The 70920-nt window shown below is 48.3% G+C and overlaps 2 protein-coding genes across 2 annotated transcripts; both read right to left on the bottom strand.

The window, feature by feature from the left end:
- Window positions 1–34969: 34969 nt before the first annotated feature.
- RNF225 (ring finger protein 225) lies at window positions 34970–35890 on the bottom strand (the record flags this gene model as incomplete). The annotated part of the gene is made up of 1 exon (XM_080704124.1): window positions 34970–35890. The coding sequence occupies one exon, from the start codon at window positions 35888–35890 to the stop codon at window positions 34970–34972; it is 921 nt and encodes a 306-aa protein (XP_080560250.1).
- A 1790-nt stretch (window positions 35891–37680) lies between these two features.
- RPS5 (ribosomal protein S5) lies at window positions 37681–43337 on the bottom strand. The gene is made up of 6 exons (XM_080704126.1): window positions 43285–43337; window positions 42370–42478; window positions 38911–39120; window positions 38629–38757; window positions 37885–37983; window positions 37681–37802 (listed from the first exon to the last, which is right to left on the bottom strand). Exons 2-6 carry the CDS (start codon window positions 42475–42477, stop codon window positions 37734–37736), a joined length of 615 nt encoding a protein of 204 aa, XP_080560252.1. The 5' UTR covers window position 42478; window positions 43285–43337; the 3' UTR covers window positions 37681–37733.
- Window positions 43338–70920: the final 27583 nt, after the last annotated feature.

Here is a 70920-nt window from a genome sequence, read left to right as displayed (position 1 = left end):
TTGAAGGTAGAATGCCCCTGGGTTTTATCCCCACTGCCACAAAAACAAACAAAAAAATTACTGGTAGATGTTGAAGATATCCAAGTCCACGCTCATTGACGATATCAAGTTTCTTGGAAGTTTGTCTGCTTGTGGGAAATTCCACCCAGCTGGTGCTGTGTTTTTGACCATGGTCCAAGATGTCAATCTCAGTGTGTGTTCTCAGGTGACTCCCTGTAACTTCTGGTCCCTGGCATGGGAGACCTCACTGCTTAGACACCACTTAGACCTCTGTATCTTTGTCCCCATCCCATTTTTCTGTTCCAAATTAGCCTACACTCGGTGTATAATGAGAGGTATACATATCTTCGCAGTCTCTGGACACTAGATGTCTTGCTGCAGTTAAACGTTGTTGGGCATGTGCACACTACTCTGTGTCTTTTTTTTTTTTTTTTTTTTCGGGTCTGGGGATGGAACCCAGAGGCATTTGACCTCTGAGCTACAACCCCTGCCCTATTTTTTATTCTTTATTTTGAAACAGGGTCTCACTAAGTTGCAGAGATCCTCACTAAGTAGCTGAGGCTGTCCACGAACTACGATCCTCCAGTCTCAGCCTCCTGAATGCTGGGATTACAAGCGTGCGCCACCACCCCCGGCTTCTTTGTCACTTGTACCACAGATCCCAAAGCCTGCCCGTGCTGGGTCCTGCTGACAGCTAAGGCATGAGTTGGAGTCCTTGCCTCTTCACCCAACCCCTGTCCTCTGACACTTAGTGGGATCATTGCTTTTTCCTTTCTTTTTTTCCCACTGTGGTACTGAGGATTAAACACAGGGGCATTCTATCTCTAAGCTACAACCCCAGCCCTATTTTTATTCTATTTTGAAATAGAGTTCCACTAATTGCTTAAGCTGTTCTTTTTTTTTTTTTTTGGTGGTACCAGGTATGGAACCCAGGGGCCTTCTACCTCAGCAATATCTCCAGACCTATATTTTTTATATCTTAGTTGAAAACAGGGTCTTTTTTTTTTTTTTCCCAGGTCTGAGGATGGAACCCAGGGTCATTTAACCTCCAAGCTACACAACCTGCCCTATTTTTTTATTCTTTATTTTGAAACAGGGTCTCACTGAGTTGCTAAGTAGCTGAGGCTGACTGCAAACCACAATCCTCCAATCTCAGCCTCCCGAATAGTGGGATTACAAGCATGCGCCACCACACCCAGCTGGGTCTCATTAATTTGCAAACAGCCTCTCTAAAGCTGCTGAGGCTGGCTTCGGTACTGGGATCACAAGCCTAGGCCACCACGCCTGGCTGGGCCCTTCCTTGGGTGGCCTGCTCAGGCCAGTCTTTTTTTTTTTGCGGGTTTGGGGATGGAACCCAGGGGCATTTGATCTCCGAGCTACACCCCTTGCCCTGTTTTTTATTCTTTTTTAATTTGAAATGGGATCTCACTAAGTTTCGGAGGGCCTCACTAAGTTGCTGAGGCTGTCCTCGAACCGCAATCCTCCGGTCTCAGCCTCCCGAATGCTGGGATTACAAGCGTGCGCCACCACTGGCCTGATTAACCCGGGCCAGTCTTGTGCTGCTGGCTCTTCACCCTGATTTCCTTCCTTTGTCAGATAAGTACCTGCAAAGAGGCCACCCTCTTCCAACAAAGCCCACATGCTTTTCACCAGTGTTTCTCTCCTTTCAGGTTGCTGGCTTCCCCCTACAAGGGGCTTCTGGTTTGAGACCCCTCAGTCCTGTCCTTCTAAGCAAAAGGCCAGTACTTGTGACATGTGCAGCTCAGTCTTGAAGAAAATTTTGTACCTTCCTGAGCATAAAGGAACATGCCCTGGGCAGAAACCATACATGTGTCAGGCATGTGGGAGAGGCTTCTGGATCAGTAGGAACCTTCACCAGCCCCAGAAGGAACACAGTGCTGAGAAGCCCATCATGTGCCGGCAGGGTGGGAAAGCCATGCTGAAAAGCCCTGACCTCCAGCACCGGACTGTCCTCGGCGAGGAGAAGCTGCACACAAGCACTGAGCACAGGGCAGCCTCCCCCCCCCCCCGCCCCCCAGCTGCAGTCTCAGGCAGCAGCAGGGAGTCCATGCTGCACAGAAGCCCTTCAAGTGCAGTGACTGAGAAAAGCTTCCTGAAGGCTTTCACCCTCCTCGATCACCTGATGGCTCGCTCTCAAGAGAAACCTTTCAGGTGTCCAGTAAGTGGAAACGCTCCTGAGGGGAACACAGTCCAGGTTAATCACCAAAAATGTCACACTGGAAGAACATTTCATATGTGTAAGGACTGTGGGAAGTCCTTCACCTGCAAACATTCTCTTGTTCTGCACCAGAGAATTCATACTGGAGAAAGACCTTATGAAGGTGGCCGGTGTAGAAAATCCTTTAAACTCAAATTTCAGGCTGTTCATCACCAGAAAGTTCACAGCACAGGAAGACTTTATGCATGCAACCAGTGTCGGCGGGTCTTTAGTTGTATCTCCAACTTTGTTAAGCACCAGAAAATACACGCTGGAGAAAGGCCTTATCAGTGCAATGACTGTGGGAAAGCCTTTATTAATAGCACCCACCTTGTTCATCACCAGAAAGTTCATAAGCCAGAAAAGCCTTCTGAGTGCAATGAATGTGGGAAAGCCTTTCGGCAAACATCCCAGCTTACTGTGCATCAAAGGAGTCATACCAGAGAAAGACCGTGTAAGTGTAACCACTGCAAGAAAGCCTCAGTTGTCTCCAACCTCGTTTCACACCAGCGAATCCACACTGGAGAAAAGCCTTATGCATGCTCAAAATGTGGGAAAGCCTTCAGTCAGAGCCCTGCCCTCACTCAGCACCAGAAGGTTCACTCTAGAGAAAGGCCTTATGAATGTAATGAATGCGGGAAAACCTTCAGCTATAACTCTAACCTTACAGTGCACCAGAATGTTCACACTGGAAGTAAGCCTTATGAGTGTAGCCAGTGTGGAAAAGCTTTTAGTCAAAAAACTAACCTGATAAGACACCAAAGAATTCACACTGGAGAAAAGCCATATGAATGCAACAAATGTGGAAAACCTTTCCACATTAGCTCTCACCTTTCCAAGCACCAGAAAAGTCATACTAGAAAAAAGCCTTCTAAGTGCCATGGACATGGGAAGGCCCTCAGCCAAAGATCTGGTGTCTGGGAGAAGCAGCATGATCACGGTAGAAAAGGGCCTTAGGATTGTGGTCAGTGTGGAAAAACACCTAGCTGGGTTTTCTTCTTAGTCATTATAAAAGGTCTCATGAGATAATTTCTGTGAAGTTATGTGGTGGTGCACACCTGTAATCCCAGCTGCTTAGGAGGTGGAGGCATGAGGATTGCAAGTTCAGGTCCAACCTGGGCAATTTACTCAGACCCCGTCTGAATATTTAAAAACAACAAAAATTCCATGAAGAAAGTTTATGAGGAAGCTATCAACCAGAAGTTGAAACCTGGACATCTGACATCCCCTGTGTGGAAATTGCCTGGGTATGAGATATGTAGGGAGCTTTTAGGAACTGTGTTACACTTCAGCTGTCCTGACCCTTTGGCAGATCATGTCACTACCAGACACAGTCTCACTTCTACTTGCCATTGAACAACCCTGACAACTGTAAACTGTTAATAAGCCTTAGGCAGAACAGAATCCTTCTCTCTGTCTCTAAGCTATCAGCCAAGAGCCGCAGCCAGGATTGACCTTGGTCAGCTAAGAATTGGCTGTTAGCCCAGCTGAATACCAACTGTTAAAACCCAAACACCTGCGCTTAAAAAGTTTAAGCTGATATGGTCAGTATGGACCAATCCCCTTGCGCCAGACCAACCTTGCTCAGAAGTCGCCCAATCATGTAGCCAAGTAGTTCCCCCACCCCTACCTCAACCACCATAAAAGCTTTGTCTAGCTGCTGCTCAAGGCTCTTGTACGGATCCGCTACGTCGGTGAGGTCTGAGAGTCCGAGCTTAAGCCCGAATAAAGGCTCTTTGCTTTTGCTTATGGTGACGGTCTCCTGGTGGTCTTTGGGGACTCCTCGAACTGGGTGTTCCACCATCAGCCCTCCACAGCAGTACCTTTGCCTTCCATACTCAGGGGAAACCAGCTTTGTGCTGTCTAATTCCCTGGAGGGCATCATGGGAGTCCTTTTGAGTTACCTCAGTTCCGACTTCTCCTTTGTTGCAGGAGTTCAGGCATTACACTGACCTAGTTTTCTCCAAGAGGATCTGGAGTCACCTAAGGACATCAGAAATTTCTCTTCTTGATCCTTGTCAAGGCTCCAAATAAAACCTGATGGATTTTTTTCCGTTTTCCACTTTATGTGTGTGTGGTACTGTGGATTGAACCCAGGTGTGTTCTACCTTTGAGCTATACTCCAGCTCTATTTTATTTATTTTGGTGGTACTAGGAATTGAACAGTGGGGCATTCTAAAGTTACACCCCCAGCCCTTTTTATTTTTATTTTTTTATTTTTGGTGGTACTGGGGGTGGAACTTAGAGGCTTTCTACCTCCAGGCTATACTCCCAGACCTTTTTCTATTTTGTTTGGAAACAAGGTCTCATTAAGTTGCTGAGAGCCTCCCTAAGTAGCTGAGGCTGGCTTCGAACCTGTGCGATCCTCCTGTCTCAGCCCCCCAAGCACTGGGATTACAAGCGTGCGCCACCAACACCCGGCAGCCCTTTTTATTTTTATTTTTATTTTGAAACAGTCTTGCTGTCTTTGAACCTGTGATCCTCCTGCCTCAGCCTCCCAAATACTGGAATTATAAGCATGAGCTACCATGCACTGCCCTATTTTTATTATTTATTTATTGTTTACTTATTTATTTTGCAGTACTGAAGATGGGACCCAGAGGCATTCTACCTCCGAGCTGCACCTCCAGCCCTATTTTTTATTCTTTATTTTGAAACCGGGCCTCACTAAGTAGCTGAAGCAGTTCGCCAACCAAACCACGATCCTCCAGTCTCAGTCTCCCAAATGCTGGGATTATAAGCACGCACCACCACATCCGGCCCTGTTTTTATTTTTTATCCTGAAAGAGGGTCTCAGTTGTAAGGGCCTCTCTAATTTGCTGAGGCTATCTTGGAAACCTGTGATCCTCCTGTATCAGCCTCCCAAATACTGGGATTACAAGCATGTGCTACCACACCCAGCCTTCAGCCCTATTTTTTTTTTTTTTTTTTTATGGTGGTTCTGGAGTTCCTGGAAGCCCTTCTACCTCCGGGCTATACTCCCAGACCTATTTTTATATTTTGTTATTTGGAAACAGCATCTCTTAAGCCAACGTGGCTGGCTTTGAACCTGTGCGATCCTCCTGTCTCCACCTCCCAAGCACAGGGATTACAAGCATGTGCCACCACGCCCGGCCTTCTATTTTATTTTTTGAAAGAGTGTTTTGCTAAATGGCTGAGGATGGCTGGGAATAAAATAGGTCTGGGAATGTAGCCCGGAGGTAGAAGGGTTTCTAGGAACCCCAGTACCACCAATAAAATAAAATAAAAATAAATTGCTGAGGATGACCTTAAACCTGCAATCACCCTGTTCAGCCTCCCCTGTACTGAGATTACACACCTGGCTGATTTGTCCAGCCTTTGTTTTTTTATTTTTTGTGGTACTAGGGATTGAACCCTAGGGCAATCTATGTCCATATGACACCCCCAGACCTATTTTATACTTTTTATTTGGAAACAAGGTCTCACTAGATGGATGAGTCTCAGTACCTGTGAGTACCTGAGGCCTTCTGCCTCAGCCTCCTAAATACTGGGATCACACATCTGGCTGATTTGTTTTTCCTTAAATCACCCAACCCTCTTACCACCTACCATCAAAGTGTGAAAATAAAGACTTTATTATTGAAACCATTTTTTTTTTCTTTTTTGGTGGTACTGGGGTTCCTGGAAGCTCTTCTACCTCCGGGCTACACTCCCAGACCTATTTTTACATTTTTATTTTGGAAACAGGGTCTCCTAAGCCAGCGCGCGCGGCTGGCTTCGAACCTGCGCGATCCTCCTGTCTCTGCCTCCCAAGCGCGGGGATTACAAGCGTGCGCCACCACGCCCGGCCGAAACCATTTTTTAAAAAAAATCTGGCCTCTACCTGTGTGGGAAGAGACTAAGAAGATAATTGGCTCAGTGCAAAGAGAGCAAGGGCTTTTGTGTGTGTGGGTGTGTGTGACTTCAGAGGGCTGCGGAATGGCAACCAACAGCTGTCTGTGAGGCCCAGTTAATGTGTCTTGGTGCCAGGACTACCTATAGGACTAAGAGCTTTTGGAAATTGGTTATATGGTATGGCAATCTTCTTCAGTACATCTTGGAGTATCAGGAATTGGTCCTTTTGATCCAGGGAATGTCCCCGGCAGTGCGGAGAGTCCTCTATCTTCAGGGATCTGTGGGAAGATTTATCCTGGACAGGTGGGGTGATAAATGGGTGAAGAATCATTTGTGGTCAGGCAGTAAGAGAGATTGTTTTAAAGTACACAAAATAGGTGGCAGACTACGAGCTCATGAGAGCTAGCTATGTTCAATTTACATTCAGGTTGTCACATGGGTGAAATTGACCTCAGGGGGAAATGTCCACCAGACAAAATTAGCAAATGAGATTTGAAAAAAAAAATACCTAGTTTTTACTGTTTGTCAGATTTGTTCTGGCCCAGGCATAGTGGTACATGACTGTAATTCTAGTACTTAGGAGGCTGAGAATGGAGTATGGCAGGTTTGCAGACAGTCTCAGCAAGTAGTGAGACTCATCAACCTAGTGAGACCCTGTTTCCAAATAAAAATAAAATAGGGCTGGTGGTGTAGCTTGGAGGTAGAATGCCCCTGAGTTCAATCTCCAGTGTTAATATATATATATATATATATATATATATATATATATATATATATGTAGTTGTTGTTGTTGTTTGTTTTGTTTTGTTTTTTGTTTTTTGTTTTTGCTCTGACAGTGACCGTGGATGCAGGTGAGACGGTTCAGCAGATCTTAAGAAGTCCAACACACCCCTATCTTGCACAACCATATTCTTTAAAACAAGTGAAGACTGCCAGGCATGGTGGCACAAGCTTGTAATCCCAGCACTTGGGAGGCTGAGACTGGAGGATCACACAGGTTCGAAGCCAGCTTCAGCTACTTTATGAGGCTCTCAGCAACTTAGTGAGACCCTGTTTCCAAATAAAATATAAAATAGGTCTGGGAGTATAGCCCAGAGGTAGAAAGCCTCTGGGTTACTGCCTCTGGGTTCCATCCCCAGTACCACAAAAAAATAAAATTAAATAAATAAAACAAGTGAAGATGCCCCTAGAATGAGTGTAACCAAGCTAGGCAGGTGGTGCATACCCCTAATTGCAGTACTTGAGAAGCTGATGCAGGAGAATCACAGCTTCAAAGTCAGTGTCAGAAATCTAGTGAAACCCTCTTCCAAAATAAAAACGGCTGGGATGTAGCTCAGAGGTAGAATGCCCTGGGGTTCCAGCTCCAGTACTAGAAAGAGAGAGAGAGGGAGAGGGAGGGAGAGGGAGAGGGAGGGAGGAGAGAGAGAGAGAGAGAGAGAGAGAGAGAGAGAGAGAAATGAACAGCATGCTGGCCATTGCAGAACAAATACTCTTTAAGTTTCTGGTTTTCCCTCCCTCCATCCCTGCCTCCCCTCCCCCCTCCCCCCTCTCCCCTTTCTCAGCATTCGGGAGGCTGAGCCCACAGGATCGCAGTTCGCAGACAGCCTCAGCTACTTAGTGAGGCCCTCTGCAACTTAGTGAGACCCTGTTTCAAAATAAAGAATAAAAAAATAGGGCAAGGGGTATAGCTCGGAGGTCAAATGCCCCTGGGTTCCATCCCCAGATCCGAAAAATAAAAAAATAAAAAAATAAAAGAGAGAGAAAAGCAAAAGAAAAATAACCAGAACTGCACTATTGCAAACTTAAGCAAAAGATTTATTACAAAGTATAAAGAGAGAATAGATCAAAGCACTATGTCATAGGTGACACAGCCTTATGTTTTTGAACACATAAATTTTTATTTATTAATTTATTTAGCTGTACTGGGAATTAAACCCAGGGGCATCCTACCTCAGAGCTATACTTCCAGCCTTTTTTTTTTTTTTTTTTTGGTACTGGGGATGGAACCCAGGGGCATTCTACCTCTGAGCTACACCCCCCCACCCCTATTTTTTATTTTGAAACAGGGTCTCACTGAGTTGCAAAGGACCTCACTAAGTAGCTGAGGCTGGCCATGAACCTCCATCCTCTTGTCTCAGTCTCCCAAATGCTGGGATTAGAAGCATGGACCACCATGCCCGGCTTTTATTCTTTATTTTGAAACAGGGTGTCATTAAGTTGCGGAGGTCCTCACTAAGTAACTGGAGGCCTGTCCCAAACCTGCGATCCTTCTGTCAGCCTCCCAAGTACAGGGATTACAAACATGCACTACCACATCCGGCTCACATAAATTTTTTATAAGAATTAATTATCTCCTTTTCTCCATACTGTCTAGCCAACATTCGTCTTTTCCCACCAAAAGCAGGTGCAGGTCCACCAGTGATCTCTGCTGTGCAAGCCTTTTTGTTAGTCTTTGTTCATCCTCACAGGGACAGACAGGGCCGACATTACCGATCAAAATGTGTTACTTGGTTGGCAAGGTCAGAGGGCTACATGGTAGAGCCCACTTTATTAGGGTTTTATTTTTATTCTTAAAGTTTAAAGCATATTTTTGTCCATCAGTGTCCTTGGTGAGTTCTCAGAAGCTACTTATTATATTGAAAACTTGGTTATAATAAAAGACACAAGAATATAGTCTTTTAACGTATAGAGAGCTGGGGGCTATAACTATTTTGTGTTATTATTTTGTTTTGTTAGTAATTAATATTGGGTTAATATAACTTGCTTTTTCATCTTTTAATTTTAGTCTAATCTATTGTGAGAGTTTGTGTAATTCTTTTTCTAAGTACAAGTGTCTGTTTTTTTTTTTTTTTTTTTTTTTTTTTTTTGCGGGTCTGGGGATGGAACTCAGGGGAATTCGACCTCCGAGGTAACAGCCCCTGCCCTATTTTTATTCTTTATTTTGAAACCGGGTCTCACTGAGTTGCAGAGGGCCTCGCTAAGTAGCTGAGGCTGTCCGTGAACCGCAATCCTCTGGTCTCAGCCTCCAGAATGCTGGGATTACAAGCGTGCGCCACCACGCCTGGCTGCAAGTGTCTGTTTTTTAACAGTGTTCAGCTGGGCTAACAGCCAACTTTTAGCTGACTGAGGTCAACCTTGGCTGCAGTTCTTGGCTGACAGCTTAGAGACAGAGAAAAAGATTTTATTGCACTGCTTAAGTATGAGAGAGCTTATTCTTATTATTAGCAATTAATGTCTATTAGCAATCAATACAGGCCCAAACCCCATCACAAAAACTGGAAGATGCAATATGTATTATCCAACAGTGTTTATTAATATTATTAAATTAGCCAGATGTGGCAGTGCATGCTTGTAATCCTACCATTTGGGAGGCTGAGACAGGAGGATCACAGGCTTAGGGCCAGCCTCAGCTACTTAGTGAGGCCTTTATGCAACTTGGTGAGACCCTGTTTCAAAATAAAAAATAGGGCTGTGGGGTATGGCTAGGAGGTAGAATATACCTGGGTTCCATCCCCAGTACTGCAAAAATAAATAAGTAAATAAATAATAAAAGAATTAATCGATACCAAAATGATTTGTAGATACAACATCCTAATAAAATCCCCAGTAAAATGGGCACAGTGGCACATGCTTGGAGTATAGGTTCAAGGCCAGCCTCAGCAACTTAATGAGATACTGTTTCAAAATAAAAAAGGTTGGGGTGACCCAGGTGTGGTGGCACACGCTTGTAATCCCAGTACATGGGAACCTGAAACAGGAGGATCACAGGTTCACGGCTAGCCTCAGCTACTTAGGCCCTCTGCAACTTAGTGAGACCCCCCCCCTTTCAAAATAAAAAAATAAGCCGGGCGTGGTGGCGCACGCTTGTGATCCCAGCATTCAGGAGGCTGAGACCGGAGGATCATGGTTCGCAGACAGCTTCAGCTACTTAGTGAGGCCCTCCGCAACTCAGTGAGACCCGGTTTCTAAATAAAGAATAAAAAATAGGGCAAGGGGTATAGCTCGGAGGTTGAATGCCCCTGGGTTCCATCTCCAGACCCGCAAAAATAAATACATAAATAAATAAAATAAAATAATAAAAATAAAAAAAATAAAATAGGGCTGTGGTATAGCTTGGAGTAGAATGCTGCCAGGTTCAATCCCCAGTACAGCAAAAAAAAAAAAAAAAAAAAAAGTTAGAGATATAACTCAATCTCCTTTCTACCTTCCATCTACACCTCCAGCCCTATTTTTTATACTTTAATTTTTGTAACAGGGTCTCGAGTTACAAAGGGCCTCACTAAGTAGCTGAGGCTGGCCTCAAACTGCGATCCTCCTGTCCCTGTCTCAGCCTCCCAAATGCTGGGATTACAAGCGTGAGCCACCACGCCCGGCTTTATTTTTATTTTCAAACAGTCTCACTAGGTTAATGAGTCTCACTACTTGCTAAGGCTGTCCTTAAACCTGTGATCCTCCTGCCTCAGCCTCCCAAGTACTACTGGGATTACAGGCATGTGCCTACACACCCAGCTAGGCCGTGCGTGTGTGTGTGTGTGTGTGTGTGTGTAGAACTGGAAATGGGAATTGAACTGAGGGGCATTCTACCCCTGAACTACACCCCCACCCCTATTTTTTATTCTTTCTTTCTTTCTTTCTTTCTTTCTTTCTTTCTTTCTTTCTTTTTACGGTACTGGGGATGGAACCCATGGGCAGTCTACCTCCGAGAGCTACACCTCCAGCCCTATTTTTTTTTTTTTTTTTTTTTATGCCAGTTTGGGGATGGAACCCAGGAGCATTTACCCTCCGAGCTATACCTCCGCCCTATTTTTAAATTATTATTATTATTCTTTATTTTGAAACAGGGTCTCACTAAGTTGCAGAGGGCCTCACTAAGTAGCTGAGGCTGTCCGTAAACCGTGATCCTCCAGTCTCAGCCTCCCAAATACTAGGACTACAAGTGTGTGCCACCACTCCAGGCTTCCAGCCCTATTTTTTATTCTTTATTTTGAAACAAGAGTCTCACTGAGTTGCAAAGGGCCTCACTAAGTAGCTGAGGCTGTCCATGAACCATAATTCTCCTATCTCAGCCTCCCAAATGCTGGGATGATAAGCATGTGCCACCACGGCTGGCTTATTCTTTATTTTGAAACAGGGCCTTACTAAGTTATGGAGGGCCTCACTAGGTCTCAAACCGAGGATCCTCCTTGTCTCAGCCTCCCAAGTACTGGGATTACGAGCATGTGCCACCAGGCCCGGCTTAGGCCTTCCTTTATTATCACACATTCCAGAGCAGCCTGGCACTATTTAGTTTGTGCCAAGGCATATGGCAAGTACCATGTGTGGTGTCAACAGTATCTATAGGAATGGTAAACATTCCCAGATGCCCCCAGTAGAGACTGGCTCAGCTCCTCGTGTGTATGCCTAAACCAGTCAAGGGAAGGAAAAGAGGCCAGGTATGGGCTCCACCATTCATGATTCTCTCCTCTGGGGACATGAAGTCAGCTTCCCTGAGCATACCAGGTGACTGATACATTGCGGGGACCTACCAGGGGGTGGGTGTGGGGATGGATTGTCACAGAAACTGGCAATGACATAACTCAGTCTACAGCCCTGGACAGGTCAGAGTATAACACAGCTCCCAAGAGCTTCCTACACACCTGGCACACATGGAGGACTCCTTTGGGCAGGTGGAAGTGTAAGTTGGCACCCTCTCCTCCATCTCCTTTCCGGAATGAGACCTCTTGTTCTGAACCCGGTGCCAGCAGATAAAGACTTTCCCACGTAGCCTGACCTCCTAAGGCCTCTTACCAGCATGGGCTTTCTTGTGCTGAAGGAGGGTAGAGCTGTGTTTGAAGGCTTTCCCACACTCTGTGCATGCATGGGACCTCTCTTCAGTGTGGAACTGCTGGTGACGGTTGCGGTAGGACCGGGTGGTGAAGGTTTTCCCGCACAGGCTGCACTCGTAGGGCCGTTCCCCAGTGTGAACTTTCCAGTGCTGGTAAAGGCCGGAACGAGTCACGTAGGTTTTCCCACATTGCCTGCACTCAAACGGCCTTTCTCCAGTGTGAACTCTCTGGTGAAGAACAAAGCTATTGTTGTACTTAAAGAACTTTCCACATTGCCCGCACTCGTAGGGCCTTTCTCCAATGTGAACTTTCCGGTGCCGAATGAGGGTGGACAGAACGCTGAATGCTTTCCCACATTTGCCGCACTCGTAAGGCCTCTCTCCGGTGTGGATCCTCTGGTGCAGAGCCAGGGCGTCTTTGCGGTTGAAGGTTTTCCCACACTCAGGACACTTGAAAGGTTTTATGCCCGTGTGAACCTTCTGGTGCTTCCTCAGCTTGGAAGGGTAACTGAAGGCTTTCCCGCACTCCCTACACACGTGGGATGTTTCTCCAGGGGGAATTTTTGGGCGATTAGTGTGAGCAGATTTGTCCTTGAAGGCACTTCTGTCTGTTGAGCATCTGGAAGTTCCCTCATCAGAGTGAGTCATCAGGTGGTCAAGGAGAGTCAAGGCCTTCAGGAAGCTTCTCCCGCAGTCACTGCACTTGAAGGGCTGCTGGGCAGCATGGACGCCCTGCGGCTGCACACAACCGGGGCTGGGTGGGAAGGCTGCTCTGTGCTCGGTGCTCCTACACGGCTTCCCCTTGCTGGCGGTGGCCTGCTGCTGCTGGAGACCCGCTGTGGCTGGGTCAAACTCCTGGGTCGCCTCACACATAAAGGTCTCGGGCAGGTGGACTCTGCAACTTTTCACTTGCTTGGGGGGAGCTTCCTCATCCTTCACTCGATCCCGACAACCTGAAATCCAAGAAAAGTCAGTTGCTGGAGCTGGACTGGAGGGAGGAGGTACCTTCAGCACCAACGTATGACAGACATACCCAGAAAGGACTCCAGAGAACTGCTGGGAGGCTGCTGGGAAGGGTTAGGTGAGGATGGGCTGAACCAGCAGAACTGGGCTCTATGGACCACAAAATAGGGAAGACCTGGGTGGAGATGAGAATGCAAAACCGGTGTGGTGCAGGGACAGGAGCTGGGGCTTCTGAGACAATGCTCTCCACCGGGTTTCAGCAGGGCCTTGGCTGCTGGTGACAGCTGAGTACTGCAAAAAGGCAGATATCTTGTCCTAGCAAAATCTGACTTCAGCATAGTGGCTGGTAGCTAGGTGTGATGGCACACACCTATAATCCTAGTACTTGGGAGGTTGAGAGAGGAGGCTCACAGGTTTGAGGATAGCCGCAGCACGTAGTGAGACTCTCATCAACCTAGGGAGACCCTGTTTCAAAATAAAAATAAAGTAGGGCTGGGCGTGTAGCTTGGAGGTCGAGTGCCTCTGGGTTCAATCCCCTGTGCCACGAAAATAACAAATGAAGACAGGGATGATGGCACATGCTTGTAATCCCAGCATTCGGGGAAGCTGAGACAGTTCAGACAGCTTCAGCTACTTAGTGAGGCCCCTGTGCAACTTAGTCAGACCCTGTTTCAAAATACAAAATAAAAACAGGGTTGGAGTATAGCTCAGAGGTAGAATGTCCCTGGGTTTTATTCTCAGTACTGCAAAAAAAAAAAAAAAAAAGTAAAAAAATGGGCTGGGAGTGTAGCTCAGAGGTAGAATGCCCCTGAGTTTAATTCCCAGCACCACACACAAAAATAAATAAATAAATAAATGCCAGGTGTGGTGGCCACGCACACTTGTAATCCCAGTACTTGGGAGGCTGAGACAGGATGATTACAGACAGGTTTGTGGCCAGTCTCTGCTACTTAGTGAGACCTTCCACAACTTATTGAGACCCTGTTTCAAAATAAAAAAATAAAAAAGATGACTGGGGGCGTAGTTCGGAGGCAGAATGCCCCTTGGTTCCATCCCCAGTAACACACACACACACACACACACACACACACACCCAAAAAATGATAATAAATAAATAAATAAATAAATAAATAAAATAGCGGCTGGTAGCCAGGTGTGATGGTGCACACCTGTAATCCCAGTACTTGAGTGGCTAAGACAGGAAAATCATGGGTTTGAGGCCAGCCTCAGCAACTTACTGAGGTCTTCAGCAACTTAGTTGGAATCTGTTTCAAAATAAAAACAAAGCACATGGTTGTAATCTCAGGTAGGAGGATCTCAGTTTCAAGGACAGCCTGACAATGTAGCAAGACTCTCAGCAATACAGCAAGACACTGTCTCAAATTAAAAAATAAAATAGTGCTGGGAGTGTGGCTCAGAGGTAGAACTTCTCTGAGTTCAATCCCCAGTATCATAAAAATAAACAAACAAAATAGAATAAAGGCTGACAGCCTCAGCTCCTTAGTGAGGCCCTTTGCAACTCTGTTTCAAAATAAAGAATAAAAAATAGGGCTGGGGGTGTAGCCAGGAGGCAGAATGTCCCTGGGTTCCATCCCCAGTACTGGAGGAAAAACAAAACAAAACAAAACAGGGCTGGGGGTGAAGCTCAGAGGTAAAATGCCCCTGGGTTCGTATCACAAAAGTTAATTAATTAAAAAATAGTGACTGGTGTTCACATATTATTTAAGCATTAGCTGGTATTCAAATACTACTTTAGGATATATGCACATCTCAAGCCACATGTGGGATGGTGACCATGCACTAGAGGGCAGCTTTGCCCAGGCACAGAGAATAGATAATGTGACACACAGGCAATAGGTGGGATCACCCAGAGCCTGAAAGACACCATATAGAGATGGCAAAACTTCAGTGTCCACAAGAGAGAAGAAAGGTGGGAATTAGGAATGCCTACTGACCTCACCACCAAAACGGCAGTGTACACAGGTGCCCAGAATGTCATGAGCACATAACTGAAATGAAGGCCTCTCCCAGGTCCAATCACCAAACCCTTCTCCTGGCCTCTGCCATACTAACTGGAATTGTGTCTGTCCAACTGGGCACCCAAGGCTCTATGTGACCATACAGTTGAGCACACAATGAGATCTTAAAGGTGCAAGTCCAGCCAGGTGTCGTGGTGCACACCTGTAAAACTAGTACTTGGGAGGCTGAGACGGGAGGATCACAGGTTCAAGGACATCCTCAGCAAGTAGTAAGATTCTCATCAACCTAGCGAGACCCTGTTTCAAAATAAAATAATAGCTGGGCATGGTGAAACCCCCGCGCCTGGGAGGCAGACAGGAGGATCCCACAGGTTCGAAGCCAGCCTCGCTGGCTTAAGAGACCCTGTTTCCAAATAATAAAAAAATATAAAATAGGTCTAGGAGTGTAGTCTAGAGGTAGAAGGGTTCTATCCCTAGTACCACCAAAAAAATAAATAAATTAATTAATTGAATAAAATAATAAAAAATAGGGCTGGGGGCATAGCTCAGAGGTAGAATGCCCCTGGGATCAATCTCTAGTAACACATATAAAATAAAATGAAAAAAATGAAGTAAAGGTGCAAGTCCCTGGAGGTGATAGTAGAAGCTAACCCAAGCCAAGGCTGACCCCTACTGCTACACTGAGAGGAAGCTCATGTCATTATGACAACCAGGAAGGAAACTTAAATATTAAAGATATATGAACCTAGAGCCAGGCGTGGTGGCGCACACTTGTAATCCCAGCATTCGGGAGGCTGAGACCAGAGGATCATAGTTTGTGGGAAGCCTCAGCTACTTAGGCCCTCCACAACTTAGTGAGACCCTGTTTCAAAATAAAGAATAAAAATAGGGCAGGGGGTGTAGCTTGGAGGTTGAGTGCCCCTGGGTTCCATCCCCAGACCGGCAGGAAAAAAAAAAAAAAAGAAGATATATGAATCTATATAGATTCACAGAAAATGAACCTACTCTGTACACTTAATACTTTGTTAAGAGGGTATCAGACAACAATATCTACTCTCAGTACTTCTATTTCATAAAGTACTGGAGGTTCTGGCTAGGGTCTCAGGCAAAGGATTAAGTAAAACTATATTCACAGATGACAGGATCTCCCTTTTTGCATGGTGCTGGGGACTGAACCCAAGGGCATTCTACCTCTAAGACACAAGATACATCCCCAGCCTTTTTTTTTTTTTTTTCCCCCCCGGTATGGAGGGTGGAATCCAGGAGCATTCTACCTCCGAGTTACACCCCCAGCCCTCTTTTTTATTCACTTTGAAACAGAGTCTCACTGAGTTACAAAGGGCCTAAGTAGCTGAGGCTGTCTGGGAACCACTATCCACCTGTCTCAGCCTCCCAAATGCTGGGATTACAAGTGTGCGCCACCACGCTTGGCTTCATCCCCAGCCTTCCTATTTTGAAATAGGGTCTTGCTAATTGCTGCAGGCCTCACTAAGTTGCTGAGGCTGACTTCAATCTCATGATCCTTCTGTCTCAGCCTCTCAAGTACTTACAGGCATGCACTAACATGCCTGGCTAACTCTCAGATCTTATTCCAGTAGGCTCTTAGACAACAAGTTTAAGCCGCTAAAAGGGCTGCTTAGAGAAAGACAGAAAGGGCATATATCCCAGTCCCGGTACTCACCACGCCTAAAACAGGGAACCCAGGAAGAAACCAGCTGTGGAGGTCCAGAATTTCCATGGGGAAGAAGTAGAGGTGGTCAGTGTGCTGTGGGAGAGTGACTTACCCAGCGAGCTGATCAGGGCAAAGTTCTCCAGCATTACATCTCGGTACAGGTTCCTCTGGGTCACATTAAGAAGTCCCCACTCCTCCCGGGAGAAGTGCACAGCCACATCCTCAAACATCACCAGGCCCTGAAATGATAAGGTCAGCTGAGACTTGAGGTAAGTGGTGGCATAAAAAACCAAAATATGGACAGATGGACACATCTAGACCCGTGACCTGTGGCTACGGGTGCTGCTATATCACTCATTTTCTTTCCCTAAGAGTTCAAAACCTTCCCCCATCACACATACTCTCATACCTCCCTTCTCCAGGAATAATGGGACTCCCGGTGACATTATGCTTTTGGACACTGCATCCAGCCCACACTAACAAGAGGCTGATGACCAGATGTCATTTATGCGTCGGGCGAAACACACAAGCCCAGCCCTATCGCATGCCCGCTATTCCCTACGAGTCCCAGAGATTACAATTCTCTTGGATTTAGACGCACCTAAACCCATGCTTGCCCGCCCTTCCTTTTTTTTTTTTTTTTTTTTGTGGTACTGGGGGTGGAACCCAGAGGCTTTCTACAGACCTTTTTTATATTTTATTTGGAAACAGGGTCTCACTAAGTTGCTGAGAGCCTCACTAAGTGGCTGAGGCTGGCTTTGAACCCGTGCGATTCCTCCTGTCTCAGCCTCCCAAGCGCGGGGATTACAAGCGTGCGCCACCACGCCCGGCTCGCCCGGCTCGCCCTTCCTTCTTAAGACACCACATACCTGATCCCAGACCCTCCGGTTTGCTCTCCTGTCCACCAAATCACATAACTCTCTGTGGGGCGGCATGCTTACGAATGTATACTCTCAGCCAACCTGCACGCAAACCCTGGCCTCTCCACAAACCCTTCTGCACATAGTGTATCCAGGGTGCCTTGCACAAAACCACGATCCTGTCCTGCCCTGCACCGCCAATGCCCGGCCAGTACTGGGAGGAGCATCCCGGGCCCTGCACTGAAGACCTCCCCGCCTGGACCTATTCCTCAGCCTCCCGGAAACACGCAGGGATGTCCGAGGCCCCTGTCCTCCTCTATCTCTGCCTTAGCACATGCTGTCTTTCAAGGGGCACGCTCTGCTCACCTGCACCTCCTCAGCCATTGAGCCTGAGGGCGCAGCGGGGCGGCGATCGTGCTGACCAGGACCCCGCCACCCCGCTCCGGCTACGCGGCGCCTTCGCGGGTAGGTGTCCCGCGCGCCAGCCCCGGGGAGCCGCGTCTCCGAGGCCCGGGGGACGGGCCCCGCCGATCCGAGCGCGACAGCGACCTCAGGAAGGGGGCCCACTTGCCGGCAGAGCCAGGCGCGGCTCCCGCCCCTCCATCCAGGCCGCAGCGGGGTCCGGAGGCTCTGGGACCCACCCACCGGCGCCAACCCCGACCGCCGGGCAGCGCCGGAGCCCGCCCCTGCGCCCCGCCGCCGGCACGGTGCCCCGCGGGCACCACGCCCCCTGTGACATCATAGCTACTCGAGAGAGCTTGTCGTTGCCAAGGCAACAAAAGAGGGCGGGGCTAGAACGCCGCACGCGAACTACGTTTCTCATAAGTCATCTCGCCTTCCGGCCGTGAAGTCCAGTTACTGACGATCCAGAAGGGGGCGTTTTCGGCCGCGCCGCGCAGGCCGGGCGTTTGGCCACCGATTGAGAATGGATCCGAACATCCGAAAGAGGAGGCGGCGGCCTCCAGGAGACTCCTGGGCCTGCGGAAAATCGAGCAACGAGGCTATGAGTCTAGAGGAAGCTCCGTCTCTGTAACTTAGGCGCGCCAGACCATGGCGAAGGTTCCGTGCTGCAGCCTTTGTGAGCAGCCAGAAGCTCACAAAGTTGGGTTGAAGGTCCTTGAAGAGGAGCCAGGCCTCAAGAATGGGGCGGGGTGGGCAAAGTTTTTTATTTCGGTACTGGAGATGGAATCCTGGAGCATACTCCCTCCGGAGCTACATCCGCAGGCCCATTTTTTATTCTCTGTTTTGAAACTGTGTCACACTGAGTTGCAGAGAGCCTCACTAAGTAGCTGAGGCTGTCCGCGAACCTGGATCCTCCTGTCTCAGCCTCCCGATTGCTGGGATTATAAACATGCGCCACCACGCCCTGCTGGGAGCAAAGTTTTATTCCAACATTTGCAAGCAGGTGGGCTGATACCAAGAATGGTGTCAGCACCGAAAGGAAGGTAGTATTATTTGAGGGGTGGGTATTTGGGGGGTAGAGGTAGTGCAAACCACACAAAAGAGCTGCAAGTTTTTGGATTTTTTTTTTTTTTAAACACAGGAGGGTGCTAGCTTTTCAGGGTCCAAACATTCTACCTCCAAACTACACCCCCAGCCCTGTTTTTTTTTTAATTTTTATTTTGAAACAGGGTCTCACTAGGTTAAGAGACCTGCTTGCTGAAACTGTCCTTGAACCTGCGATCCTCCTGTTTCAGCCTCCCAAGTACTGATATTACAAATGCACACCACCGCGTCTGGTTTAGGGAGTAAACTTTAGCACCATACAGCATGAAAAGGGAGTAAACTTTAGTGTAGTATAGCATCAGTAACATAATAGGAAAAAATTTACTAGGGAAAGGGGGAGACATTAAATAGCATAGGATTTTGTCCTAAAATTAGCTCATAATTCTGAAGTTAGGATTCTTTTTTATTTTTTTTTTTTTTCAGGACTGGAAGGTTGAACCCAAAGACATTCTATCTCTAGCTACACCCCCCCCCAGCCCTAGTTTTTATTTTTTATTCTTTCTTTCCTCATTTTTGCGGTACTGGGGATGAAACCCAAGGCATTCTACCTCCGAGCTATGCCCAGCCCTGTATTTTAGTATGTATATGTGTGTGTATGTATGTATGTATGTATGTATTTTTGTGGCACTGGGGATGGAACTCAGGGGCTTTTCTACCTCCATGCTGTACTTCTAGACCTATTTTGTACTTTATTTGGAAAAGGGTCTCACTACGTAGCTGAGGCTGTCTTTGAAATGTGGTCCTCCTGTCTCAGCCTTCTGAATGCAGGGATTACAAGCATGAGCCACCACTCCCAGTTTAGTCTTTATATATTTTGAAACAGTCTCACTGAGTTGCGAAGAGCCTTGCTAAGTGACTGAGGCTGTCCACGAACCACGATCCTCCAGTCTCGCGTCACAAATGCTGGGATTAGAAGCATACGACGCTATGCCCAGCTATTTTTTTACTTTTGAAACAGGGTCTCACTAAGTTGGTGAGGCTGGTTGAGAAAAGGAAAATCTATTGTGTGTGTGTGTGTGTGTGTGTGTGTGTGTGTGTGTTTGTGTGTGTGTGTGTGGTGCTGGGGATTGAACCCAAGGGCATTCTACCTCTGATTTTTTATTTTTTATGAGACAATCTCACTAAGTTGCAGAAGGCCTCACTAAGTAGCTGACACTGGCCACAAACCCGGATCCCGGATCCTCCTGTCTCAGCCTCCCAAGTACAGGGATTGCAAGCATGCGCTACCACACCTGGCAAGGAAAATCTATTTCTAAGCTTATTTTGTAGGCAGAATTTTTTTTTGGGGGGGTGGTACTGGGGTGGAACCCAGGGGCCTTCTACCTCCAGGCTACACTCCCAGACCTATTTTATATTTTTATTTGGAAACAGGGTCTCCTAAACCAGCTGAGGCTGGCTTCAAGCCTGCGGCATCCTCCTGTCTCAGCCTCCCAACACGGGGATTACAAGTGTGTGCCACCATGCCTGGCCACCCCCAGCCCTTTTTATTTGAGAGGATCTCACTAAGTTGGCCTTTCACTTGCAATCCTCTTGCCACAGTCTCTGGAGTAGCTGGCATTATAGACATGCAACATTGCACTTGTCATGGTGGCACATGCCTGTAATCCCAGTACATGGGAGGCTGAGACAGGAGGAGCACAGGTTCGCGGCCAACCACAGCTACTTAGTGAGGCCCTTTGCAACTCAGTGAGACCCTGTTTCAAAACAAAGAATAAAAAATTGGGCTGGGGGTGTAACTTAGAGGTAGAATGCTCCTGGGTTCCATCCCCAGTACCGCAAATAATAAATAAATAAATAAAATTTTAAAAATGTGGCTAGGAGTATACCTCAGAGGTAGACTGCCCCTGTGTTCAATCCCCAGAGTTCAATCCCCAGTACTGCTAAACAAATAAAAAATAAACAAATAAGGGAGGGGGAGGGAATGGGATGGGGACTGGATGAGGGCTGATTGGATGATGTGTGCTTGTATATCCTCTCAAGTCTTGTACTCCAATATGATATATGATTACAATGCACCAGTAAAAATTTAAAAAATAAAAATAAAAATCTCAGTGAATATAAAAAACAAATTAGAGAATTTTCATTAAAAAAAAAAAAAACAAAGAGAAAGCCAGGTGTGGTGGCGCACATTTTTAGTCCCCACGCTTAAGAGGCAGAGACAGGAGGATTTGCTGGTCAAAGCTGGCTTAAGAGACCCTGTTTCCAAATAAAAATATAAAATAGGTCTGGGAGTGTACCCAGAGGTAGAAGGGTTTCCAGGAACCCCAGTATCACCGAAAGAAAGAAAGAGAGAGAGAGAAAGAAAGAAAGAAAGAAAGAAAGAAAGAAAGAAAGAAAGAAAGAAAGAGCGAGCCGGGCGTGGTGGCACACGCTTGTAATCCCCGCGCTTGGGAGGCTGAGACAGGAGGATCGCACGGGTTCGAAGCCAGCCTCAGCTGCTTAGTGAGGCTCTCAGCAACTTAGTGAGACCATGCTTCCAAATAGAATATATATATATATATAAAAGGTCTGGGAGTAGAGCCCGGAGGTAGAAAGCCTCTGGGTTCCACCCCCAGTACAAAGAAAGAAAGAAAGAAAGAAAGAAAGAAAGAAAGAAAGAAAGAAAGAAAGAAGGAAAGAGAGAGAAAGAAAGAAAAGAAGGAAGGAAGGAAAGAAAAGAAAAGAAAGATGGAGTGTAGCTCAGATGTAGAATGCTTCTGAATTAAATCAAGAAAACAAGCTGGGCGTGGTGGCGCACACTTGTAATCCCATCATTCAGGAGGCTGAGACCCAGAGGATCGCGGTTCTCAGACAGCCTCAGCAACTTAGTGAGGCCCTCTGCAACTCAGTGAGTGAGACCCGGTTTCAAAATAAGAATAAAAAATAGGGCAGGGGATGTAGCTCTGAGGTCGAATGCCCCTGGGTTCCATTCCCAGACCTGAAAAAAAAAAAAAAAAAAGAACACACACACACACACACACACACACACACTTGAATGGTTCCTTTTCACCTCTGGATGACTCCTCTTTTTGTACATGAATAAAATCTAGGGGTATTCTCTTAGAGAGCTATACCTGCAGTCCTATTTTTTTCTTGTTGTGATACAGGGGATTGAACCCAGGGACATTCAACCTCTGAGTTACATCTCTAGCCCTATTTGTGTGTGTGTGTGTGGGGGGGTCCTGGAGATGGAACCTAGGGGCATTTGACTTCCAAGCTACACCCCCCTGCCCTATTTTTTATTCTTTATTTTGAAACAGGATCTCACTAAATTACGGAGGGCCTCACTAAGTAGCTGAGGCTGAGAACCACAATCCTCTGGTCTCAGCCTCCCAAGGTCTCAGCCTCGCAAATGCTGAGATTACAAGCGTGCACCACCACGCCCGGCTTTTATTTTTTATTTTGAAACAGGGTCTAAGTTGCTGAGGGCCTCAGTAAATTGCTGAGGCTGGCCATGAACCTTCATCTTTCTGTCTCAGCCTCCCAAGTACCTGGAACACAGGCATGTGCCACAACTCCAGGCCATTTGTTTTTTTAATTATTGTGGGTCAGGGGATGGAATCCAGGGGCATTTGACCCCTGGGCTATACCCCCTGCCCTGTTTTTTATTCTTTATTTTGAAACAGGGTCTCACTAAGTTGTGGAGGGCCTAAGGAGCTGAGGTGGTCTGTGAACTGTGATCCGCCAGTCTTAGCCTCCCAAATGCTGGGGTTACAAGCGTGCACCACGCCTGGCTTTTTTTTTTTTTTTTTTTTTTTTTAAACATAGTCTCTCTAAATTGCTGAGGGTCACCTAAGTTACTAGGGCAGGCCTGGAACTTGTGACCCTCCTGTCCCAGCCTCCCCAATACTGGAATTACAGGCATGTGCCCCACTTACGGCTTATTTTCTTTTACTTTAAAACAGGTCTTCCTAGTTTGCTGAGGGTCTCTCTAAATTGCTGAGGCTGGTCTTGAATCTGCAATCCTCCTGGTTTCGCCTTCTCAAGTAATGGGATTGCAGTCCTGTGCCACTATGCCTGGCTAATAGTTTTTTTATATTAAACTTCCTATGTTCAAATCATGGTGTGGTTCTCTCTTCTGACTGGGCAGTGGTCTCCAGAGACAGCCTGCAAAGATGGAATTTGGAATTGGCTTATTCCTGCCTTTGGGTCAGTGGGCACCAGGATGACAGTGACCCTGGCATGTAGCAGCACTGATTAAATAGGCTATCATCTGTCATCTGTGGCTGGCTCTGATAAACTGCCACCTGGAACATGTGCCTCTGGGGCTCAGATGGTTTCTGCACCTAATTTGCATGGCAGTAATGAGAACTGCAAGGACTGTGGTATGGGAGAGTCTTCTGAGTCCACGTGAGCACTTATAGAAAGGATACCATATAGCTGGGCGTGGTGGCACATGCTTGTAATCTCAGTACTTGGGAGGCTGAGACAGGAGGATCACAGATTGTGGCCAGCCTTAGCTACTTAGTGAGGCTCTCTGCAACTTAGTGAGACCCTGTTTCAAAATAAAGAATAAGCCGGTGTGGTGGTACATGCTTGTAATCCCCGCGCTCAGGAGGCGGAGACAGGAGGATCGCGCAGGTTCTAAGCCAGCCAAGCTGGCTTAAGAGACCCTGTTTCCAAATAAAAAAGTGTAAAATAGGTCTGGGAGTGAAACCCAGAGGTAGAAGGGTTTCCAGGAACCCCAGTACCACCGGAAGAAAGGAAGGAAGAAAGAAAGAAAGAAAGAAAGAAAGAACAAAAGAAAGAAAGAAAGAAAGAAAGAAAGAAAGAAAGAAAGAAAGAAAGAAAGAAAGAGAGAAAAGAAAAGAAAAGAAAAGGCTGAAACCAGGCATGATGGCGACTCATGATGGGAGGCTAAGACAGGAGGATTGTGATTTCAAAGCCAGTCTCTGCAACTCAGAGAGACTCTCAGAAACTTAGTGAGGATCAAAATGAACAATAAACATGGCTTGTGTGTAGGTCAGATGTAAAGAAAAAAAAAAAAACAGGAGAAAATTTCAAAGCATGAGGAAACTGACCTGCCATTACTGACCATAAACTAAGACATGGCGGTGGCCTGTAGAAGGTGAGAATGAAGCTGGGCATGGTGGTGCAGTTTGTAATCCCTGCCCTTGGGAGACTGAGACAGGAGGATCGCACAGGTTCGAAGCCAGCCTCAGCTACTTAGTGAGGCTCTCAGCAACTTAGTGAGACCCTGTTTCCAAATAAAATAGAAAGAAAAAAACGGGTTTAGGAGAACGCCGGGCGTGGTGGCGCACGCTTGTAATCCTTGAGCTTGGGAGGCAGAGACAGGAGGATCGTGCAGGTTCGAAGCCAGCCTCGCTGGCTTATGAGACCCTGTTTCCAAATAAAAAAAATATAAAATAGGTCTGGGAGTGTAGCCTGGATGTAGAAGGGTTTCCAAGAACCCCAGTACCACACACACACACACACACACAAAATAATAGGTCTAGGAGTATAGCCCCTGGGTTTCACCTCAGTTCAAAAAAGAAAACAAAATCAAAACAAAACAAAAGGTGAGAATGGTCCTCAGAGGACAGCAACAAGGAAATGGAGACCTCAGTCCTATAGCCAGAAGGAGCCACATTCTAAATCCAAATTACCAGGGAAACACAAACACTCCTCTTTAGAGCCTCAGCAAAGAACAGCCCTGCCCACACTTCGCATTTGGCCTCCTGAGACCTGTGCCAGGCCTGGTGGCATATGCCTGTAATCCCAGTATTTGGGAGGCTGTGATAGGAGGATTGTAGATATGAGGACAGCCTCAGCAATGTAAAAAGACTCTCAGCAATCTAGATAGACCCTCTTTCTAAATAAATAATAAAAAGGACTGGGGGTGTATCTCAGAGGTAAAATACCCCTGGGTTCATTCTCTAGTCTCTTCTCTCTCTCTCTCTCTCTCTCTCTCTCTCTCTCTCTCTCTCTCTCACACACACACACACAAACACACACACACACACACAAAGGAAACAAAATAAAAACTGCATTGTGTTGTTTTCTGAAACTAATTTTTGTGTGTTTTGGTATTAGGGATTGAACCCAGTTACATTCTACCTCTGAACTTCACTCAGCCTTTTTATTTACTCTGTGTGTGTGTGTGTGTGTGTGTGTGTGTGTGTGTGTGTGTGGTACCTGGGATTGAACCCAGGAGACTTCTACCTCTGAGTTATACTCCCAGCCCTGTTTTATTTTTATTTTGAAGCAGAGTCTCACTAGGTTGATGAGAGTCTCACTACTTGTTGAGGCTGTCCTTGAACCTGCAATCCTCCTGTCTCAGCCTCCCAAGTACTGTGAGTACAGGCTTTTGCCACTACACTCAGCTTTGAAGCTGCTAAATTTATTATGACAGCAATAGAAAATATACCACTACCCTCAACTATGCTCTACAAGAAGACCCAGAGAGGGCTGGGGATGTAGCTCAGCGGTAGAGCACTTGTCCAGCATGTGGGAGGCCTTGGGTTCAATCCCATAACATGATGGAGGACATGGATGAAGCCTGAGGAACAAAAGGTTCCGAGAGAGTTAAGGCAGTTTGGCGAAAGGCCAAGCCTCAGAGACTCTGGGTGACTCGTCTTTCTGGAATTTCACGCCCCCAGCCTACCAGTGAGAGCGGGAACTGGCCACAGACTGGCCACAGTCATGCTTTTTTTTTTTTTTTTTGGTGGTACTGGGGTTCCTGGAAGCCCTTCTACCTCCGGGCTACACTCTCAGACCTATTTTTACATTTTTATTTGGAAACAGGGTCTCCTAAACCAGCACGCAGCTGGCTTCGAACCTGCGCGATCCTCCTGTCTCTGCCTCCCAAGCGCGGGGATTACAAGCGTGCGCCACCACGCCGGGCACAGTCATGCTTTTAATAATCTTTAACCAGGCCTTTTTGTTCCGTCTTGTTTTTTAATTTCCCATCGATGATTGTATTCTGCAAGCATATGACGTATGTTCTATATCAATCATTCTGTATTGTGCTTAAAATTATACTTTGATGTCCAGTTGGGTGTGGTGGCGCACGTTTGTAATCCCTGAGCTTGGGAAGTGGAGACAGGAGGATCACGCAGGTTCGAAGTCAGCCTCTGCTGGTTTAAGAGACCCTGTTTCCAAATAAAATATAAAATAGGTCTGGGAGTGTAGCCTGGAGGTAGAAGGTCCCTGGGTTCCATCCCCAGTACCACAAAATAAATAAATAAATAAATAAATAAATATATATATATATATATATATATATATATATATATATATATATGTCTTTCTTTCTTTTGAAGTTATGGTTTTGGTATAGCTGAAAAAGGGTATAAAAACTTAGTCCTAAACCGGGCGTGGTGACCACACTTGTAATCCCAGCATTCGGGAGACCGGTCCCACACTTGTAATCCCAGCATTCGGGAGCCTGAGACCGGAGGATCGCGGTTCGCGGACAGCCTCAGCTACTTAGTGAGGCCCTTTGCAACTCAGTTAAGCCTGGTTTCAAAATAAAGAATACAAAATAGGGTAGAGGTGTAGCTCGGAGGTCGAATGCCCCTGGGTTCCATCCCCAGACACGCAAAAAACAAACAAAACCTTAGTCCTAGAGAATAAAGTTGTCAGTTGTCCAAGAGACAATTGTCCGTGCCTTCATTTCAGGTCTCTCCCAAGTCCCAGAGAGGAATCTCCACAACAACACAAACACAATAAATAAGTAAAGAAAGAGAGAGAAGAAAGAGAGAAAGAAAGAAAGAAGAAAACTAGCAAGCAAGCCAGGTGTGGTGGCTCACACTTGTAATCCCAGCATTTGGGAGGCTGAGACAGGAGGATCCAAGTTCGTGGACAGCCTCAGCTACTTAGCGAGGCCCTCTGCAACTCAGTGAGAGCCTGTTTCAAAATAAAGAATAAAAAAACAGGGCTGGGGGTGTGGCTCAGAGGTAGAATGCCCCTGGGACCTATCCCCAGCACTGAAATAAACAAACAAATAAATAAATGATACAAAAGACATTCCCTTTACTATTGTCATTGACATACATAAGTGAGAGGAGGACCTACAGCGTTGAAATCTCTGTGTAACTGGGCGTAATGGTACATGTTTGTAATCTCAGTACTTGGGAGTCCGAGACAGAAGGATGGCAGATTCTAGGACAGCTTCAGCAAGTACTGAGGTATTTATTTATTTATTTATTTATTTATTTATTTATTTTTGGTGGTACTGGGGGTGGAACCCAGGGGCCTTCTACCTCCAGGCTACAATCTCAGACCTATTTTATATTTTATTTGTAAACAGGGTCTCACTAAGTTTTTGAAACCCTCACTAAGTAGCTGAGGCTGGCTTCGAACCTGCGTGATCCTCCTGTTCAGCCTCCCAAGTGCAGGGATTACAAGTGTGTGCCACCACGCCCGACTAACTGAGGTTCTCTTCAAACTAGTGAGACTCTGTTTCCAAACTAATTTTTAAAAAAAGGGCTGGGGTGTAGCTCAGAGGTAGAATGCTTCTGGGTTCAAGTCCCATTACTATACACACACAAAAAGGAAAAATCTCTGTGTAAACCAGCTACGACTAGATTATGCCATTGATATGGGGAAGCTGATTTCCGTGGGATGATGGAGCCCTAGAATAGCAAAGGCCAAGTGGTAGCACTTAACTATCAAATACAGGATGGTGTATCCACTGTAAAAGGCAGCAGGGACACACTCAATCAGAATGCCTTGGCCAAAAAAGGGGCTGGGAGCCGGGAGTGGTGCCGCACACTTAAGATCCCAGCATTCAGGAGGCTGAGACAGGAGGATCGCAGTTCGCAGACAGCCTCAGCTACTACTTAGTGAGGTCCTTTGCAACTCAGTGAGACCCTGTTTCAAAATAAAGAATAAAAAAATAGGGCTGAGGTTGTAGCTCAGAGGTAGAATGCCCCTGAGTTCCATCCCCAGTACCGCAAAAAAGGGGGGCTTACATCAGAGGTTCAATGCCCATTTTCAATCCCAGTACCATTACCTCCCCAATAAAGAAAGAAAGGAAGAAAGGAAGAAAGAAAGAAAGAAAGAAAGAAAGAAAGAAAGAAAGAAAGAAAGAAAGAAAGAGTCTAGATTGCCAGGCACTGACACTTAAAATTCCAACAATTTAGGAGGCTGAGGCTCAAAGAGACCCTGTTTCAAAATAAAAATACAAATAGGGCTAGAGGTGTAGCTCAGAGATAGAATGCCCCTGGGTTCAATCCCCAATATCCTTTACCCCTCCACACACAAAATAAACAAATAAACAAAAAGGCCTGGAAATTTATCCATGGGTTCGATCTCCAGTATCACATTCAAATAGTTGGTTTCTGCTAGGAGTCGTGGCACAAGCTTGTAATCCCAGCATTTGGGAGGCTTAGATAGAAGGATCAGGGTTCTCAGACAGCCTCAACTACTTAGTAGGCTCTTTGCAACTCAGTGAGACCCTGTTCCAAAATAAGGAATAAAGTTGGGTGTGGTGGCGCATGCTTGTAATCCCAATGGTTGGGAGGCTAAGACAAGTGGATTGCATAGGTTCTAAGCCAGCTTCAGCTACTTAGTGAAGCTCTCAGCAATTTAGTGTGACCCTGTTTCCAAATATAAATATAAAAAATATAATAAAATATAAAAATATAAAAATAATATAAATATTAAAAATATAAAAATAAAGTATAAAAATAGGACTGGGAGTATAGCCAAGAGGTAGAAAAGCCCCTGGGGTCCACCTCCAGTACCACACACACACACACAAAAAAAAAAGGAATAAAAAATAGGGCTGGTGGTTTTGCTCAGAGGTAGAATGCCCCTGGTTCCATTTCAGTACTGCAAAAAAAATAAAATAAATAAATAATTTGTTTATAAATAAATAATATATAAATAATAAATAAATAAATAAAATAGTTGGTTTCTCGGAGACTGTTTGGAAACGTCCAATACCCAATGTGGAGTATTTACTGATCATTAATATGGAAGCATCAGTCCCCAGAGAGGGGAACTCGGCGCTTTGGAGTCGAGGGGTGAAGACCAGCCCCAATAAATTGCTGAGGCTGGCTTCGAACCTGCGATCCTCCTCTACTCCTCTACCTCCCAGCTACACCACTAGCCTGTGTGTGTGTGTGTGTGTGCGCGCGCGTGCGCGTGTGTGTGGTACTGGGGATGTAACCCTTCTACCTCCGGGCTGCACGCCCAGACCTATTTTAAATTTTTATTTGGAAACAGGATCTCTTAAACTAGCAAGGCTGGCTTCGAACCTGCGCGATCCTCCTGTCTCTGCCTCCCAAGCTGGGGATTACAAGCGTGTACCACCACGACCGGCTCAAGCCTTTTTTTTTTTAATTTTTTTAATTTTTTTTTTTTTTGCAGGTCTGGGGATGGAATCCAGAGACATTCTACCTCTGAGCTACACCCCCTGCCTTATATTTTATTCTTTATTTTGAAACAGGGTCTCACTAAATTGCAGAGAGTCTCACTAAGTAGCTGAGGCTGTCCGCGAACCACAGTCCTCCAGTCTCAGCCTCCCGAATGCTGGGATTACAAGCGTGCGCCACTACGCCTGGCTTTTTTTTTCTTTTTCTTTTTTTTTTAATTTTAAAACAGACTCTACTAAATTGCTGAGGCTGGCTTCGAACCTGTTGATCCAACTGTCTCAGCCTCCCAAATTCTGGGATTATAGGCGTGCGCCACCTTGCCCAGCTATTCACTCTTAATTATATAATCTAATAATCTGAATCCGAAGTGAGAAAGAATGTACTCATTTGCGTTCAAAAGCAAATCCCTCCATGTGCAGCGGCCCTCCACCAGGGAAGTCCTGCGCGGGTGGGCAGGTGAGTTGCCTCCGATGACCTGGGCCCCTTCTTCGGCCTGGGCATTTGCCATCTGGCCCTTTGCTTGTCGTTCACGCTTCCTCCCGTCGCCCGGCAGCCTGAGTTCTCTGGGTTTCGGTCTCTCCAGCTGACTACTCATACTGGTCTTGTTTCTCCCTCCAGGTGGATCTGGCCCGGCTGGGTCTCAGTAGCCACGCGGTCGTCATAGTAACGCCGTTCTTGGCTTTAATTGGTCACCAGCTCTAGTTAGCCTGCTGGGTTCCTATTTACGATGTCTGTTTTGTTTTGCTTATGCTGGTGTTTGGGGATGGTACCCAGGGCTTAACGCACGTTAGACTAGTGCTCTTCGCAGGCGTGCATCGTCACCATAGCAACGCAGACCTCAAGCTTCTTATTGGTCATTGGTTCTGACGCTCATTTCCCGCTCCTCCTATCAGACCTGCCACGGCGACACAATGCGCTAGCAGTGAAGGCGGGACTAGTTGCTATAGAGACGACAGTCCCGCCTCTATAGTCCTGAGAGCTTCTGCTGACCTCCAGACTTCCGCAGCGTGATCTGAGGAGGGTGCGAGGGAACCGAGAAGACTGAGTCAGAGGGTGAAAGGAAGAACTAAGGCCTCCGGGTGTGGTGGCGCACACTTGTAATCCCAGCATTCGGGAGCCTGAGACAGGAGGCTCGCGGTTCGCTGACAGCCTCAGCTACTTAGTGAGGTCCTCTGCAACTTAGTGAGACCCTGTTTCAAAAATAAAGAATAAAGAATAGGGCAGGGGATGTAGCTCGGAGGCCAAATGCCCCTGGGTTCCATCCCCAAACCAGCAAAAAGATAAATAAAAAAAAATAAATAAAAACAAAAGGACTAAAAAATAGGGCTAGGGGTATACCTCGGAGGTAAAAATGCCCCTGGATTCCATCCCCAGTGCGCGCCCCCCCAAAACAAAACAAAACAAACAAATAAACAAACAAAAAACTAAGGCAGAAGAGAGAACTGTGGCTGTGTGGTCCGGGAAAGAGGGAAAACGGAGTCTGCCAAAGCATGAGGTGGAGGGGAGAAGGCATGTGTGTGTGTGTGTGTGTGTGTGTGTGTGTGTGTGTGTGTGTGTGTCTGTCTGTCTGTCTGTGGTACTGGGGATTGAACCCAGGGGCATTCTACCTCTGAGCTACACCCACAGCCTTATTTTATTTATTTTTATTTTTCATTTATTTTGCAGTACTGGGGATGGAATCCAGGGGCATTCTACTTTCGAGCTGCACCCACCCCTATTTTTTATTTATTTTGAAACAGGGTCTCAATGAGTTGCAAATGGCATCGCTAAGTAGCTGACGCTGTCCACAAACTGCGATCCTCCTGTCTCAGCCTCCCAAATGCTGGAATTACAAGTGTGCGCCACCACACCCAGCTTTTTATTTATTTTAATAACAGAGTCTCACTAAGTTGCAGAGGGCTTCACTAAGTAGCTGGGGATTGGTCACTATCCTGTTTCAGCCTTCCAAGTACCAGATGTCTTTTGAAATGGGGTCTCTCTAGGTCACTGAGAGTCTTACTACATTGTTGAGGCTGTCCTCGAACCTGTCATTCTCTTGTCTCAGCTTCCCAAGTACTGGTATTACAGGCATGCACCACCACGCTAGGCCAAGAAGAGGTTTTGCTGAAAGCTTCCTGAACCCACCATTCCCTGCTGGTCAGCCTCAGTTTCCCCAACTGTCAGTCTGGACATTTCTGTTCTTAGAGTCCATCAGGGCACCCGTCTTGACTTCTAGTTTCTCTGTCTGACCACAAGAGAATGCTGAGATCAGGGCTAAGGCTGGGAACAGGTGCCTGGCAGGGGCCTCTCTGACCCTCGCTAAGAAAAGGCCAGAGAATTCCCACAGAATGTAGCCTCTGAGCCGGGCATGATGGCAACGGAGCCTCTGAGCTGGACATGATGGCGGCACACTTGTCATCCCAGCATTTGGGAGGCTGAGACAGAAGGATTAGGGTTTGAGGACAGCCTCAGCTACTTAGTGAGGCCCTTTGCAACTGTTTCAAAATAAAGAATAAAAAATAGGGCTGAGGATGATGTATCTCAGAGGTAGAATGCCCCTGGGTTCAATCCTCAGTACAGAGGAAAAAAAAAAAAAAAAAAAAAAAAAAAGAATGGAGCCTCTGGCCTGGCTGGGAAGGTGGGGGACAGACTTGGGAAAGGTTTGAGGAATTGGGGCCCCAGGACCCCCCTTCATGGGCTGACAGTGCTGTGGCCAGAAGGATGACTCAGCTCTTTCTGCTCAGCTCCACCTCTGCCAGGCCAGTCCTTGTTCCTTGGTACACAGAAGGCAACCAATAAATACTTTTAGGTGAATAAATTCCCCACAACTAGAGGGTTTATTGCCGCCCATATTACAGAAAATAGAACTGAGGCCTTGCCCATACCGGCCCTTTGGCCACCCATGCCAGACTCTGAAACTGCCCTCCCATCTACTTCTTGGCCACCAAAACCCTGGAGGAGAAGCAAGCCTGGGGCCAAGTGTCAAAGTGATGCTTCATGCATAGGTGTGTGAGGGCCAGAATGTCTGGTAGGCAGTGGGTAGGCAGAAGGAGGGTCAACTTCAGAGCCTGGGAGGAAGGAGGAGTTGGGCTGAAGCCTAGGGATGGGGTGGGAGGAATCGCCCTCCCCAGTCTTATCTTGTGCTGGCTGGTTTGGGGCAGCCCTTTTGTTTAAGGGCTGTGGGCAAGGAGGCACTGAGGTAGTAGTCTGCAGAAGGATGCTCAGCAGCCTCTGGGCTCTATCATCAGCCTCCTTTTAGGAGAGGAGAGAAGAAGGCCCCAGCTGGGGTGTTGAAGAAGCCACAGGAGCCCCCTAAGAAGAAGCTGGTTAAGCAGGGAGAAGCCAGCCCTGCCTCCCTGGATGGCCTTTATTCTTTCTTATTAATCTTTTTTATTTTTTATTATGATTGTGCTGGGGATTGAACTCAGGGGCATTCTATCTACTGTAGGACCAAAGTGGGGCTGTGACAGGCTTCACTCATACAGCAAACACGCTAGGCCTAAGTTTCAGTATCCCAGGAATACGGGATCCCAGACTTTGAGTATAACACTACAAGCTACAACTCAAGACTAGACTGAGTGTGTGTGTGTGTGTGTGTGTGTGTGTGTGTGTGTGTGTGTGTGTTACTGGGGATGGAACCCAGGGGTGTTCTACCTCCCTCCAGCCCTATATTTTATTCTTTATTTTGAAACAGGGTCTCACTGAGTTGCAGAGGGCCTCACTAAGTAGCTGAAGCTGTCTGCGAACCGCGATCCTCCCATCTCAGCCTCCAGACTGATTTTATTTTTTATTTGGAAACAAGTTCTCACGAAGTTGCTGAGAACCTCACTAAATTGCTGAGGCTGGCTTCATACTTGACTGATCCTCCTGTCTCAGCTTCCCAAGTCCTGGGATTACAGGCATGTGCCACCACACCCAGCTAAATTAAGGACTCTTGAGGTGGAAAATTATCTCGGATTAACTGGGTGGGCCCAATGTATGCCTAGAGTCCTCCTAATTGAAAGAGGTGGCAGGAGTGTCAGAGACATTTGAAGGTGCTCGGCTGCTGGCTTTGAAGGAACCATGCTGAGCCCAAACAAGCAGTTCTCGAAACTAGAAGAGTTAAGCAAATAGTTCTCCCAGAGCCTCCTTGACTGTAGAAACCTTGACTTCAGTCCAGTGAAATGCTTCGGAGCTTCTGGGCTGCCCAACCATGAGATGATGAGATTGGGTTGAGGGCCATTTGTTACGGTAGCCAGAGAAAATGAACACAGACCACCATCCCCATTCCTGCCAGGCTGGGCTCCCTTCCTGCGAAGCTGGGCTGTGACTTCTCAGTGACCTAGTACACTGGCCCCAGCCCCTGTGGGTGACACTGGCAGCCAAGAACTGGTCCGGGAAGACACACCCTTGGACTCCCTCATGTTCCTCCTCTGGCTTTCCACTGGGATGCAGCAGCTTGCACCTGAACTAGTTCCGAAGACATGCCTGGGCCCAGAGTGGCTGGGAACAGGCAAGCCTTGGGTGCCACAAGCATTCCCAGACTGCCTCTCGGTCATCTGCCGTGCTGTCATTCCCCAGCAACCACTCAGCGTCCACTGCATGCCCAGTGCTGGGAATACACATGTAAACACATCAGGCAGGAGCCTCCATCTGCATAGAAGTCACATTTTTTTTTTTTTTTTTTAGAAAATGTTAGGTGCCCACCCCAACACATAGCTTTCCGTTCCAGGGGAGGTGAGGCAGGATGAGGGTCCCAGAGGGATGTGGTCAGTCTGTATAGAGAGTAGCTGCCATCTGCCTCCCCCCCCCCCCTGTGACTTAAACCAAGGCTTCTGGCCACCTTCCCTGGAGGCTGCTGTACACTGGGAAAGCTCAGCCTTCCACTGGGCTCAGAGGAGAGAGGTGGGTTGATGGAGACCTGGAGGAGGAAGTGCAGTCATTGGTCCTGATAAAGTTAATTGGGGGTGATGGGGGCTCAGGCAGGCAAGGAGAGGGGCCAGGATCCCTCGGACTAGCCAGGGAAGCCTGGGCCTTGCCTGTTCGCATTCTCCTGTCTGATCCAGTGGACAAACTTGGCTTCCGTGAGCTCCGATGACCACAGCTGTCCCACATTCTATTTTGAGAGTCTCAGAAGACACAACCCAGTAGGGAAGTCAAGGCTCCCAGAGCAGTTTGGCACTTAGCATCAGGGTGGGAGACTTGTCTTTAAGAGACAGGGCTCTTCACAGTCCTGACAGGGCCGCCTCTGCCACTCCGAGCCTGAGTCAAGTCCCAGCCAGGTGTGTAGGGTAACAACTGTATACCCAGGCCCAACCTGCAGGCAGTAGAATAAAAACCGAAGCTCACACACTGGATGCCCGGGCATGACCAGGGAAAAAAGTCACAGGGAAGGGCACGACCAAGGAAAAACTGCAGCAGCAGCTTTGCTTTCCAAAGATGGGGCCCCAGTCACTGCAGTGAGCCCAAAGGAGGACCGGCTCAGAACCTGGTGCTGGCTGGGGTGCCCCGGCAGAGTCCCTGGTGATGTCAGTGGGGAGAGGCCAGCTGCACTCCCACAGGCACGAGGATCGGGGTGTTCCCCACTGAGATGAAGTTCAGAAGTAACCTCCAGCAGGACCAGGGCACCCTCAGCTGGTCAGCCACGGGAATCAGAGGTGACCGCCGCAGGGAACAGGAGCCCCGTGGAACGCCTGTGATGGTTGCCGCTTGAGAGGATTCGTGTCCCATGGTGGGTGACGCTGTCTGCGATGCCCAAACTGAAGGAAGGGGTGCTTTGCAGGGCCCTGCTAAAGCCCCCTTAGGCTGGCCCCCAGGCCTAAGGGCGGGGCATTTACTGCGGTCCCCACGCCCTCCTCCGGCCCCGTTCCTGCAGGGCCCAGCCGGGGCCAGCCTCTGCCCCCCACGTGCTGTCCGCGGGTCCGTCGGGCGCCCCCTGCGGCTCGGCGGCGTCCTCGGGCCCCCCCTCGCGCTCGGGCGCGCCCTCCGCCGCTCCCGGGGGGGCGGGGCCCCGGGGGGGGCCCGCGGGGGTGGGGCGCGGCGTCCCGGGCGCGGGCCGCGGCGGGAGCCAGGAGAAGCCGGGGGGCGCGGGCGCCAGCGCCACGAGCTGCGGGCGCGCGGGCCCGGAGGAGGCGGCGTGCGGGATGAGGAAGAAGATGTAGACGCCGGAGACCACGAGCCCCGCGGCCACCAGCACGGCCAGCGCCACGGCCGCGTTGAAGGCCCAGGCGGGGCTGCTCAGGGACGGGCGCCGCGACAGCGGGCGGCCCAGGCGCAGCGGCGGCGGCGGCGGCGGCGCGCGGCCCTTGCGCGGCCCGGGCGCGGGCGGCGGCCGCAGGTAGAGCAGCCCGCGGCGCCGGTCGAAGCGCACGGAGCCCCGCGGCGGCGGCAGCCCGGGCGGCGGCGGCAGGGCGGGCAGCCCGCGGCGCGGGGCCAGGCGCGTGGGCGCGCGGCACACGGGGCAGGACACCGCGGCGCCGCCGCCCGCCGTGGCCAGGGACAGGCGCGCCAGGCACTCGAGGCAGAAGACGTGGCCGCAGTCCAGGCGCTTGGGCAGCTTGAACGCGCCGTCGAAGGGCGACACGCAGATGAGGCACTCGGCGGGCGAGGCGGGGGCCAGCATGGGGCCCGCGCCGGGGCCGCCGTCGCCCGCCTCGTCCTCGGCGTCCTCGTCCTCCGCCGCGCGCGGGGAGCCGGGCGCCGAGCCCTGGGCGGGCCGGGGGCGGCGCAGCCAGGGCGGCCGCGGGCACGGCATCGGGACCCCACCTGCGGGGACAGGCGTCAGGCCGGGAGGGGACCGGCCAGGTCTCGGGGGGGTGGGGGTGGGTGAGGGGACCCAGGGGAGGGCGGACAGCTCCCGTCGTGCAGGGTAGGCCGAAGGGGCAGCTCTAGCTGAGAACAGAGGGGGCGGAGGGCACAGGAAGGATCCAGAGGTGCCCCCAAGTCCCCAGCCAAGAGACGGGGAAGGACAGGTCCCAGGGACAAAAGGGAGGAAGAGACAGAGGCTGAGTCGTAGATAGGGAGAATTCAACACAGAGGAACAAGGTGAGCACCTCCAGAAAAGCTTGGCAGATACTCTTGCGGGCCCATAGGAGACTCCCCTGGACGACAGCAGAGAAGAGGGGAACCCACAAGCGGGAAGAAGCCTCTCACCGTGACCGCCCTGGCCAGCCTGGGGGGCTCTGCCTACCTGTCGCTGCCTCCTCCCTCTGGCTGGCCAGGCGTCCCTCCTGTTCTGACCTGTGCCTGGCCTGACTGCAGCTAGGCATCCAAGCGCCCCTCCTCAGGGGAGGGCACTGGTCTGGGGCCACCCACTCCACATCCTAGGTTCTCAGGCACCTGTGGAACCCGTCTAGCTGCCTGCCCCGCCCCCAGGAGGAACACCTAGCCTGACTTGGTCCGGATGTCGGGGGTGGCTGAAGGTGATGGCACAGGACAGGCAGGTACGGGACCACCCACCAAAACCTCTACTAGAGTTGGGTGTGGCAGACACCTATAACCCAAGTACTTGGGAAGCTAAGCAGGACCATAGGTTCAAGGACAGACTCAGCAAGTAGTGACTCTCATCAATTTAGTGAGGCCAGCTAAAAATAGGGTAGGGGGGTGCAGACATGGTAGTACACACTCAATCCCAGTACTTGGGAGGTTGAGACAAGAGAAATCAGGAGGTTTTTTTCTAGCCTCAGCTACTTGCTAAATTTCAAAAATAAAAAGTAGCTGTTTGGGGGGGAAGAATGCCTATGGGCTCAATCCCACACACACCAAACAAACGGTCAGGGGAGAATAGCTCTGAGGCAAGATAGACTCTCAGCACCACAAAACCCTCCAGTAGGTGCCATTAGCTTCAGCACTTGGGTGGGCTCCAGACGGTCCCAGCACCTGTGGCATGACATAATCGCAGAGCCCTAGGTAGCAGCACTACTGTACAGGAACCCAGCTACAATCACACAAGGTGGTTAGAGAAGCCCCAGGGGAACCCCAGCAGAGTGAAGCTAGTAGAGCCTGAGCCAAGGGGATACTGATCAGCCAGCAGCCAAAGGGCTGGGAAGTTGCAGTGTAGCACTAGTGCTTCATCTTTACCTAGGGGTGCTTCTGGGTAGCATGACCTCAGAATCATCTGCAGCCCACTCCCAAGCCCCTAAGAGGTCAGACACCCTGGTCCCTCATTCAAAAACCTGTTGGAATACTAAAGACACATGACTGCTGGGTGTGGTGGCATGCACTTGTAATCCCAGTATTAGGATTGCGCAGGTTCAAAGTGAGGCTGGCTCTCAACAACTTAAGTGAGACTGTTTCCAAATAAAATATAAAATAGGTCTGGGAGTGTAGGCTGGAAGTAGAAAGCCCCTGGGTTCCACCCCCAAAAGACACCTGACTTGCATCATGACCCACTAATTTGTTAGCCCTAAGCTGTTACTGTTTTGAGCCAAGAGTGTTTCCCGAGTGAACCTAGCCTTACAATCAACACCCACAGGAAGGTTAAGTATCCTTATCTCCATGAGCCAGCATGGCCACCTTCCCCAACCCAAGTAGAGACAACCAAATGGACAGATGGACCTGCCCCCAAGGGCACAGTTTATTGAACAGCAACTGGGGAATCAGCGATTGGACTTGGCCACACGCTCCAGCTCATCCTTCTTCTTAATGGCATAGGAGTTGGAAGAGCCCTGTAAGGAGACAGGTGATTAGTTGTATAAGTTGGAAGACCACCACCCACATATCCAACCAGACACCAACATCCCCACCCACCTTGGCAGCATTGATGAGCTCATCTGCCAGGCACTCAGCGATGGTCTTGATGTTCCGGAAGGCAGCCTCCCGGGCACCAGTGCACAGCAGCCAGATAGCCTAAGGAGCACAGGGGATCAGGCTGCACCAGCAACTGTAGCCTTCCAACAACCCTGGCCCAGCCTCAACAGATGCTGGCTACCATACTGTCACCCACTGGCCTGCTGATACTACATACATGGGGAACTGACTTCTTGCCAGAATGCAGATCAGACAGAGGGCTGAAGGAGTAAATGCATGTGTGTGCAACACACACATTCCTGTCCCAATGCTAGGAGGCCCAAAGTAAGCTCTTAACCTGGACCTTTGACTAACAAGGTGAAGGGCATGCGGGACAGGTGCATAAATGACACATTTGATATTTTATCACTTCTTAATTCCTTGGGGAGAGATCGAGAACAACCTTGTCTTAAGGTATCCACCCACAGATCTGGGGAGAAACTTGTGGGAATGAGCACAACTAACTCCTTAAAAAAGTGCACATACAGCACAAAATTATGCAATAGAAAACAGAGGAAACCAGACCTCCCAGGGGCCCAGAGCCAGATGTACTCCACACAGGGTGGGAACCCAGGAAGGTTTCCTTGAGGAAGTGAGGTTCCAGGTAAAACACGCAGACAGGACAAACCTTCCTGCCCTGGGCAGGACTCCACCCACTCCTGCTGGCTGCCCTCACCCTGCCACCTGTGCACGCCCCATGCCCACCTGATTCACCCGACGCAGCGGGGACACATCCACAGCCTGCCTCCTCACTGTCCCGGCTCGCCCAATGCGTGTCGAGTCCTCTCGGGGGCCACTGTTGATGATGGCATTCACCAGGACCTGTAGAGGGTTCTAGCAGAGTAGAGGGCTATGAGTCCCACATATCCCCTCCTCTAACCCTCAACCCTAAAGCAGGCTGACTACCACCCAGATGATGAGCCTGGCACCCATACTGTGCCACCTCAGTATGTGCCAAGGGCACAGCCTGCCTTGCCAGAGGCCTACCTCGCCAGTGAGCAGGTGGATGATCTCGAAAGCATGCTTGACTATGCGCACAGTCATGAGCTTCTTGCCGTTGTTGCGGCCGTGCATCATCATGGAGTTGGTGAGGCGCTCCACGATGGGGCACTGTGCTTTGCGGAAGCGCTTGGCGGCATACCGTCCTGCGCTGTGGGGCAGGTATTTGGCATACTTCTCCTTCACTGCAATGTAATCCTGGGAAAAACAGGGAGGGGGGATGAAGAGGCAGACAGGAGCTGGAGGGGTCTCAGTCCAGGGCAGGGGTACTGAGGACCCACTCAGAATAGCCCCCCTCAAGGTATTTGTAAGCCAAATCTGTCTCTACAGGGGAAGTGGATGTTAAGTCCTGCTTGCTTTGAGAAGATATATATATATTTTTTGGTGGTACTGGGGGTGGAACCCAGAGGCTTTCTACCTCCGGGCTATACTCCCAGACCTTTTTTTTAATATTTTATTTGGAAATAGGGTCTCAGTAAGTTGCTGAAAGCCTCACTAAGTAGCTGAGGCTGGCTTCGAACCTGTGCGATCCTCCTGCCTCAGCCTCCCAAGCGCGAGGATTACAAGTGTGCGCCACCACGCCCAGCTTGCTTTGAGAATATTAAACCCGAACAACTGATTTACCAAGTCACTGTTTATGACGGGATCAATATGGTTCCATTTTGGGGTGGGGGAAGGTGATGGGTACTGGGGATTGAACCTAGGAACATTTTATTCCCGAACTGCACCCCCAACCCTATTTTATTTCTACTCTGAAACAGGATCTAAGTTGTGAGGGCTTCACTAAATTGCAGGGGCTGGCCCTGAAACTGTGATCCTCCTGTCCCACTCTCCCAAATACTGAGATTATAAGCATGTACTGCCATGCACAATTTACCTTATTTTAAAACAGGGTTTTAGCAGGGCTGAGCTGGGCATAGTTGCCCGTTTAAAATCCCAGTACTTGGGAGGCTGAGAAAGGAGGATTGCAGAAGACAACCTAAACAATGCAGGAAGACTTAGTAACCTAGACTGTTTCAAACTAAAAAATAAAATAAAGCTGGGGTATGGCTCAGAGATAAGACTGTCCCTGGGTTCAATCCCCAGTGAAACAGAAAACAAAAAACAAAAACAAGGTCTCAGTAAGTTATTGAGATTGGGCTCAAATATGCAATTCTTCCGTTTCAGTCTCTCTAATACTGGATTTACAAGGTGCACCCGAACTGCCTGGAAAATATAACTGTTAATGTTTTAAGTAAAGGAAGGGCCCACAAAAGCAAGTTTCTGAGTGTCATACAATGCACTAAACCCTGGTAGGGAGGAAAATAAGTTGAGGGTTGGAGGTATACTCGGTGCTAAAAATGGTAATCATACTGGGTTCCACCACCTGCAAAAAAAAAAAAAAAAAAAAAAGGTAGGGGGAAAGGATAGGTAAGAGGGAAGTAAGACAGGTCAGTACTAGAATAATATAGGAGCACTCACACTTTACAATTTCAAAAATTTATGAATCCACAGTAACCAAGACAATATGGTGCTAGTATAAACATAAATATACAAATGGAGTATAATTCAAGTCCAGAAAAGAGACATATTCATAGGCAACTGATTTTCAACAAGGGTGCCAAGATCAACCAACTGATCAAATAGTCTAACAAATTGAGCAAGGTTAAAAAAAAAAAGCTGGAGTAGGGTGTGGTGGCCCATGCCTATAATCTCAGTACTTGGGAAGCGGAGACAGGAGGGTTGCAGGTCCATGGCCAAGTCAGCTATTTAGTGAGGCACCCTGCAACTTAGTGAGACTATTTCAAAATAAAGCATAAAATAGGGCTGGGGTGCAGCTCATAGATAGACTGCCCCTAGGTTCAATCCCCAGCATACAAAAGATAAAGAAAGGAGGAAAGAGAGTTGCTACGTCGGGTCTCCTAGCATTGGGACAGGAACGTGTGTGTTGCACACACATGCATTTACTCCTTCAGCCCTCTGTCTGATCTGCATTCTGGCAAGAAGTCAGTTCCCCATGTATGTAGTATCAGCAGGCCAGTGGGTGACAGTATGGTAGCCAGCATCTGTTGAGGCTGGGCTGGGGTTGTTGGAAGGCTACAGTTGCTGGTGCAGCCTGATCCCCTGTGCTCCTTAGGCTATCTGGTGCCCGGGAGGCTGCCTTCCGGAACATCAAGACCATCGCTGAGTGCCTGGCAGATGAGTTTATCAATGCTGCCAAGGTGGGTGGGGATGTTGGTGTCTGGTTGGATATGTGGGTGGTGGTCTTCCAACTTTATACTGGGAATTGCAGTATGAAAGAGGTGGAGACAGGTGGATCAAAAGTTCCAGATCAACCTCATGAGCTTAACAAGACCCTGTCTCAAAATTGAATAATAGGACTAAGCTGGGCGTGTAATCTCAGCATTGGGGAGGATCACGGTTTGCAGACAGCCTCACAGCTACTTATTGAGGTCCTTTGCAACTCAGTGAGACTCTGTTTCAAAGAATAAAAAATAAGGGCAGGGGATGTAGCTCAGCAGTCAAATGCCCCTGGGTTCCATCCCCAGACCAACACACACAAAAAACCAAAAAACAAAGAAAAGTGCTCCACTACTGAGTTATAGCTCCAGCGCTAATTTATGAGCATTTCTCTACCAAAAAGTAAAATCCAACACACACAATATATATATGGGAAATGACACTACTAAAAAAGAAATAATTGAGTTTAAAAACTAGCAGCAAGTCGGGTGTAGTAGTGCACAATCATTAATACCTGTGTTTGGGAGGCTGAGACAGGAATATCTTAGGTTGAGGACAGCCTCAGCAAGTAGTAAGATTCAAATCAACCTAAGGAAACCCTGTTTCAAAGTAAGCAAAATAAATAAACAAAATAGCCAGGCGTGGTGGTGCATGCTTGTAATCCCAGGGCTTGAGAGGCGGAGACAGGAAACTGCACAGGTTCGAAGCCAGCCTCAGTCACTTAGTGAGGCTCTCAGTAACTTAGGGAGACCCTGTTTCCAAATAAAGTATAAAATAGGTCTGGGGAAAACAAAACAAAAAAACTCCACTGGGGGCGTAGCTTGGAGTTACATGGTTCCATCCCCAGAACCCAAAACAACAAAAGCAACCTTTCTGCAGGATAAGTGTATGCTGGTTTCTAGGCATTGAACCTAGGGGCATTCTACTTATCCTATATCCTAGTCCTTTTTTTGTTTTAGAACAGGTTCTTTCTAGGTCTCTGAAACCATCCCTGAACTTACAACCCTCCAGCCTCAGCCTCTCAAGTACTGGGCTTGGCATCATCCCATGAACCACCATGCCTAGGATTTAAGAAAGAGTGAATGTGGTGGTCCAGAGGTCTCTCCTTTACCCATCAGTTCAGCTACTGACTTGGTAGGACAACTAAAAGTTTCAAGTGTCCTCTTGTGGAAGATTCTATATTTGCTCCTAAACCCCAGGCAGGAAAGCCATCCATGTCCCCTTTACCTGAAGGGAAATGTCATTGATTTGCACATCATCAGTACTCCACTTCCCAAAAAGCTTGATATCAGGGGTCTCTGCCACTGCCGGCGCGGCTGTCTCCCACTCGGTCATCCTGTGGACAGGGTAAAAGGATGAAGAAACAGTCAGGGCCCAGCCAGCCTGCAGCATAAGCACACCTGCCAACTATCCGAGGCTGACCCCCCCATACTGTAGCAAACTGAGGAGTTAGAAGGGAGTAAAAAAAAAAAAAAAAAAAAAAAAAAAAAAAACCGAACCATCTCCCCCAGTCTTAGAAAGCCTCCCATTTGTAAGCTCTCACACAGCACCCATGGGCCTAAGACCTGGAAGTCATCTCATCAACTGCTACTGCACGGGCACATTACAATGGCTCTGCAGATGTTAAATATTAAACACCCTTACATTCTATCTGCTGAGAACCTAATCCCAGTCATGCCAATTACGTGACTGGGAAATCGACAAACTGCTTTTAACTCAGCTTCCTCATCCGCCAGATAGTAACGTTAACTGGCATCAGGGACCACCGTGCAAATTCGCGGGCATAATGAATGTAAAAGTTCCTAATTTGGCCCGACACCCGGGTCTGCTATTAAGGGGAGGAACTTGTCTAGATCAAAAAGCGTATGGCGGAGCGATAAAAACGTAAACTTCCTATCTCAGTGAACAACTGAAAAGTCCAAATCAAAATCCCGGGGCCACGCTGAGCCGCAGAGCTACTGAAACAGAGGTACACCAAGGAGCTGAAAGTAACTTTTGCCAGCGCCCGCTTCCTGGGGACTCGTTTTCCGGGCAGAAAAGTGAAGTTTCAAGAGACGGAAAGTCTAGGATTTGGGGCCCACCCACGGCTCCGCGGAAGACCTCGGGCAGTCCCTTGGAGCCCGGACCCCTCAGCAGCCTCACCTGAGAGTACAGCCGGGGCGTCTCGGTCGCTCCGCGTGCTCCACGCGCCACCCAGTTACAGACAGGAAGAGGCCGCGCGCACCGGGCCTAGGCTTTTAAGGGGAGCGATAACTTCCGGGTCAGCGCCAGCAACACGCGCGCACACAGACGTATCGTGTGCTTGGGCCAATCCAGAACGACGTAAAAGGCGCCCTTCGACCCAGGCGGGATGCGCAGATTCTCCGCACATGCGCACTTCCAGAAGCGGAACCGCAGGCGCGCCTGGCGGATGTTCGACCCGAAAATACTTCCCCTTTCTTGTGGGCCTGGGTACAAATGCCGAGATGTCCGAGAGTCCAACGCCGCCATGCCTATTAAGGGCAAGAGTTCGGTTCGCGCTCCTCTGTTAAGCCGCTGCCCTTATGCGCTACGCGGGTTTTGAGTCGAGGTAGCCAGACCGGCACGTTCTCGTTCGTTTCTGCCATCACGGTTCCCTCCAGGGTACGCACACGCTTCGGACCTGGGTTGGTGGAGTGGAGCCGGGTCGCGATTGCTTCGGGTGGACACGCGCATGCGCGGGTGCTTGCGCGGCCCTGACTTTTCCCACCTGTAGCTCCAGGGTTGTAAGGGGCTCGAGCCTCGGGCAGGGACCTCCGTCCTTCTTGATCTGTGACCCTTCGCCAAGCTTCTCCTGCCAAACCCCTCGAAGCCCGCCTCAGGTATCCAGGCTTAGCCCCCGGCCAACGAGAGGACGCCCGGACTCGTTACTCGGGGTCGTGGCAGTGAGAACAGGACCTTCAAGCCATAGTGACTCGCCTAAACTCGGGGAAACCCAGAGGGAGTCTTGGGGAGGTCAGGGCTGGCAGGCTGGGGACTTCTGGGGCGGGGGGCTCCGCTTATCTGGGTGCTCCTCACCGGGACTCTTGGAGGTCCTCTGAACCAGGCGTTTGAGACCAAAAACTGAATCAAAGAGGGTTGGGATACAACGGAGAGATAGGTTTGCAGCCAGCCTCAGCTACTTAGTGAGGCCCCTTTGCAACTCAGGGTCTGGGAGTGTAGGTAGACGGGTTTCCAGAAACCCCAGTACAACCAAAAAAAAAAAAAAAAAGGTCTGGGAGTATAGCCCGGAGGTAGAAAAGCCCCTGGGTTCCACCCTCAGTACCACAAAAGATAAATAAAAAAAGAATTAAAAAACAGGGCTGGGGGTATAGCTCAGAAATGAGCACCCCCGGATTTCATCTCTGGTATAAAAAAAAAAAAATAGGGCTAGGGGTGTAGCTCAGAGGTAAAATGCCCCTGGGTTCCATCCCCAGTACCGCAAATAATAATTAATAATAATACTAATAATAATAAAAATAAAATAATAATGATGGCTGGGGTTGTAGCTCGAAGGTAGAATGTCCCTGGGTTCAATACCCAGTACCTGAGAACAAACAAAAAAATGCCTGGTCTCTATTCAACTGGATGACAGTAGTGTCCCCTTCCATATCACCTAGTTGTGACAACCCAAAATATCTCCAGATATTGCCAAGTGGGAACAAAACTATCCCTAGGTTGAGAACTACTGATTTACATCAGTTTATTTTATTTATATTTTGTGGTGCTGGGATCGAACCCAAGGGCTACACTCCAGTCCTATTTTATTATTTTGAAACAGGGTCTCACTAAGCTGCGAAGGTCCTCACTAAATAGATGAGGCTGGCTAGGAACCTGGGATCCTACTGTCTCTGTCTCAAGTACTTCCCTCCCTTCCCCTCCTCAGTGCTGGGGATTAAAAAAAAAAAGAGTCTCATGCATGCTAGGTGAGCACTCCCCACTGAGCCACATCCCCAACCCTACCTCAAGAATGTGTTTGTGAGAGTTGCTCATGGTGGTGCATGCTTGTTAATCCCAGGATTTGGGAGGCTGAGACAGGAGGATCTGGGTTCATGGCCAGCCAGCCTCAGCTACTTAGTGAGGTCCTCTGCAACTTAGTGAGACCCTTTTTCAAAATAAAGAATAAAAAATAGGGCTGGGAGTGGGGCTCGAAGGTAGAATGCCTCTGGGTCCCATCCCCAGTACTGCAAAAAAAAAAAAAAAAAAAAAAGTGTGTGTATGTTTTACTGGGGGCACTGTATGAGTTATACCCTAATCCCAATTTATTTTCTGAAACAAGGTCTCAGTAAATTGCTCAGGCTAGCCTGGATCCAGCAATTCTCCTGTCTCGGGCTCCCAAGTACTAGGACTACAGGCTTGTGCCAACATGCCCAGCTACCTCAAGAATCTTGAAAGCTGTAAAGCAGGTGTGGTAGCACACAGCTGTAATCTCAGTACTTGGGAGGCTGAAACAGGAGCATGTTCAAAGCCAGCCTTATGAAGTTAGCAAGATCCTCGGCATCTTTTTTTTTTTAATCTTTTTTCTTTTTTGATGCTGGCAACAGAATCCAGGGGCATTCTACCTCCAAGCTACAACCCAAGCCTGATTTATTTCTTATTTTTTTTATCTGGAAACAGGGTCTCACTAAGTACCTGGGGCTGGCTGAGAACGCGATCCTGTCTCAGTCTCCCAAGTACTGGGATTACAAACGTGCGCCACCACGCTGGCGACCTCAGCAACTTACTGAAATCCTACTTCAAAATAAAAAATAAAGCCGAGCGTGGTGGCGCACGCTTGTTTGGAATCCCAGCATTCCGGAGGCTGAGACCCGGAGGATTGCGGTTCGGGTACAGCCTCAGCTACTTAGTGAGGCCCTCTGCAACTCAGTGAGACCCTGTTTCAAAGTAAAGAATAAGACCCGGGCATGGTGGCGCACGCTTGGAATTCCAGCATTTGGGAGGCTGAGACCGGAGGATCGCGGTTTACGGACAGCCTCAGCTACCTAGTGAGGCCCTTTGCAACTCAGTGAGACCCAGTTTCAAAATAAAGAATAAAAAATAGGGCAGGGGGTGTAGCTCAGAGGTCGAGTCGAATCCCCCTGGATTCCATTCCAGACCCGCAAAAAAAAAAAAAAAAAAAAAAAGAAAGAAAGAAAGAAAAAAGAAAAAACAGGGCAGGGGGTGTACCTCTGAGGTCGAATGCCCCTGGGTTCCATCCCTAGACCCACAAAAAAAAAAAAAAAAAAAAAAAGCCTGTATGGTTGCACACGATTGTAATCCCAATACTTGGGAAACAGGAGTGAGACTCTCATCAACCTATTTCTTTCTCTTTCTCTCTCTTTCTTTTCTTTTCTTTTTTTGTTTTACTGGGGATGTGGAACCCAGGGTTCTTCTACCTCTGGGCTACACTCCCAGACCTATTTTTTAAAAAAATATTTTGTATGGAAACAGGGTCTAAGTTGCTGAGACCCTCACTGACTAGCAGAGGCTCTTCAAACCTGCGCAGTCCTCCTGTCTCAGCCTCCCAAGTACTGGAATTACAAGCATGCACCACCATGCCCGGCTAAGAGACCTTATTTCAAATAGAAATTTAAAAAATAGGGCTGGGGGTGTGGCTTGGCGGTAGAATGACCCTGGGGCTACAATCTCCAGTACCACCCCCCCCCCAAAAAAAAATCACCTGGGTGGCTCTGGCACCCAGATCCGCTGTCCCACTTCCAGAGACCCAGATTTCATTGATGTGAAGAGCAGATTGCTCACTGGACACTTCGCGGTCCCCAGCTGTTCCCTTTTGTGCCACTTCCCCGTGTGAGGCTGGAAAGGGAAGGCCGTTTCTTGTCAGTACATTTTAGAAATCTGACTGGGCGCCAGGGCTATCAATCAAACTGATGGCCAGTAAGTTTGGGAGTGACGGCATGCCCTTCCGGGATGCGACGACCCAAACCTGCGCCCCAATTTGGGTGGGTGGCTTGCCTTGTTGCTATGACAACCAGGAGTTTTGCCCACTTCAACCTTCGGCAGCGTCACAATAGGACAGAGCGGAACTACATTTCCCAGCAGCCCGACGAGGGCTCCTGTCCGCTCTAGCGGAGATCCCGAACCCTCAGTGCGGCGGCGGCCCGGAGGAAGTGGGAGGAATGCTTCGCGCTGCGTGCGGGGCGGGGACCAGGGGACTCGTGCGGGCCGCCCCCAACGAGTAAGTGGTATTCTACGCGGACCTCAGACCCCAGCCGTCGAGGCGGGGACCTACGGGTGTTAGCGCGGCGCCATCCCCTAAACCCTCTCCGTCCCGCTCCCGCGGGGTTGGAGGCGGAGGCGTTGAAGCAGCACACTTCCGGTCCGTCACCTCCGAGTCCGGACCGGCCACGGCACTGCAGACCTTCAGTTCCGGGCAGGTCCGCCGTCTGTAGTTTGTCTTTCATGTCCTCCTTCCCGAGTGGGAGATTGAGGTTCTCGAGGGGAGGAACCAGACCCTGGCTTATCGCGGCTCTCAAAATCCAGCCCGCCTCCTCCCCAAGTCCGACGCGAGCTTTCTAGTGCCCCCGGTCCCGCCTAACGGCAGTTTCCCTTCTGTCTCCGAACAGGGGACTTCTTTTTCGACCAGATCCAGCTCCAATCTCCCCACATCAAAAAAGTGGAACAAGTCTTTGCCTCCCTCACGTCCTAGTGACGCTCCCAGTTTGTCTTTGTCTCTTAAGTTTCCTCTGTTGCTTTCTCTTGGCTGCTCTCCTTTATTCATTCACTGTAGAGCAGGGTCTGGCACACACACAGGGTCTGTGTGGCCCCGCCGCGTCCTCCGATCCTGACACAGTAGACGCCCAGTGAGTGTTGGAACCTGCTTAATTCCTCGAGGGCCACCCCGAAAGGATGGAAACGCCAGGGGAGGACAGGTACCGAGAGTCAGGCCTGCACGTTGAGGACATCTGCCCTCCTGTGCCCCACTGTCCTTCCCACTGCCTGTAATAGGACAGGTGGTCTAGGGTTCTGTCCTCCAGGCCGTCAGTGAGGGTGGGATGGGCCTGTGACCCAGAGAAGTTGCCGCTGAACACCCCTCCACACCTCAAATCTGCCGCTATAGATCCTCTTGGGTCATGTACAAACTCCTCGGGAGTTGAACCTCATTAACCTTCCTGTGTTTACCTCTGCTGTCTGTACCCGCGGGGCCTTGGACATTTCAATCTCTCTCTCTCTCTCCTTTTTTTTTTTTTTTTTTTTTTTTTTTTGCCGGTCTGGGGATGGAACCCAGAAGCATCCGAGCTCCACCTCCTGCCCTATTTTTTATTCTTTATTTTGAAACCGAGTCTTATGGGCCTCACTAAGTAGCTGAGGCTGCCCACCAACCGCGATCCTCAGGTCTCAACCTCCCGAATGCTGGGATTTCAATCTCTTGACTCTCCTAGGCTTTAAAGTTGTGGTTCGGCATCCTGCTATCAACACCAGCAGCCCTGGGGACAGCTAGAAAGGGTCAGCAGTAGAAAAGGCATGCTCAGGAGGTCGCTGTCAAGCCGGGCGTGGAGGCGCACGCTTATAATCCCAGCATTTGGGAGGCTGAGACCGGAGGATCGCAGATGGTGGACAGCCTCAGCTACTTAGTGAGGCCCTCTGCAACTCAGTGGGCAGTCTCAGCTACTTAGTGAGGCCTTCTGCAACTCAGTGAGACCCGGTTTCTTTCTTTTTTCTTTTTCTTTCTTTCTTTCTTTCTTTTTTTTTTTTTTTTGGTGGTACTAGGGGTGGAACCCAGAGGCTTTCTACCTGTGGACTATACTCCCAGACTTTTTTTAAAAAAATATTTTATTTGGAAACAGAGTCTCACTAAGTTGCTGAGAGCCTCACTAAGTAGCTGAGGCTGGCTTCGAACCCCTGTGATCCTCCTGTCTCAGCCTCCCAAGCGCAGGGATTACAAGCATGCGCCACCACGCCCGGCCTGCGACCTGGTTTCAAAATAAAGAATAAAAAATAGGGCAGGGAGTGTAGCTCAGAGGTCGAATGCCCCTGGGTTCCATCCCCAAACCTGCAAAACATAAAAATAAATAAATAAATAAATAAATAAATAAATAAATAAATAAAGGAGGTCGCTATCAGAGCAGCCTTGACAGCTGAGTTTCAGGGCTGGGGACAGACTTCCAGCTTTGGGGACATGGAGCCCAGATTGTCATGGCTGACCTTAGATCCTGGGTCTGTGGTGGGAAGGTTATCCGGTACAGGTTGAGTAGTTGAATGGTGCAGGCTGGGAGCAGGGCAGTGGAGCCTGTGTTGGGTTCAGGGAGGCAGGTTCTTTTTAAAGCAGATGGATTAATGGATGAGCAGAGGGGACTTTTTTAGAAATGCTCCCTACATATGACTGATACTCCTTGGCCCCTGTCTTCCATGCATTCAAGGCCCCTCCCTGCCAGGTGGAGGCAGCTGGATCTTCCCAGGAACATCTGGCTTCCTCCTGACCTAAGTACTTGTCACCTGACTCTCCATCACCTAGGATTAAGCAAGTCCTCCCTACACCACACCCTTTCTTTCAAGGGTGCTGGACCAGTCTCTTTTACTTTCCTATGGCCAATTACCACAACCGGGTGGTTTAAAAGCAGAAATTTATTCTCCCAAGCAGGTCATGGTGGCCCATGCCTGTAATCTCATATTAGGAAGGCTGAGACAGAAGGATTGCAGGTTGGAGACTAGCTTTGGCAACTTAGGCCCTGTTTCAAAATATAGAAATAAAAAAGGCTGGTGGTGTAGCTCAAAGGTTGAGCACTCCTGGGTTTCAATCCCCAGTACAAAAAAAAAAAAAAAAAAAAAAAAAAAAGAAAAATTTTTCTAGCACTAGAGGCCAGAAATCTGAAATCGAGGTGTTGGCAGTGCTGTCTGCTCTCCTCAGGACTTTAGGCAGGGTCTTTGCCTCTTCTAGCTTCTGGGGGATCCGAGTGTTGTTAGGATGTGGCTGCATTGCCTGGCATGGTGGCACACGCTTGTAATCCCAGCATTCGGGAGGCTGAGACAGGAGGAGTGCGGTTCACGGCTAGCCTCAGGATTTAGTGAGGCCCTCTGCAACTCAGTGAGACCTGTTTCAAAATGAATAAAAAATAGGACTGGGAGTGTAGCTCGGAGGTAGAATACCTAGAAAAGCCCCTGGGTTCCACTCCCAATACCCTACAAAAAATAATTAGGAGCCGGGTGTGGAGGCTCATGCTTGTAATCCTAGCATTTGGGAGGCCGAGACTGGAGGATCATGGTTCGTGGCCAGCCTCAGCTACTTAGTGGGGCCCCTTGCAACTCAGTGAGACCCAGTTTAAAAATAAAGAATAAAAAATAGGGCTGGTGGTGTAGCTCAGAGATAGAATGGCCCTGGGTTCCATCTCCAGTACTGCAAAATTAAATAAATAAATAAAAATAATAAATAGGGTTGGATCCGGGTGTGGTGGTACATGCTTGTAATCCCAGCATTTGGGAGGCTGAGATAGGAGGATCACAGTTTGTAGACAGCCTCAGCTACTACTTAGTGAGGCCTTTTGGAACTCAGTAAGACCCTGTTTCAAAATAAAAGATAAAAAATAGCCTGGTATAGTGGTGCACACTTGTAATCCCAGCATTCAGGAGGCTGAGACTGGAGGATCGTGGTTTGTGGACAGGCTCAGCTACTTAGTGAGGCTCTCTGGAACTTAATGAGACCCTGTTTCAAAAAAAAAAAAAAATAGGGCAGGGAGTGTAGCTTGGAGGTCAAATGCCCCTGGGTTCCATCCCCAGTACTGCCAAAATAAATAAATAAAAATAAAAATAAAAATAAAAAAATGGGACTGGGGATGTAGCCTGAAGGTAGAATGTCCCTGGGGTCCAGCCCCAATACCGCAAAAAAAAAAAAAAAAAAAAAAAAAAAAAAAAAAGAAAAGAAAAGAAAAAAATACTTAATTATGCACATTGTGTCAACACATGCCTGTAATGCCAGCTCCTCAGGGGGCTGAGGCAGGAGGATTACAAGTTTGAGACCAATCTGGGCAATTTAGCAAGACTGTCACAAAAAAGAAAAAAAAAAATTAAAGGGAAGGGATGTATGTAACTTGGTGGCAGAATGCCCCTGGGCTCAGTCCCCAGTACCATATAAACAACAAAACACAACAAAGATGCTAATTACACCCACGAAGATCCTTTTTCTGCTGAGCATGATGGTGCATGCTTGTAATCGTAGAACTTGGTAGGCTTAGAATGTTCACAGGTTCCCAGCCAGCCTCTGCAAAAGAGACCCTCTGCAACTTAGTGAGATCTTGTTTCAAAATAAATAAAATAGGACTTGGGATATTGCTCAGAGGTAGAATGCCCTTGGGTTCAATCCCCAGTACCCTTAAAAAAAATAGCCGGGTATGATGGCACACATTTGTAATCCCAGTACTTGGGAGGTTGAGACAGGAGAATTGCAGGTTTGCACCCAGCCTCAGCTACTTAGTGAGGCTCTCTGCAACTTAGTGAGACCCTGTTTCAAAATGAATGAAATGCCAGGCATGGTGGCGCATGCTTGTAATCCCAGCATTCAGGAGGCTGAGACAGGATGATCACGCAGGTTCGAAGCCAGCCGCCGTGTGCTGGCTTAGGAGACCCTGTTTCCAAATAAAAATGTAAAAATAGGTCTGGGAGTGTAGCCCGGAGGTAGAAGGGCTTCCAGGAACCCCAGCAACCCCCCCCCCCAAAAAAAAAGAATTAAAAAATAGGGATGGAATGTAGCTTAGAAGTAGAATGTCCCTGGGTTCAGCCCTCAGTACTGAAAATAATAATAATAATAATAATAATAATAATAATAATTAATAATAGAAGCTGAAAAGACAAATAGACAAATTCTTCTATAGAGCCTCCAGAAAGAGCCAGTGCTACTAAAACCTTGATTTAGGACTTCTAACCTCCAGAACTGTGAAGTCAGAAACTTGCTTTGCTGGCTGGGTGTGGTAGTGTATGCCAAGACAGGAGGACCACAGATTCACAGCCTGCCTCAGCTACTTAGTGAGGCTCTCCACAACTTAGTGAGACTTTGTTTTAAAATAAAAAAATAAGCCGGGCGTGGTGGCGCACACTTGTAATCCCAGCATTCGGGAGGCTGAGACCTGGAGGATCGCGGTTCGCGGACAGCCTCAGCTACTTAGTGAGGCCCTCTGCAACTCAGTGAGACCCGGTTTCAAAATAAAGAATAAAAAATAGGGCAGGGGGTGTAGCCCAGAGGTCAAATGCCCCTGGGTTCCATCCCCAGACCTGCAAAAAAATAAAAAAATAAAAAAAATAAAATAAAAAAATAAAACAGGGCTGAAGTATGCCCCTGGGTGGTTCAGTCGCCAGTACCACACACACACACACACATGCACACACACAAAATTTTGCATTGCTTTACACCACCAAATTTGTGGCAATTTGTTATATTAACAGTGGGAATCTATCAACGGTTGGAGTCTGATGATAGGAATGGGAAACAGCAGGCCCTCCTGGGGTCTGCCTGTGGGATGATGAGGGCTGCCGGCCTCCTGCTTGGCTGTGTACTTTTAGGGTGCTCCTGCCCATCTCATAGATGAGGTTGCAGGGCCAGAGAGCCAAGCACACCTGGCTGGAGTGGGAAGAGCAGGCCCAGTTTGGGGCTTTGAGCATCACCTTCCTGACCAAGCTGCCAGCTGTCAGGTGAATTCTTCACAGCCTCAGAAGAGCAGAAGGATGGCAAGTGAGCAGCCCAGGCCAGCGTCAAGGAGCCAGGAGGATCTAACAAGGCTCGCCCTGGGGGCTGGTGGCCAGGAGGGGAGGTTGGGCAGCTGAGCCAGTGGGTGTACCTGTTACCATGGAGGGGCGGGGAGGACTGCTGGGGTTCCAAGCTAGGGGTGATTGTGGGAGCAGGGAGGTTTGTGGGGTGGTCATTCTTTGGCCCAGTTTTTTATTTCTTTCCTGGGAACTACCACCCTCTCTCTCTGCTCTTCCAGATCCTACTACCAGAATCCGCCTTGGGGGCTGGCCCCAGGATGGAGGCTCCAGCCCAGGAAGCTGCGGCGAGGGAAGCCCCCCAGGAAGCCTCCTGGGGCCAGGAGGAGAGGCTCCTTGCAGAGGACCAAGCTGGGAGATGCTCCACTCAGGAGGCAGATTTAGGTGGAGGGGCAGTTGCTGGCAGGTTGGCTCCCCCAGGGTCAGACTCCTGGAGCTGTGGCCTGGGTGTGAGCCCCTGCCCAGGGGACTGTCACAGCGCGGGAGCAGGACCTGTGGTGCAGGAGCCATGTGGCCCTGCCTCCTCTCAGGACCCTGACCTGGTCACCCCTCAGGGGCCACATGGAGGGGTGGGCCCTTCTCAGAGCCCAGCAGGTGCCAGGAACTCTGAGCAGGCAGGGATAAGGGCCCAGCAGCACATATCTGGAGAGAAGCCTCCGGTATGTAACCACTATGGTGGTCACTCATGGTTCTGGAGCTGCCCCGGGGCACAGCTGCATAATGTCCACATGGACTGCCAACCTTGCAAAATGGGGATGAGAGCCCAGACCTGCCCAAGGACCCCACAACAGACCTCTTTCCAGGGGCACCCCTCTGTGAAGCAGCCTCGGGCCAGAGTCTGCAGTGAGGCCTTGGCTAGGAGGGCTCCGCTGGCCCGGCAGGAGCAGAGGCAGGTGTCAGGGGAGCCCAGTCCCTGTGCCGGCTGTGGGAAGCGTCTGGGCCAGAAGGAACAGCTGCTGAGGGGCGAGGCCCCCTCCACGTGTCCTGAGTGCTCCCAGGCCTCGGGCCCTCGCGCCAGAGCGCCCAGGTCCCCAGCCCGGCGGCTGTACACGTGTGATGAGTGTGGCAAGGCCTTCACGCGCACCTCGAGCCTGCTGCAGCATGAGCGTATCCACACTGGTGAGCGCCCCTATGAATGTGCCGAGTGCGGCAAGGCCTTCGTGCGCTGCTCCGGCCTCTACCGCCACCAAAAGACACACTTGGCTGAAAAGTGTGAAAGACACCGCCGAGTTAGAGCTCTGACCAGCCACCCTTGCCTGCTCGGGAGCCTGCCCTGTGGGGACTGTGGCAATCGGGGTACCGGACGGACGCCGGGGCCCGGGAAGAAGCCGTATGAGTGCGCGGAGTGCGCCAAGGCCTTCGGCCTCTTCTCGCACCTCGTGGAGCACCGGCGCGTGCACACCGGTGAGAAGCCCTACGCGTGCCCCGAGTGCGGCAAGGCCTTCAACCAGCGCTCCAACCTGAGCCGGCACCAGCGCACACACAGCAGCGCCAAGCCCTACACGTGCCAGCTGTGCGAGAAGGCCTTCAAGGGCCGCTCGGGGCTGGTGCAGCACCAGCGCGCGCACACCGGCGAGCGGCCCTACAGCTGCTCCGAGTGCGGCAAGACCTTCCGTGGCTGCTCGGAGCTGCGGCAGCACGAGCGCCTGCACTCGGGGGAGAAGCCCTTCATCTGCCGTGACTGTGGCAAGGCCTTCGTGCGCAACTGCAGCCTGGTGCGCCACCTGCGCACGCACACCGGCGAGCGGCCCTACGCGTGCGGCGAGTGTGGCCGCACCTTCAGCCAGCGCTCCAACCTCAACGAGCATCAGAAGCGGCACGCCGGCCGCGCCCTGCCCTGACTGCAGAGGCCTCGCTGGGAAAGCCTGCCCCCAGGTGGGGAGGGGCAGGATGCCGGAAACCTCACAGATGTTTGTACCCTTCTTTCACCTCACCTTGTGTGCACCGTGTCCACAGGTTCCCCTCGGTCTGGGCCTCACATGCAGGGAAAGATATGGCCACAGCACCCGTTGCGATGTCCACATCTTGGGAGTCCTCTCCGCTGACTCCCATGGCACGACTGCATCCTCTGGCAGGCGAGGGCACGGGTTAAGTGACTCTCCAGGGCACAGCCAGAAAGTGGCGAAGGCGGGACTTTCACCACTTGCTAGAGGGCTTCTGGGACCTTGGTGAGAGCAGTGTTTGCACACCCTCTAGTGCAGGTGGCTCCAGCCTCCTCCCTGGATCTCCCAGAGGGCCTCCAAGGCCCCTGCATGCACCTGACTCTCAGAGACAGCCGGGTTGGCTTCCCTAGCAACCTTGGCCTGGTCTGTGATTGACAAACTGAAGCGGAGTCGTGCCGAGCCACAGCCCCACTGTCAGCCTGATGTGGTCTCCCGTTTGGACTTGGGGATGGACCACATCGCCCCCAAGTCTCAGCATGGAGAAAGCAAAGAGGGGATCCAGAGCTATGGCCACAGCTCCTAGGACCCACCCCCTACCAGGAGTCCTCCAGAGGTCTAGAGCAGCCAGCTTTCTTCCCACGGACAAGCATAGCTATAGTAGGCATGATTTCACTTCCTCCCATTCTGGCCTCCACATTTGCTCCAGAGTGACACCCAGAGTCCCCACTCCACAGGGCGACATTTGTGCATGCTTATTACCAGCCAGGCACCATGCTGGGCACTCTGCCATTAATCACCCCACTTGATTGTCACACTTACTGGGAGGACGCTCACATGTATCTCAGGGCTCAGCCAGAGCAGCCTGGAAGGAGGGCAGTGCCAGCTCAGTGCCTGGGCCTGACACCTCTGGCGGAGTCCCCTGGTGTGCAGCTCCAAAGCAAAGGCCCCCAGAAGCACTCTTCACTTTCTGCCTCAGTTTCCACGTTTCTGTGCCCTGAGGAAGGGAAGGTGTGCAGATTAGTGAAGTGGCCAGCTCTGTTCCTCAGCAAGGCTTGTAGGAGGCCGCCCAAACTTTTTTTTTTTTTTTTTTCCTGCGGGTCTGGGGAATGGGACCCAGGGTCATTTGACCTCCAAGCTACACCTCCTGCCCTATTTTTTATACTTTATTTTGAAACAGGGTCTCACTGAGTTGTGGCAGTCCTCGAACCGCGATCCTCTGGCCTCAGCCTCCCAAATGCTGGGATTACAAGTCTGCACCACCACGCCCGGCTCAACTCAAACCTTTATTGTATAACAGGGCCTGTCATTTTACCTCTGCTGTGCTCTGTGAGCCTTACCATACTGTGGAGATGGCCGCTGTCCCTGAGGCTGAAGACCTGTGGACACTGCCTGCTCCCCCAATCCTCCCAGTCCTCACCAGGCAAAGCCCCGCCCAGGGGTGGGGCAGAGGGTGTAGAGCGCTCAGCCTGGGCAGCCAAGGGAATGATGGGAACTGGCCCCCACAGCCTCCAGGAACTCACAAGTCCTAGAAACAAGCACAGCACCCAGCCAGGGGCCACGTGGGGAAGCACCTGTGTGGCTCAGGAGGCAGAAGGAGCGGAAACAAGGGGCAAACCTAAGACAGAGACTTTGTTGGTATTTCTTTTTCTTTTTGTGGTACTGGGATGGAACCCAGGGGCATTCTACCTCCGAGCTATACCTCCAGCCCTATTTTCTATTCTTTATTTTGAAACAGGGTCTCACCGAGTTACAAACAGCCTCGCTAACTAGTAACTGAGGCTGTCTGCTAATCTGTCTCAGCCTCCCAAATGCTGGGACGGTAAGCGAGAGCCACCACTCCCCGCTTTTTGTTGGCATTTCTGAGGTAAAAGTACTGCAGGGCAGAGTAAACAGTCTAAGATCGAGTATCTGGAGTAATCCCAGTGAGGTTTTTTATTTATTTATTCATTTTTTATTTTAATTTTTTTGTGGTACTGGAGATTGAACCCAGGGGTTTTCTATCTCCAGGCTACACCCCCCAAACCTATTTTATATTTTATTTGGAAGCAGTGTCTCACTAAGTAGCTGGGAGCCTCACTAAGTAGGAAGATTGTGGCTTGCGGACAGCCTCAGCTATTTAGTGAGCTCCTTTGCAACTCAGAGAGACCCTGTTTCAAAATAAAGACTAAAATAGGACTAGGGGGTGGTGTAGTTCAGAGGCAGAATGCCCTTGGATTCCATCCCTAGTTACACACACACACACACACACACACACACACACACACACACACACACACACATTTTAAGGGCTAGAAAGTTGTTTTTTTTAATTTTCCATTCTTTGGGGCTAAAAGTTGTAAAGCTGGTGTTACCTGCCTCTGCAAGTTCTTCAGAAATGGAACATGTGGCCAGGCATGGCGGCACACGCTTGTAACCCCAGCATTCGGGAGGCTGAGACCGGAGGATCTGGGTTCGCCGACAGCTTCAGCTACTTAGTGAGGCCCTCCGCAACTCAGTGAGACCCTGTTTCAAAATGAAGAATAAAAAATAGGGGGTGTAGCTCGGAGGTCGAATGCCCCTGGGTTCCATCCCCAGACCTTCAAGAAAAAGAAAAGAAAAAAAAGAAATGGAACATGTGCTCCTGTGGTTCTAATCTCAGCACTGTGGGGGCTGATTTGTATCTACCTTGTTCACTAGTGGACATCAGCAAAGTCATGCTGGGGTGACACCCTGTCTGGGATCGTGGCCATAGTCAGCAGGGAGGACTGGACCTTATTTGAACAATGAGGCTCTGTACCAGATTACTAATTATTCATGAATGCTTACAAATTTTCCCCTAGATGTGTGGTTTCTGATAACAATGAACATTCATCATCTCACCCATTTTCTGTGGGTGAGGGATCAGGAGCAACTTGGTTGGGTGGTTGTGGCTCAGGGTCTCTGGTGAGCTTTAAGTCCAGGGCGCAGTCATGTAGAGGCCCTGCTGGGTGAGGGTCCACTCCCAAGACAGTTCCCTCATAAACGCTACTTAGGGGGCCTCTCTCTGCAGTCTCTCCATGGGACTGTCCTCATGACAGGTATCTGAGTTCCTCCAGCATCACACACTTACTACCTCTGCACACTGTAACTACTGCCATATTCTACTGGTGACACCAACCATCCCTGAGTGGATGTAAGGGAAGACCACACCAGCAAGGGCATGGATAATCAGGAGGTAAGGATCACTGGGCTCCTGGGGCTGGTCACTACTCGGAGTGGGAGGCATCTGGAAATGCCTCTGCTCGTGGTCCAACCTCAGCTAGCCCCAGAGAATCCATGTGGACGAGGAGCTGGCTAGCTGTTGGGGAGACTGTTAGCACAAGAGGCCGAGTCCAGTGAAAACCAGGGAGTTTCTGCTGGGGAGAACCACTGTGATATAAGGCGGGAGGCACCTCTGGGGAGCTCAGACAGGCGGGGCCTTGGAGAATAGCCTGGTGAGGTTGATGGGCTGTGCTCAAATCTGGGTGCTGCTTATGTGTGGTAGTGGGGATTGAACCCAGGAGCACACTCCCTCTGCGCTAAAACCCCAGCCCTTGTTTATTTTCTTGTGGTACTAGGGATTGAGTCCAGGGGAATGCTATCTCTGAGCTATACTCCATCCCTTTTTTTATTTTGACATAATTTTTTTTTTGTCTTGAAACAGGGTCTTGCTATGTTACTGAGGCTGTTCTTGAACCTGGGCTCCTCCTGTATCAACCTCCCAAGTACTGGATTACAGGTATGTGCCACCAATCCCAAGTTTATTTATCATGGTACTGGAGATTGAACCCAGGGGCATTCTACCTCCTTGGAGCTATGCCCCAAGCCCTATTTTAATTTTTTTGGTACTGGAGATTGAAGACCAGGAGCATTCTACCTCTACCTGCAGGTCTCCCCCTTTTTTTTGTAGTACTGGGGATCGAATTCAGGGGCATTCTACCTCCAAGCTACACCCATAGCACTCTGTATTTTGTTTTGAAAGAGGGTCTTGCTAGGTTGCTGAGAATGTCACTGTGTTGCTGAGGCTGTCTTTGAATCTGCAACCCTGTCTCAGGCTCTCAAATACTAGGATTACAGGTTTGTACCACCAAAATCAGCTTTTATCTTTTACTTTGAAACAAGGTTTCACTGTGTTTCCGAGGATCTCACTAGCTTTCTGAGGCTGGTCTCTAACCTGGGATCCTGTCCCAGCCTCCCAAAGTACCTGGATTAGATATGTGTGCCACTGTACCTAATTTTATTAAAAAATTTTTTTTATTTTTTATTTTTTGCACTAGCGATGGAACCCAGGGGCAGTCTACCTCCGAGGTGCAACCCCAGCCCCATTTTTTATTCTTTATTTAGAAACAGGGTGTCGCTGAGCTGCATAGGGCCTCACTAAGTAATAGCCGAGGCTGTCTGTGAACCGCGATCTTCCTGTCTCAGTCTCCTGAATGCTGGGATTACAAGTGTGGGCCACCATGCCTGGCTATTTTTTTAAATTTTGAAACAGAGCCCAGCTAAATTGCTGAGGCTGGCCTCTAACCTTCTATCCTCTTGTCTCAGCCTCCGAAATGCTGGGATTACAGGTACACGCCACCATGCTTGGCGAGTTAATGATAAGCCTTAGTGTGGAGGTGAAACATGGAAGGCCTATGGAAAAGCTGGACTAAAATGCTCCACAATCCCTTTTTCTCATCCTGTACATACAAGCCTGCAGATCCTAGTCTCTCTTGCAATTACACTGGGCCTTGTGACTTGGGTTCCAGTTCATGAGTTGTTAATAGTCACAGACAATATGGAATACACCATCTTTCTCACCAGCTTTTCTCACCAGCCAGCTGGAGAGAAGACATTCAGAAGAAGATTCTGGAAGGCAGCCTCTGGGAGGGCCATTTGACCCACTTTATTTATTTATTTATTTATTTATTTATTTATTTATTTTTGGTGGTATGGGGGTTCCTGGAAACCCTTCTACCTCCGGGCTACACTCCTAGACCTATTTTTATATTTTTATTTGGAAACAGGGTCCAAGTCAGGAAGATCGAACCAGGAAGATCGAACCTGCACGATCTTCCTGTCTTTGCCTCCCAAGCGCGTGGGGATTACAAGCATGCGCCACCATGCCTGGCTTATTTGACCCACTTTAGATGGTAAAAGAGAAAACAAACAAACAAAAAACATTGTGTGTTGAACCCTCTGTCATCATTTGTTATGGCAGTGTTACCTGTTAAAGAATAAAAAATTTAAAGCTAAAATCATGACTTATGCAAACGAGACAAAATAAATGTGTTAAGGATTTTCTCGTGTGTGTGTGTGTGTGTGTGTGTGTGTGTGTGTGTGTGTGTTACTAGGGATTGAACACAGGGGAATTCTACCTCCAAGCTACACCTCCAGCCCTATTTTATTATTTTGAAACAGGATCTCACCACTCATTACTTGCAGAGACTGTCCTTGAACCTGTGATCCTCCTGTCTCAGCCTCCCAAGTACTGACTTACAATTGTGTGCCACCACACCTGGCAGATTTTTACTTATTCATGAGAGAGGCAGTAAAATGTTTTTAGTGCTTTGAAGATAAAAGAAGGGACCATAAGCCAAAGAATACAAGGAGTGCTATTCTAGCTGCTGAAAAAGACAAAAAAGAATGGATTCTCCCCTTGGGCCTTCAGAGGGAGCTTAACCCTGAGGACATCTTGATTTCAGGAGGTGACACTGATGTCAGACTCTAGTCCCCAGAACTATTGTAAAAGAATGGTGTGTGTGTGTGTGCGTGTATGTATGTACTGAAACTAGGGGTGTTTTACCACTGAGCTACTTCCCCAGCCCTTTTTATTTTTTTATTTTAAAACAGGGCCTCGCCAGACATGGTGTTGCATGCTTGTAATCCCAGTACATGGGAGGCGGAGACAGGAGGGTTGCTGGTTCATGGTCAGCCTTAGCAATTTAATGAGACACTGTTTAAAAACAAAGAATAGCCGGGCGTGGTGGCGCACGCTTGTAATCCCTGCACTTAGGAGGCAGAGACAGGAGGATCGTGCTGGTTCGATGCCAACCTCTCTGATTTAAGAGACCCTGTTTCCAAATAAAAATATAAAATAGGTCTGGGAGTGTAGCCCGGAGGTAGAAGGGTTTTCAGGAACCCCAGTACCACCAAATAAATAAACAAATAAAAATAAAGAATAGGGCTGGGTGTAGCTTGGAGGTAGAATGCTCCTGGGTTCAATCCTCTGTACCTCAATAAATAAATAAAATAAATAAAATCAGACTTCGCTAAATTGCTGAGGCTTTAAATTGCTGGGGATTATAGGCTTGCACTATCTGCTCGCCTCCTTTTCTTCTTTCTTTCTTTCTTTCTTTCTTTCTTTTTTTGCTGGGACTGGGGATTGAACCCAGGGGCATACTACCTCTAAACTACTCCAGCCCCATTTTTTATTCCTTTTTTGGGGGTGGGGGCTTTCTATCTCTGGGCTATACTCCCAGACCTATTTTATACTTTATTTGGAAACAGGGTCTCACAAAGTTGCTGAGAGCCTCACTAAGTAGCTGAGGCTGGCTTCGAACCTGTGCGATCCTCCTGTCTCTGCCTCTCAAGCGCAGGGATTACAAGTGTGTGCCACCACGTCCGGCTTATTCCTTATTTTGAAACAGGATCTCACTGCGTTCCAAGGGCCTCTTAAGTAGCTGAGGATGGCTGTGAACCTGGATCCTCCTATCTCAGCCTCCCAAATGCTGGGATTACAAGCGTGCGCCACCATGCCTGGCTCTCTCTGTTGTTTTTATTCACCAACTTTGGAAATTCGCTAGACAGCATAGGAAACTCCATCATCCATTTCGGCTTCTCTGTGGGACTCCATTCTCTAACGGTGTGCTCCTCGTGAAGACAAGAAGGCTGCAGCTGCCCTAGGAGAAATAGAAGCCCTAACAGAATTCCGGGTCCCATTAAATTCGCAGATCGAGTTAATTGGGAGAGCACAGAGGATGGAATGGCCAGCGCTGTGTCCCTGAGGCAAGGGCCATTCCTGCCCAAACTACCTGGCCTGGGAATGGGAGCCCCCCAGGGGAAATCAAGGAAACTGCACACACAAGTCCATGGTTCCGGTGGGTGTCACAAAAGTCCATGGCAAGGTGGGTGTGTCCGTGAGTGGTATGAGAAGTGGCCCTAGCGGACGAGACTCCTGGGGTCCTGGAGGTGACCTGGTGTCCGGAGACGGATGGAAACAGAGAGAAGCGCGCGCCCTCCGCGCCGGGAACCGCCGGGTCTCTAGATCCGGATCCCTGCACGCTAGACCGCGGCGCCGCGGCCGCTGGCCCCGCCCACCGCAGACACGCCAGGAAGACGGGGGCGTGGTCGGTGAGGGGCGTGGCCTAGGCGGCGGGGCGTGCCGGTCTCCATGGGAACACGCGAGGACGCGCCGGGCGGGTGGAGCCCAGAGGATCGGGAGGGGCGTGGCCGCTGGGCTTGTCGGGCCGCCGGAGGCGCGGACTGGCCTCGCGGGGGCCGGCCGCGTGGCCCTCAGGTGGACAGCACGCTAGCGAGGTGGACGGCAGCCGGGCACCCGGGCACCAGGAGCCAGGGCGGGGCCTTTGGGACCACCGAGAGCCCGGCCGCGCCGCCCGCTAAGCCCGAGTCCAGGGCTGTTCACACCGCCACCCGCTCTTCCGAACTCCTCCTGGTTCACTTTTTTATTTCCTTTCCTTCCTCGTCTCTTTATTCACTCATTCTTCAGTCTTCGGCGTTCGGGCTCGCCCTCCATACACTGGCTGTGTCCTTCATTCATTCATTCATTCATTCAGACTTATTTTGCCTTTTTTTTTTTTCTTTCTTTTTTTTTTTTTTTTGCGGTACTAGGGGCATTCTACCTCCGAGCTACACCCCCAGCCCTATTTTTAATTCTTTATTTTGAAACAGGGTCTCAGTGAGTTGCAAAGCCTCACTAAGTAGCTGAGTCTGGCCCCCAAACCGTGATCCTCCTGTCTCAGCCTCCCAAATGCAGGGATTACAAGGGTGCGCCACTACTCCCGGCTTCAGGCATTTATTTTGTTAGCTCAATCAAGGCTCCTGAGCCTACCTGGCGGGCCTCCCCTCCTCCCAGAGCATGGCCTTGGACTTCTGGGCGTGCGGGGCTCGAACCCCACGCCAGTGCCCCTCTAAACTATCCGGCCCCTGCTTGTTCAGACCAGACATTGGTGGGGTATATCAGGTTTTGTTGTTGGTGGTGTGTGTGTGTGTGTGTGTGTGTGTGTTACCGGGAATTAAATTCAGGAGCTCAGGGGCATTCAACCTTCGAGCTACTCTATTTTATTTATTTTTAAATTTTGAAACAGGGTCTCACTAAGTTGGGGAGGACCTCATTAAATGGCTGAGGATGACCTCGAACTTTCGATTTTCCTATTTCAGCCTCCCAATTACTAGGATTACAGGCATGTGCGATCACTCCTAGTTTACACACATTTTGGGTTTTGTTTTTGTGGTACTGGGAATTAAACCCAGAGGCATTCCATCTCTGACCTAAACTTCCAGCCCTATTTTATTCTTTATTTTGAAACAAAGTCTCCCTAAGTTTTTTTTTTTTTGGGGGGGTGGGCTCACACGTTGATGAGGATGGTGGCGAACCTGTGTTCCTCCTGTCTCAGCTTCCCAAATACTGGGATTACAAACGTGCACCACCATGCCCTGCTGCTGCTGCTGCTGCTGCTTTTTCAGACCATAATGGAATGAAACTAGAAATCAACTATAAGAAGACCCAGAGAAACAACATAAACATGTGGAGACTGAACACCACACTTCTGAATGAAGAATGGGTCATAGAAGATGTAAGAGGTGAAATCAAGAAATTTCTAGAAACAAATGAAAATAAAGAAACAACATATCAAAACCTCTGGGACACTTTGAAGGCAGTATTAAGAGGAAAATTTATAGCACTGAGTGCTCACATAAGAAAAACAGAAAATCTTCAAATAAATAGCCTTATGACACACCTCAAAGCCCTTGAAAAGCAGGAACAATTGAACCCCAAAGCCAGAAGAAGACGGGAAATTATTAAAATTAGAGCAGAAATTAATGAAATAGAGAATAAAAAAATACAGAAAATCAACAAAACCAAAAGCTGGTTTCTTGAAAATATTAATAAGATTGATAAACCACTAGCCAACCTAACTAAAAAAAAGAGAGAATCAACCCAAATTATGAAGATAAGGGATGAAAAAGGAGACATTACTACTGACAGTGTAGAAATCCAGAGGATTATCAGAAACTACTTTGAAAAACTATACTCCAACAAAATGGAAAATCTGGAGGAAATCGACAACTTCCTAGATAAATACAACCTTCCTAAACTGAGTCAAGAAGATATAGAACACTTAAACCAACCAATAACAATCAAAGAGATTGAAATAGCAATAAAGAGCTTACCATCAAAGAAAAGCCCAGGACCAGATGGTTTCCCAAGTGAATTCTATAAAACCTTTATAGGAGAACTAATCCCAATAATACTCAAACTATTTCGGGAAATAGAAAAAACCGGGACTCTCCCAAATACATTCTATGAAGCCAACATCACACTAATACCCAAACCGAATAAAGACAGTTCAAGGAAGGAAAACTACAGGCCTATATCTCTGATGAACTTGGATACAAAACTATTAAACAAAATACTAGCAACACGCATTCAAAACCACATCAAGAAAATCATTCACCATGACCAGGTAGGGTTCATCCCAGGGATGCAAGGCTGGTTCAATATACAAAAATCAATCCATGTAATTCATCATATAAACAGAATCAAAGACAAAAACCACATGATCATCTCAATAGATGCTGAAAAAGCATTTGATAAAATTCAACATTCATTTATGATAAAAACACTGCAGAGAATTGGAATAGAAGGAACATATCTCAACATTATTAAGGCAATCTACAACAAGCCCACTGCCAACATCATATTAAATGGGGAAAAACTTCAAGAATTCCCCCTAAAAACTGGAACAAGACAAGGATGTCCACTATCACCACTTCTCTTCAATATAGTACTAGAGACTCTAGCCAGAGCAATAAGGCAAGAAAAGGAAATCAAAGGAGTACAAATAGGAAAAGAAGAACTTAAGCTTTCACTATTTGCAGATGACATGATACTATATTTAGAAAACCCAACAAACTCAACCAAAAGACTTATAGAACTGATCAACAAATTCAGCAAGGTATCTGGATACAAAATCAATCTTAAAAAATCAGAAGCTTTCCTGTACACCAACCATAAATCCACTGAAAAAGAAATTCAGAAAACACTTCCACTCAGGATCTCCCACAAAAAAATAAAATACCTAAGAATAAACTTGACCAAGGAGGTAAAAGATCTCTACAAAGAAAATTATAAAACACTGAAAAAAGAAATCAAAGAAGATCTTAGAAGATGGAAAGATCTTCCATGTTCATGGATTGGCAGAATAAATATCATTAAAATGGCCATCCTCCCAAAAGTGATCTACAGATTTAATGCAATGCCCATTAAACTACCAAGATCATTCCTCACAGACAGAGAAAAATCAGTCCTTAAATTTATCTGGAATAACAAAAAGCCCAGAATAGCCAAGGTAGTTCTCAGCAACAAAAACCACGCAGGAGGAATCACAATACCTGACTTTAAACTATACTACAAAGCCATTGTAATAAAAACAGCATGGTACTGGCAAAAGAACAGATATATAGACCAATGGAGCAGAATAGAAGACCCAGAAACAAGTCCACACACTTTCAGCCAATTGATTTTTGACAAAGGGGCCAAAAACATACACTGGAAAAAAGATAGCCTCTTTAACAAATGGTGTTGGCAAAACTAGTTAACCATATGCAGAAAATTGGATGTTAATCCCACTTTTTCACCCTGTACAAAAGTCAACTCACGATGGATCAAAGACTTGGAAATTAAACCAGAGACTTTGAAGCTCCTTGAAGAGGGCATAGGTCCAACACTACAACACATAGGCACAGACAAACATTTCCTCAACAAGACCCCAAAGGCACAACAAATTAAAAGGAGAATCAATACATGGGATTGCATGAAACTGAAGAGCTTCTGTTCAGCAAAGGAAACTATCAAGAATCTCAGTCGAGAGCCAACAGAATGGGAGAAGATTTTTGCCACCTACACCACTGATAGAGGACTAATATCTAGAATATACAGAGAACTCAAGAAACTCAACACTAAGAAAACAAAGCATCCAATAACAAAATGGGCAAATGAACTAAATAGACACTTCACAAAAGAAGAAATTCAAATGGCCAATAAATGCATGAAAAAATGCTCAACATCACTGGCAATCAGAGAGATGCAAATCAAAACTACCCTGAGATTTCACCTAACTCCAACTAGAATGGCCATCATTCAAAACACAAACAACAACAGATGCTGGCGAGGATGTGGAGAAGTGGGAACTCTAAGACATTGTTGGTGGGATTGCAAATTAGTGCAACCACTTTGGAAAACAGTATGGAGAATCCTCAGAAGAATGGGAACAAATCTACCATTTGATCCAGCAATACCACTGCTGGGTATCTACCCAAAAGAAAAGAAACCAAAGTACCAAACTAATGCATGTGTATCTATGTTCATAGCTGCACAATTCACCATAGCCAAACTATGGAACCAGCCAAGATGTCCATCAACAGATGAATGGATTACAAAACTGTGGGATATGTACACATGGAATTTTACTCAGCCATAAAAAAAAACTCAATTACATCATTTTCAGGGAAATGGATGGAACTGGATGACATTATGCTAAGTGAGATTAGTCAGGCACAAAAAATAAGAAATCAGATGCTTTCCCTAATATGTGAGAGTTAGGGAGAAAAGAGGAGCAAACAAGACAACCTAAAGGAGGAGAAATGAGGGGGGAAGAGGAAAATCTCTAAAGCTCACAATGTACTTAAACATATCGAAGTCAATCACTAAGCAAAGCAAGGGAGGGAGGGACGGGGAGGGAATGGGGTGGGATTTGGGTAGGGGTTAAATCAGCGATGAGTACATGTTTGTACACACAAGTTTTTTACCCCAATAAGTTGTATGAATATAATGCACCAATAAAAAAAAATAAAAAAAAATATAAACTTGGAGCAGGGCATAGTGGTGCATGCTTGTAACCCCAGTACTTTTGAAGCTGAAACAGGAGGATCACAGGTTTGAGGCCAGCCTCAGCTACATAGTAAGGCCCTGCACAACTTAGTGAGACCCTGTTTCAAAATAAAGAATAAAAAAATTGGGCTGGGGGTGTAGCTTGGAGGTCAAATGCCCCTGGGTTCAATTCTCAGCACCACCAAAAATATATAAATAAAAAACAAAGACATCTGGGGGTATAGTTTGGAGGTAGAATACTCCAAGTTCAATTCCTAGCACCAAAACAACAACAACAAAAAGAATAAGGAAAACCAGGGCTGGAAGTATAGCTCACAGAAAGATCACCCTGAGTTCAACCCGTAATCTGGTTATGGGTAGATGATTTCACACTAAGCCTTGTCGCAAAGCACAGCAGGCATTTAAAGGTTAAAACAGGCAGCTTCTTACAAAGCCCAATCTATCCCATGCCCTGCAAAGCAGGCTATCAGCATGGCAAGGAGATAAAAGGCCCAGACCTAAAAACCTTGACACTTAGCTTGGTGATTTAAAGTCAGGCTGGCTGTCCTGGTAAAGATAAAAGATTTTTGTTTTTTGTTTTTTGGTGGTACTAGGGGTGGAACCCAGAGGCTTTCTACCTCCGGGCTATACTCCCAGACCTTTTTTAAAAATATATATTTTATTTGGAAACAGGGTCTCGTTAAGTTGCTGGAAAGCCTCACTAAATAGCCGAGGCTGGCTTCAAACCCATGCGATCCTCCTGTCTCAGCCTCCCAAGCGCGGGGATTACAAGCGTGCGCCACCACGCCCGGCGATAAAAGATTTCCTAAAAGGGAGCTAACAAAATAGTGTGCAAGCCAAGCATGGTAGCACACCCTTGTAACCCCAGTATTTGGGAGGCCGAGACAGGAGGATCATGGTTTGTGGATAGCCTCAGCTACTTAGACCCTTTGCAACTCAGTGAGACCCTGTTTCAAAATAAAGAATGAGAAAAGAAATAGGGCTGGGAGTGTAGCTCAGAGGTAGAATGGCCTAGGTTCAACCCCCAGTACCACAAGAAAGAAAGAGAAAAAGGGGAAGGGGGGTGGGAGGGTGAGAGGGAAGTAAAGGAAGAGAATGTTGATCAGCTGACTGGTGATACACACCTGTAATGTTTTTACTTGGTAGTCTCAGACAGGAAGATCACAGGTTTGAGGCCAAACTCAGCCATTTAGCAAGACCCTCTTACAGAATAAAAAATATGCTGTACATGGTGGCATATGCCTATAATCACAGTACTTGGGAGGCTGAGAGTAGGATCACAAGTTCATGGCCAGCTTCAGCAACTTAGTGAAACCCTATTTCAAACTTAAAAATAAAATAGGGCTTGGGGTGTAACTCAGAGGTAGAATGCTCCTGGGTTCAATCCCCAGTACAAAACAAAATAAGACAACAAACTGGGCTGTGTTTGTGTGTGTGTGTGTGTGTGTGTGTGTGTGTGTGTGTGTATGTGTGTGTGTGTAGCTCAGAGATAGTGTGTCCGAGTTTAATCCCCAGTACGACAAAAAAAATTAAATTAAAAATAAAAAGTTCTGCTGGGCATGGTGGCACACGCTTATAATCCCAGCACTTGGGAGCCTGAGACAAGAGGATTGCAGGTTCAAAGCCAGCCTCAGCTACTTAGTGAGGCCCTCTGCAACTTAGTGAGACCCTGTTTCAAAATGAATAAAAAGTAGGGCTGGGGGTGTAGCTTGGAGGTAGAATGTCCCTGGGTTCCATCCCCAGTACCACACACACACACACACACAAAATAAATAAATAAAAGAATTTTTTTTTGGTGGTACTGGGGTTCCTGGAAGCCCTTCTACCTCTGGGCTACATTTTCAGGCCTATTTTTTTTTTTTGAAACAGGGTCTCTTTTGCCAGCGTGGCTGACTTTGAACCTGCGCAATCCTCCTGTCTCCGCCTCCCAAGCGCGGGGATTACAAGCGTGCGCCACCACTCCGGCCTAAAAACTAAAAGCAACTTTAAAAGGTGACAAAGTCAGAAGTACTTCTGAAGGAACCATGGCTCATCTTACAGGAGACTTTGTAAATGGTGAGCAAATGGGAGTAAGTGAGCTTGATTCCTTGATGGTGGACTGAAGAGCAGGGATGGAGGTCTGGCCGTTAGAATCGTCAGGCTGCTGCACACCACTGGAGAGCTGTTGATGGAGAGCACTTAAGCTGTATCCATTTCACTGGGCTTTGAACAAGTCTTTCCGTAGATTTCCTTTATCAGTCTAAAACCACGCTGTATAAAGCTGGGCATGTGCTGCTTATCTTTAATCCTGGTACTTGGGAGCTGAGATAGGAGGATCACAGGTTCAAAATCAGCCTCAGCAATTTAGCAAGAGTCTGTTTCTTTTTTCTCCTCCTCCTCCTCCTCTTCCTCCTCCTTCCTTTTTGTGGTACTAGGGGTTGAACCCAGGGTTATTCTACCTCTTAGCTACACCCCCAGCCCTATTTTTAGTCTTTATTTTGAAACAGGGTCTCACTAAGTTGCAGAGGGCTTCACTAAGTACCTGAGGCTGGCCACAAACCTGTGATCCTCCTGTCTCAGCCTCCAAGTACTGGGATTACAAGTGTGCGGTACCACGCCCGACTTCCTTTTTTTTTCTTTCTTTCTTTTTCTTTTTCTTCTTCTTTTTCTTTTCTCTTTTTGTGGTACTGGGAGTTGAACCCAGGGACATTCTACCTTCTAGTTACACCCCCGAGTCACACCCCCCAGTCCTATTTCTTAATTTTTTATTTTTCAGCACTGGGGATGGAACCCAGGGGCATTCTATCTCCAAGCTACATCCCCAACTGATGGGGATTGAGCCTGTATTGATTGCTAATAAGGGCAGTATGGATTGCTAATAAGAAGAGCTTTCATACTTAAGCAGAACAATAAAATATTTTTCTCTGTCTAAGCTGTCAGCAAAGAGCTGCAGCCAGGATTGACCTTGGTCAGCTAAAAGTTGGCTGTTAGCCCACCTGGGCTGCCCAGCTGGCACTGAATGTTAAAACACAGACACCTACACTTAGAAAAAGAACTATATAGATTCTCATACAAACAGTTTAGACTAAAGTTAAAAGATATTATTTACTAAAAATACAAAATAGTTATAACCTATAGTTATAGTCTATACTTTAAAAGACTACATTTTTATGTCTTTCTTTTCTTTATTATAAAATAAGTTTTCAACATAATAAGTGACTTCTATCAGACAAAGAGCTGAGAACTTGCCAAGGACACAGGGGACAATGCATGCTTTAAACTTAAGAATAAAAATGAAGCCAAAGATAACTGGGTGTGTAGCTCAGAGGTAGAATGCCCCTTGGTTTCATCCCCAGTACCACAAAATGAATAAATAAATAAATGAAACCAAAGCCAAATTGGACTCTACCATGTAACCAACCCCCCTGACTTTGCTAATCAAGTAACACATTTTGATCCATGATGTTAGATATATCTGACCCTGTGAGGATGAGCAAAGAAGGTTAACAGAAAAAGCTTACACAGCAGAGATAACTGGTGGGCCTACACCAGCTTTTGGTGGGAAAAGAAGACTATTGGCTAAGTAGGATGGGAAGAAGAAGATAATTAATTCTTTTGGGGGGGGTTTGGGGATGGAACCCAGGGGCATTTGACCTCCAAGCTACATCCCCTGCCCTATTTTTGTATTCTTTATTTTGAACAGGGTCTCACTAAGTTGCGAAGGGCCTCACTAAGTAGCTGAGGCTGTCTGTGAACCGCCATCCTCTGGTCTCAGCCTCTCAAATGTTGGGATTACAAGCGTGCGCCACCATGCCCGGCTTACAATTAGTTCTTATCAAAATTTTTGTGGAGCTGGGTGTGGTGGCGCACGCTTATAATCCCCGCGCTTGGGAGGCTGAGACAGGAGGATCACACAGGTTCGAAGCCAGCCTTAGCTATTTAGTGAGGCTCTCAGCAACTTAGTGAGACCCTGTTTCCAAATAAAGTATAAAATAGGTCTGGGAGTATAGCCCAGAGGTAGAAAATCCCCTGGGTTCCACCCCAGTACCACCCCCCAAAAAAATATGTGTACAGAGACCTCAGTGTCTTACTTTCAAGGCATTCCACTGTATCCCTCTGACA

This window comes from Muscardinus avellanarius (assembly GCF_963383645.1).
Source record: "Muscardinus avellanarius genome assembly, chromosome: 10".
NCBI classification, from domain to species: domain Eukaryota; kingdom Metazoa; phylum Chordata; class Mammalia; order Rodentia; family Gliridae; genus Muscardinus; species Muscardinus avellanarius.
Note: the sequence above shows the minus strand (reverse complement) of the source record. Positions and strands in the feature narration are given on the sequence as shown.

What these genes read in the sequence shown, in the direction of transcription:
- RPS5 (XM_080704126.1), bottom strand. Translation starts at nt 42,477, where the DNA reads ATGACCGAGTGGGAGACAGCCGCGCCGGCAGTGGCAGAGACCCCTGAT. An exon ending in TCAATGACATTTCCCTTCAG is followed by an intron (nt 39,121 to 42,369) that starts GTAAAGGGGACA and finishes TGTTTTTCCCAG; the next exon opens with GATTACATTGCAGTGAAGGA. An exon ending in AGCTCATCAATGCTGCCAAG is followed by an intron (nt 37,803 to 37,884) that starts GTGGGTGGGGAT and finishes GTCTCCTTACAG; the next exon opens with GGCTCTTCCAACTCCTATGC.